This window comes from Ptychodera flava, chromosome 21, assembly GCF_041260155.1.
Source record: "Ptychodera flava strain L36383 chromosome 21, AS_Pfla_20210202, whole genome shotgun sequence".
Classification (NCBI taxonomy): Eukaryota; Metazoa; Hemichordata; class Enteropneusta; family Ptychoderidae; genus Ptychodera; species Ptychodera flava.
The window spans coordinates 18,747,648-18,809,607 of record NC_091948.1 but is presented as its reverse complement, the minus strand read 5'-3'; the positions used below and the strand labels follow the sequence as shown (position 1 = coordinate 18,809,607).

The window sequence follows — 61,960 nt, the reverse complement described above, 5'->3', positions numbered from 1 at the left end:
CTATTACTTGGTAATGATTTCGGGTAATAGATATGACTGAGTCCGATAAAAGATTTCTCTGATCGCAATCTGCTAAAATATGAGATTATACAGCCCTTGATAGGTCATACCAATTCATTTCATTTGATGTCTGCTCATGATATAGCACAGATAGCAGTAACCTATTGATTTCAATAAGTGGATATAGAGGAAACCAGATGCGAAAGTGTTTCCGAGTTTTCCACAAGAGACACTTAGTACTATATATCGTTGTCATGGCATGGTTCAATACTGCAGTTGCATTTATAGAGTATTATAAATATACCAATCGAACGTGTGCATTTGTACATGAATCACTTCAAAGTTTTGCCTTGAAAATATTATTGGCTCCAGTGTCTAAATCTGATCTTGAACATGTACATTTCTTAAGGTAGTAGGCGTCTCGAAATCTAAAGACTTAAGCTATGCTTAAACTTTCCTCAATGAAACTTTCAACCATTCTCTTACTGTCAAGAATGAAAATCAGGGGTCATCGCACAAAATTTGGTACAAGAGAAACAAATTACTCAATGTTTAGCGACAATTGAAATTCAAAATGGCCGCCATCTCTTGTCTTAACTCTCTAGAGAAAATTTTTCGATAGCCAGTGAAAACTTTACTTACTCCATGGGCTAAAAAAATGAGCCAAACAAGATGCAGACCGAAAATGTATTGTACAAGTTTGAGAGTCCGAATATCTATCCCCAAGGTGCTTTCTACCTTAATGCTAAATATCTGAACGATTACTTTTCTACTCAAACGTTAAATTTGAAAGATAAAACGGGCAACATTGGATGACAAACAATTTTGACTAAGGCCACTTAATGTAAATTCTTTGTTCGCCGTCCTTGGATTTTTCAAAAACCTACCAGTCAGCCAGGGGAAAAACAACACATACAAAAAAATACAAGTGTATTGACATAAGCTCAGTTTTAATTTGGTTTCTTTTAGAAAAATAATCATTTTATTTGCAATAGTGTTAACACTGTGTGTCGGTTTCTTAATTTTCTCTGAAAACCTATCAGCATGCGGAAGGCAAACAAAGAATTTTATTTAACGCGCCTAATTTGAATTGAGCGAGATGAAAGTTAAAAATTAAGAAATTTGAGTGAGGGACACCTGGCAACAGACTCTCAATTACATGTTGTTTTTATTCTATGCAACTTAAGAATGGAACTTCTGATAATTTTGTGCTTGTATCTGTCTAGTAAAGGCATTGCATTTGCCATTCTACAGCTCTGGTTTATCCTTCTCAATGTTCGTCTTTGTCTGTCTGTCTGTCTGTCTGTCTGTCCAGATAGCGTACCTTTATGAATCGAGTTCATGACGCATACACAAGTAAAACGCTATATCAATATATTATTATGTCATATTTTGCGAAGTAAATGTTGTGATTATCGGACCTGTTTCTCGTTCTACCTGAAGTCGTCGGATTCGATGCCCTTCACTATAACAAGTCCAGGATTTACATTTCACGTGTCAGCGTTACCATGGTTACTTTCACCGATAATTCACCTTGAAATGAGATGCAAATTTAGCAAGCAATACAGTAAATAATCTGTTCTTAACGTCAGAAATATTATTACATACGCAACTTCGAAGAATAGTTGTAACAATTATTACAAAACGATGCAATGTGATGTAGTTGGTCTGAAACAGGTGAAAAAAAAAGCCAGGCAAGGATTGTTGAGAGGAATGTGCCGATAGTTTTGAAAACGAAATGTCGTTAGAAACAACCGATATTAGACAAAAAGAAAAAAGTGCAACGATGAATGACGAGATCAGAAAACTGAGACTTAGCATGTGCTCCAGACATATACTTTATGCAAGTAAAAGAAATCTATGTAGAGATAGTGAAAATAATAATTATTGAGGTTCAACCGGAAGGTACATCATTTCGCGTCTTCTTGACAACTAAAACTTTATTGACAATGATATCTAATAGCGTGATATTTACCCCCTTCCACCTCACTTCCATGTGTAGAGGTCCGATTTTGTCACTAAAACAATCTGATTGAGTTTATATACCACGCTGGTGAAAGGACCGGGTTCAGTTGAAACTTCCTGGACAAGCAGACTCATTAGACAAGACAATATCTCAGTAACCGTGAAGTGTTCATACTATGTGAACCACGCTATTGACCCCAGTGAGGCAGACTGTGATCAGTCAGTTTATTTTCTTTAATAGATATTTATTCAAACAAAACAAACAAACAAACAAACGAATGAACAAACGAAAATTTGTCCGCATCTGCACCCTTGTTTATAAATAAACGCATTTGAAGCTACTTGGACAGTAAGTACCAAGCAATTTATTTTCCATCGTTTTAATGTTTCTGTTCACGGTTGTTGTGAAGAGTCATTACAGAAGGTCACGAAACATCGGTGGTCTCACTAAATCAAACATGAAAAAGACCTCCCTAGAAATGATTGACCTTCGGCAGAAAGACAATTATAAGACATTTAAACCTTAATCCTAGGAATAAGAACTCCATGGCGTCACTAATGACGCGAACGATGGGAGGCATATGCTGTCGGTGGCGTCATCAACAAATGCCAAAGGAGTTAAGTGGCCCGTATCGCGGGTGTATATGGATGTTGCTTCCAATAATAAACGGCTGAGATAGCTCATTCGAGTCCCTTTCATCGCGTTATATGAGGACCTGTTCGACTGTTTATACATGCTGTCAACAGTTTCCTGGACCTCAAACGACACGCCGGTCGTTGTAAGACAAGGTCTCCTAATTTGCATGATCAAACCAGGTGAGAATGGCAAACTATAGTATTAGCCTGCAACGATTGTGCGGGTCGACTTTTACAAATTACTCTCTTACGTTGTTTTAGGCCATCCTTCCGATTAAGTGTCTCTGCGGTGCTTCTCTTATGACGTGTATCGCTCAGTGACATTTTAAAAATGTTAGGAACCAGCTATCCATGCATGTTTCCACTCGTATCAACTTGCAATCAGAGAAGTGATATGATTGTCTACGAGATATAATGTTTACAACCTCGGTTCTGGACAAATTTATTTGTGTACATCATGTTGTTAATATTGATGGTTGAGCTGCAATCTACATCTTTACTATAACCAGATACGGATCAAACAGTCTTAAGACGAGTTGCGTGGGGGGCATTTCTTAAACATTTATTTTATTTCGCCCAATTGATACAATAACAGACTGTAATGTTCCCTCCCTTGACTGATGCCTTTGAAATATCAAACAAAGTTCGCAATGGATTGTTGTATGAGTGTGCAGTATTCAAAGGACAACGAATTGTGGATGAAATGTTTTCATTGTGTTCTCCAAAGAAATGTCGGACCAAAGATTGTCGAAAGCGGTATGCAAGCTTGATGTAAGTAGCATATCGCATTTGGTGTGATGGTAACTCGAAAAAGGCTCCTGGAATATTATCTTGATAGATTAGAATGTCAAACATGGATTGCAACGAAAGTAACATAAATTATTTGAAAAAAGTCCATAGGCCGAGGAAAGTTTAAATCCCTGATACAAACGCTAGCGAAAAGTTAAACTTTGAAAAGCCTCAGTAGAAATGGGACACAGTTGATAATATATGCAATTTTTTTGAGCGGACTAGAAGTTAATGTGGTAACTTATCTGGATCATGTATAAGAGTAAACAGCACGGGCGTGTCAAAGACGGCTACCATTCCTGTGTTAACTCTATGGATAAAAATAAAATTTTCGAATTTCTAAAAACTAAGCCGGTGAAAAGTTTTCTTGCACCAAGAGCTTTAAAATGAATGCCCATAAATGGTATGTCAGAAAAGAATTGTAAAATTTTGAGAGTCTAAATTTTTTGTCCCCGAGGTGCGTTCTACCATCATTTAGCATAGGCTCTGGTTTAACTTTTGTATATTTATACTAAATAAACCCCATGCCCGGCGATCTCAAAAAAAAAATGGCGTAGGCGCGCTTTAAGCTTCTGATCACCTCAGATGCAAACATATTTGCAACTGTTTCCATGCTGTACAGACGTACAATATTACAGTGATTGTACAGCAGACCACGAGGGCGTAAAGGTTTGTAGAAAACCACTTTAGTATTTAAACATGTAACCATCCTGTATGCATTAATATTATCAAACCTGTAAATTAATAGCGCGACCTTTTTTGAAATGTTTTAATTGAAGGTTACGGTTTTGTTTGGAACTTACCTAAAAGGGTTAGATTTTATGACCTTGAATTTTCGTTCAAAATGAGGTCATAGTTCACAGCTGCAAAACAGTAATGACGCCAATGCTACGAAAGCATCTGTCATTGAAGTAGATGTTTTAAAGGTCAAACATCTCATTCATTCAGAATATTACACAGCTGGTAGAATGTATAAAAACTTATACCCTTACAATCAAGGAATACTGAATAATCCCTATATATTACCTTGAACACGAGTTTAAACACTGTACAAACATTTGTGATGTCTGGTGTGTGTGTGTATTTTCAAGTAATACCAGAACCAGTCTAATCTTTTGAAGACGATTAACTTTGTACATAGTGCACGGTTAAGACCAATGACTATTCTCCATTGAAAAAAGGCAATTTCCATTTTATTTGCATACATTAATACATTAATACATTTGGGCATATATGAATACACTAATTCAGGAAATCTGGCATTGTAGATGACCTCATATACACAGCGCTGACCCTGGCTTCTAAGCACGTTTTCTTGTTTGTAAGCCATCAACTATTTAATCAATGGCTGCTCCAAGGCAGTTGTGAAGTATTGGTAATTTCTTTACATCCTGTTCGTAATTATATTTCTTTTAATTTGGAGAATGTCAAAGGTACCATTGAAAACACAAATGAGCTTTGCATCTTGTCAGTGTCAGGCTCAAAACCCATGCAGGCGGTGATACCAAGCGTTGCCGAGAATAGAGCTCGATATCACCATCGCAACAGCTGGTCGGCCCTATGGAAGTAACACAGCTATAAGCACCGTGAGTCCTTGCTCACTAACTATTCCATTCAACGAAAATAACATGCCAGACAGACTCAGGGAAAAAGAATCCTTCGCTACGTGTCTGTCTGAAATCCATCTTGATATCCATATGACCATAAAACGAAGTTCAATCAGGTTACAAGAAAGCCGCAATTTTGCGGAAAAGCCTACCTATATCACAGGTACATCGCCATTTATAGGGGTTTCCGAGTAGTGTCTCGCGGGACCTTCAACGATCTATAGGTGGTAATTTACCTTGTAGAAGCACGATGAATCGTAAAATTGTACGGCTCGTCAGCTCGGAGGCTTCACGTCTAGCCTATAGCTGCTTCATTGATGTCCTTCAGTCAACTGATGGCCATTTCTCCCCCTTCCCTTCAAGAAATTGAATCTGCTAACCAAATATAGATATTGGTTTCATTTAGACGTACGCGTATATCATTGTTTGAGTGACCCTTTAGCTTTTGAACCGAAGTTTTCACCGATAAATCGCGCTGTATTTCTTCCCTACCTTAGAACCACCAATAATAAATTCAAACACACGTTGTCTTAACTTGATGCAATTGAATTCCGTGACTTTACTGGAAATGTCAAGCTTGTATAGCTGTCATGACTTCTTGTTTATCTTGTCTCATCTCCCTTTAATCTCTTCTTCGGAGCACGGCGCTTTTATTCAGTATATTTAAAAGCCACTACACAAACGTCAATTTCAAAGATATTCAACGGTTTCCGAATAACCTTGTCGTTTCATAATTGATGTAAATATTAGATGCATAAAACAATTAACACGAACGTAGTTGGCTGGTCGATCTACAGAACTGACATTTATTTGCATTCGCGTCCACCTGTTTCTTTGTCCTTATGAAAGAGCTATTAGCATGCGAATTTTCTTCGCTTGGGTGTCCGAAGTTGTCCTTCTGTAACCTAAAATACTAAAATGTGGGTGAATATTCAAACTGAAAACACGCGTTTCAATAGTAACTAAAATTTCTGACGACAAAGCAGTCGGCACATATATGTACAGCCACACAGGGCTTGTATCTGAACACAGTCTCTCATCACTTTCTAATGCCATAGCCTACAAGTGACCTAGGGTATTAAATGCAGGAGTACTTTCACATCTTAACAAATATAATATTTGAGGAAACTAGATCCATACAAGTACAATATTTAGAAAATATCAGTCTAATACCTCTTAAAATCGTGCAAGGGGATTGACATTTTCGATCCTGTAACTTAAGCCTCTCGTATTAACAATTTATGAGATAACAGTTCTTACACTCCTGATGTCTTGATATCAGTCGGTTTGTATCCTCTTTTTCTGACTTACTATTTATCAAATGAAGGATCATTGTTGCAGTAGTATGTCCAGCATAATCGTGAATAAAACGATACCACGAGTGATGTTATTTCTTAGGATGTGAAAGATGGGGTTCAACTTTCATGAATGTCGCACATGGGGAAAAACATATCGAAAGGTAGCTCTAATTGACACCCAGGAAGACCTGAAGGAGGTAAAGTACAACTGGGCTCCTGTGTACCGGGGTGACGGCCAGCACCTGCAGTACAATCCGGGTAATGTGTAGAAAGGCAATAAATGAACCTGGGCCGACGATTGACTGACAAAATACATGGCTGTCTCTGGGGATGTCAGCAAATGTCCAGTTTTTGACTCGATTGGCATAGTGTTTTGTACTAGAGTTTGATGGGGTATGGTCCTATAACCTTGTCAACAAAGTGGACATAATGCTAAAAATAGTCGAAAAGTAAAAGGAAAAACATGCCAGACTGGGAAAAGCTGGTTCAGGAAGTTTGAGGAGATGAGAAAACGACGTCTTTGAAACACAGGCTATGGAGCGAGGATACAATTCTTCTTGTCAAATGCATGTATTCTTGATTCAACGGAAACCGGTAACAGGTTCACGGTAAATGAAGCGAAATCAAAGATATGAACTTAATCTTTAGATAAGGCCAGAATGTTTTGTGATCCCTTATCGGTTAGAGGACGAGTCAGGAAAACTATTAAAGTCCTTTCGTGTGTGTGTGTATATTCCACTCGTCGCAGTAAAATGGCGTTTATGAATCGTGACAAAAACGATAGATTGCAAAGCTCGACATCAAGCTGATTTGACTTGGCATCATGCGTGGACCATCTGTCACAAGGTTTTGGCTATGGCCTCTGCTAAGATCAAGAAACTGTCTGTGCCTGCATTCAGTCACTTTTGAAATGGCAAGTGTCATGAACTTTGAGTGAATATGACGTTTTCTGTCCCCCAAAACTAAGACAAATGATCCCAAATCGGATCTGTGGCATTTGTTTTAAAGTTACCACGACCCACTGTGACCTAGAAAACTATATGACGTGCCCCGCACGTGAATAAAAAATACCCGCGCTCATTGCATAAAATCGGACACCACTTCATGGAGTTACGCCCATCTTTGCATGAATGAGTTGTGTGCGGCCATGCATTAAATATTGATTTGTTATTGTATGTGTGCATTGTACACGTAATATGATATCATGTTGATGGTTTTAAATTCAGGTGTGTTTTACTTATGATTAATTTTATCTTCAACTGCTAAGTAGGCCATAAGCTGTTTAATAACTGTAAGATGACCCACAAGACATGCACTCAGTAAAGACTTAAGATTCGATATGACACAGTCATTATATCAAACCAGTATTGTTGATGGTGCAAATATAACGATCTGACAATCAGTGCTATATTTACGATATATCATAGCTGGAACACGCACGGGCTGTCAGTTACAAAAAGACCCTCTTTAAGAATTTCAACATATTTATGACGTAATAGCAATAAACAACCTCAGATTTGACCAGTTTAGGGCACTGTAAACGCACGGTATCTCGTGCATATACATCGTGAAATGGTCAAAATCTGGTGGTATACCAGTCACTGGGTGTGGTTTATTGAATAAATACTTAATGGCGTGAAATACAAGATTCTTGAATAACTGCCGGTGAGTATCTATTTCCCTGATTCTCAATGATCAAGGTAGAACGCGCCTCGGGGACAGATATTCGGACCCTCAATTTTTTTACAATTCTTTTCTTATCTACCACTTTTGGGGGCTCATTTTAAAGCTCTTTGGATGTGAACAATTTTCACCGCTTTAGTGTTTCGAAAATCGAAAATTTTATTTTTCCTCACAAAGTTAACACAGGAATAGTGGCCATTTTGAATTTCAAATATCGGTAAATGTTAGGTAATTTGTTTCTCTGGTGACAAACTTTGTTTTGTGACACCCGAGGTTTTGTTCTTAGTTTGGTAAGAGAGTGGGTTGAAAGTTTCATTGAGGAATGTTTGAGAAAATGTCTAAGTCCTTCACTTTCGAAGCGCAGACTACCTCAACTTCAATCTACAGAGTTGTAGACGGTGTAGGGAGCAATGTTCTCTTGTAATATCGGATTCTTGTGGTCGACGTCAGCGATTTCAATTGGGATGCTTTATAATACTTGCTACATTCTCTGTAGAGAAGTAAACCGTTTTGAACAGGATCATTCTTTGCATGAAGATTCCCGGTACTGTCGATCATTCGCACGGAAAGGATTTCAGAATACTGCAATAAAGCTTAGCAGCTTATAGTTTTTAGGACCGCGATGTACTTAATAAAAAATGAAGTTATATACCTCAAGATCGAAATTGGCGTTACAAGTTGGTTATGTGGAAACCATCATTGTACATGTAATCCTATACATCAGTCGATTAAACTCATCATACAGATAACAGAGCATTTAAAAGGTACAAATTAATTATCGTAATTTCAATGCATCACGCTATGAATTCGATGCATGTGATTGCTGTTCGTATGGGAAGTATACTCTGAAACCCGAACTAAGCTGCTTCTATTTCTTCGTCGCGGCGTGTATATTTTCAACACCAAACGCAAGCTTTAAAACGACATACAATCATCTCTGTAGTACGACATAAAATGCAAGATTATGGTAAGCCTTGGAACCGATTTGTCTCTACATTCCAAGCTTTGCTTATATAATTCCCCTAGATCACATCATGAAATGTTGACAAGCTCGTCTAATCCCTCACATAAACCTCCAAAGCGTATTTAGTAAATCTATGGAGATTATAACTTTTCAACGACAGGATGTTTAAAATTTACGACTTTTGCAGATTGATGTATAGGAATGTGTCACCTGCGAATCTGTTCACTGTTTTCGGAACCTCTGACCCTGCTTTCGTTTTGATACCCCCTGACGTCAATATTTCTCACAAGATGACATTGTTTGACAATTATGGTCACCCTTGTAAGTATAAAAATACAATGACAATCAGCATTCGCTCACTTCTCATCGCGAAGTTGTGATCAGCGACGTCCCCATGTCTCCCCAAGGTTTCTTTACTGATCTACCACCACAATAAATACAAATTAAAAACCCAAGAACTTCAGATCTTCAGCCGCACGGTCGGACAACAAAAACCGACTTCCCTTTCGACAAATAATCAGAGTCAAAAACAAGTGTTTTCCAACGTCGACACGGTCACCTTGACCTGAATTGTATTTAAATTTGACCTTGCTTTGTGGGGAAAGATAAGGCAATGTCGACGTAGAAGTTTCAAAAGTATGTTCATGATACATTACTGCAGCTACACAGTACTTAACAGAATATTTCAGTCAATAATAGAGTTTGTGAAATCGAGATAGGTCTTCCTTTCCCGGGCTGTAAATGTCAACTGAATTCTTCTCGGCCGAGCGTGACTGTGGCTGATAATAGTTGTTTTACTCATAATAATAATAACTTTATTGGGTTTAAAGGCCACCGGCCTATATGCAAGGGTCTTACAAAAGTTACAAAATACAAAAAAAATAGATTGCTCAATCATCCATAAAAACTGTGCATTCAATATAAATATATAAAGAAAAGACAAACAACAAGATAAATAGTAAATAGAAAAATAAATAGAAAATTTAAACACTATGGACTGGTTCTTGAATTTCTTAATAAAATTGCTCTATATATGAACTTACAGAGGTTGAGAAGGCAAGTCATCTGAATCGGCTGTGCTCATTAAGCTTTGAAATTTATCATAGTTGGTTCAATAAATGTATCATGTACTAAGTATTCGGTTCTGAGAATCTGTTAAATAGGACAAATCAATGAAAAAGGGCATTCATCTTCCTTGTCTCCAGTACAACAAAATTTACTTAATCTTAGATTTGAAGCACTACCCTGATACCGTCCTTCCTGAATTGCAAGAGGGAGGATGGAACATCGGAAACGCGCTAGTGCATGGATGAATTTGCTGTTGATTTGTTTTACTACAGGCAGTACGTATATAATTGATCACCTATCAGTGTTTGACTCAGATGACCCGTTAGTTTACACAAACAACCACTTCAACTTTTTCCCCAGGGAGCGCTAATTTGGGCAGAAATAATAGGACGCAGGGTGAAAATACCACCAAGAATGGGGTCCTCCTGAAGAATGTGACGTATTTCTAGCAGATACTACTGATTGATGTTATGTATGGTTTTATAATCTGCCCTTAAGTACATGCGATCAAAAGTAATTAAATCGGCAATCCGCATGAGCACCGGATTAGAGCGAAAATGCTACGGCGCATGTCACCCAGGCGCCCTGTACCAATAAATAACATGTAACCCTCTTAATGGTCGAGAGATACAATTAAGCTTTGGTGTTAAAGAATTACAACTGTCAAAGATGGTTTTAAAGTATATTAATTTCACCGCGTTGGCATTTATTACGTCGCCGAACGCGTAGCTAGGCAACCGGTAAATCATTCGCACGTTCAGATTCGCGCTGATTGGAAATTTTCCCGTCGCTCGAATTGAACATATAAGCTTGATGGGAAGCGCCGCGGTAAACGACGATCACGGGGAATGATGAACGTTTGACCGCAGGGTGTTTGTAATAATTCACGCTCCTTTGGGGAAAAACAAGGGCATTTCTAATACCCCGACGCAATCAATTTAACAGCCTTATTTAATACGAATCTACAAACGAAAGTGCTTGATTCAACATCCTCGAGTTTTATTAAGAGTTGTATGTGCTTTGCAGAAGCTGATCGAAGATTTATCCAGTCGACGCGGTTATTGCTGTAGCTCACTGAAATCTAATTAATTGAACTTTACGACGGAAAGTGAGAGAAAAAACAGGGTAGCGATACCGAGATCGATGGATCGCACAATAAAGCGCCAGATTTCCGCGTTCGCACGACACAAGGGCTGCGCCAGTGTTGTTGTCATAAAGGATGCAATAAAATTACTGCAAATTACAAGCGGAACAAGACATAAAATCACATACAAACACTACTAAATCGCTACTCTTCAATTAAACATTTCCAATATATCTTAAAGATTAACGGCTACATGACCAGTTCAGGTTTAAGGTAGAATGCACCTCGGGGACAGACATCCGCACTCTCAAACTTTTAGATTATCTTTCTGGCCAACCTCTATAGTTGGTGCTAATTTTGAAGCTCATGAAGTAATCAAATATTTCACCGACTTAGTTATCAAATGAATTGCGGCCATTTTGAATTTCAAGAGTCAGTAAGTATTTGGTTATTTGTTTCTCTAGTGCCAACATTTTCATGATGACCCCTGATTTTTATTTTAAATCAAGCAAAGTTTCAAGTTCAAGTCTTCAGGAGGGGCGAATTACGTTAAATGAACACAATATGTATTTCAAATACTATGCAACGAACGCATTTGTGTCCAAACGTGGATTGTGCCGCTCTTCTTATGAGGCGCAATGACGCAATAGAGGCTACCATTTTATGTGCATATTATAAATGCCTGAATTTTGACCAGTAAATGTCAAGTCAGCATCGTTCCTTACGTCATGCCATTTATATTCAGTTCATATCTAGCAATCATGTTATTTATCCTCTCATTCGGGTCACAGAACCGATATTATTAAGATGAATTGTACGATTAATTAACTAGGATTTGATTTGAATCAGATTATTCTAGCTGTCAGTAGTAATGGAGAATGTAGCCCCATAGAGTCCGACCGGTCACAATTACCAATACTAGTATGCTTAAATTGCTTTTATAAAAGTGAGGATGATGGTAGTATAATTTACAAGTCTTTCTATGAAATAATTATTAAAGGGGTTCTACAAATACCTACGCCACTCTCATCGACTGCGGCTCTTTTTGCTCCCAAATTCACCACCGATTTAGCCTGTGTGATATTTATTAACCAGAACACAAAGACGGGCTCCGATGATAGATGACCGTGGGAACTTAAAAACTCTCTCGGGTCAAATCAAACGGAGTCTCGATAATAAAACAGCTACTTATACCGAGATAGAAAGTATAAAGGACGTGAAACCAGCGTACGGCCGGCTTTATTTGCATCGCTCTCAATGGGAGCCATCCGTTCGCCCAATAATTGATTCTCACGAAAGGTGACTGTTCTAAATCGACCTCTAATGAAGGCATTTATAGCCCATCTTAAACACGCTGTCTTTTTTTCCACGGGTCCTTGAAGTTAGCATTGAAAATGTAATGGAATGTGAACCCTGACTACGAACCCACGTCAGTCCATATTTCTTTTAATAGACGTCGTACTGCTTGTGTTAAGTAGCTTGTCTTTACCGTTCATCATCTCACTCAATGGTCATTTGAAAATCGAAAGCCTTTTTTTTTACTCTCGGCGCTAGTTTCGACAATTTAACACCACACAATCGAAGGGCAGCAGGGCCGATGTATCATGAACAACTGACTATCCATTTTGAGATGGGGAGGGGAGAGTATTCAGTCTAGATACAATCAATAACCTTTCGGGAATAACTTCCTATAGGTGACAGTTCGAAGCGTAGTAAGTTCGTATTTGCATTTTTCTCATGACAGACAGCACAGATAAATGATTGGTTTCTGTTTCGCACTACACTATAGCTGCTATTGGTTTTGTTCTGAATACTAAGAATAAATGAAACGCTTATTATATAATTGAACATACACAGATGTGTGAAGGAGTAATGTATATATGATACAATTTGATGAATAACGAGTGTTTATTACGGCAAGGTTTTCAGTTCGATAGAAGTTCAGCTCCTTAGCATTCTATTTCTTTTACATACTCAAAATCATGTCGTACCTTTTATCGGTACTAGTTGTAGGCGGGGGTCGAAAATATATGTCATCAATCAATCCTTCATCATATTTTATGAAGTTTATGAATGTGTCTGCCCTCTAAAATGACATAAAAATCAGGAAATTAGAGTCCAAGGCCGCCCATATTGTCTTTTTAATGTTCCAGAAGAGGCAGTTTGAACACGAGCTTACAGCGTATGTCAACTTGAATTGGAGGTATGGGCGTGAAGCTACATTGAAGATACGGCCGGGCAGCTTATCGATGGAGATCTCGTGCATACCATGGAGACCGGGGAGTTTGAAAACAAAAGTGGCGAGCCAGAGGAAGAGCGGAACAACAAATGAGAGTTTGTACCCTCGGCAGTCAAAGGGATTGGTACATAAAATTTAGAGACAGGGTAATCAGAGACAGTTAACATGGACATCCACCATGATCGTCTAAGTGAAGAGGCAGGAAAGGTGGAAGTGAGGAGGGAAAGATTTTGAGCGAAGAAATAATGGCGGCGATAGGTGGAAATAATTGCAAGTGTAGAATTACTTATACTATTGACATTCCATGTCACCTTTACACCTATATAACGGATATCACACAGATATCCCTTGCACTTTCACTGATGCTTGTTACAACATTAAGGCAACACGAGCCTCGAAACTGAAAGATTTATACTTTGCTCGAACATGCCAAAAAGAAATTTTAAACCAGTCTCTTTTAAAATCAAGAATAAAAATCAGGGTCACGGTATAAAAATGTGAGTACTAGAAAACAAATTACCTAAAATTTACCTATATTTGAAATCCAACATGGCTGCCATGCATGTTACCGAGACACATTCTGCCGGTCACATACTGTAGCAGTAACAGTAACTTGCAGATCAAGCGATTTGTTTGTGACACGTGTCGCGTTTTAGAGTCGCCTGAGATCTACAGCAGATGCTGTCGTGTTTGACCATAGTGTGGGTTGAGAACTTACGAAGTTCAAGTTGAAAAATAAGAGCTATATACCGATTCCCATGTACTGGACCTTGGCTTGTAATGGCGACACAAGAGTAAAATGCCCCTTCCCTGATCACTTAACCCATGTTGAAATGAACTCTACAACAATTGCTGTTTGTGGCAATACACGTAACTGTCTTTGTTTGAGGTATATGTACTTCATTGTATGCCCCTTCTATTACATCTTGATTTACACATAGAGAAAGATAGATCTTACTCTGTGATTTACCACGGTCCCTCCACAGAGGGACCGTGGATTTACACAATGTAATTAGGTCATTACTACTATGTTCATTTCTCCTCCTCAAAGAGATTTTCAACATCACGACGTGATGCCACGTTCAGTACATTTTCGGCTTGTTCGACGCAGGAAAATTTGCCCAAAAGGTCTCCCATTGACAAAGAGGGCACGTCTTCAGCACTGTGTTTCTGTATCACGAAAGTTCCGAAAAGTCATAATATAGATAAGACCCTGCTTGCTTGTTTCTTAGCAAGCGAGGTCGGTTGTTTGGATTCGCAATGCCGGACAACGTCGCCGGGTAATTTCGACCGTAAAGGCGTGATCCAATTTACAGTGTCTCTCATTAGCTCACTAAGTTACCACTTCCGAGGACCTCTGCTATTGATTGCCAATTACAGAGAACGAAGACTCGGCAAATTTTTAGACAAATCTTGCCTGAAGACAGAGGCATGGATGTCGTGTTTTTATCACGGTTGGTCATACAGAGCGCCTCGTTTAGCGGTCATTCCGGGTGTCTGCCAGATAATTGGCAATGGAAGGTGACATACTTTTCGGCTTTAGAAACGAAATACAAATGACACACATTTCCGCTGTCCAAGTTCGTACCTATTTTAGTCCCTAAACAACTTTGTCTCGGCGTCATTGTTAAAGTGTCACAGCCGGACTAGACTGGGATACACGATTCTAGAATTAAAATGTGAAAAAATACAAACATTCTGTTAAACTTTGGCATGTAGCATGTCGTGCACGAAATGATCAAAATCTCCTCGTTCGACAGCATTATGAACTCACTCCCTACACTGATCATTGCTTCCTCAAAACTTTACTCGTTTCATGAGCAGTCATTGTAATTCACTTACGCTTCCAAACAAACACCGCAGCGGCTGCATCTTTCAACTCACCATTCTCTCCCGAACAGAAGCACTGGTGGAAAGAGCAGTGCGAACAAACATACGATCACTTTCCGATGCTCAGAAAATCTCAACTTGAAAGTACGCCAGGGAGATACCAATAGATACATAGTGTGTAAAAAGACAGCACTGATGATTGATCTACTGACGAATGGATGTTTACTTCGCGTAAAGACTCCAGTCATGACGGTAATATTACAATATCTGACAGCAAGAAAAGACAGTGGGGTTCATAATTTTCTAGCAATGAGTTGTAGTGAAAACACGACTGAGAATAAAACACTGTCCGAGGTCAAATGATTTTGAAATTATAATGATAATGTGACTTACTTACAACACTTTATGAGAATATAAAAACCATACTGTCACTTACGGCCCATTTGACTTGCTCGAGTCAGAAGATTTTAACCACTGTGTACGATTCTGATATTTTCTTTCTCGAAGTACGATAAAATGGACAGCTCAGGAAAGTAACAATTTATTCGTCATGGTAACCACATCAAGGCATTGTTCTGATCACGATACCATGCACCAATTGTTGCCGGTGTGTGGCATACAGGTCCGGTGTAATTGATTACGGTGCTTGTGCGTTGCGTTCGATACGGCCATGGGCGAATTCGAGAATGCAGTTTCAACACTGGGTTTTCTTTGCTCTCAGCACTATGGCGTTCGCTTTTCAGTGCAGTTGTCCTTGTTCAGGTACTATGTTAAAGGCTATGCGTGGCTAGAACGTACAGATGAAATCGGTCGGGTGAAGTCTTCGCCAGCTTCACGGCAGCAGCAGGCTAAAGCAAATCTTTTCAGTGGCAAAGAGGCTCGCCTGCCCGGTATCGTTGCTCGGATATGCCATATTGATATTTTGTTTTCGTCTTCTGGACGACTCGGTCACCGAAGAGCACATTTTCGACAAAGAAACGACAGAGACAGAAAATGTCAATGTATCATAAATATCACTCTTGGCTCAATTTAACTTATTATTGTTTTACTTTTTTGTAATAAAAATCGGTTTTACTTTCATATCAGCTTTAATATGGAAACCAGGATACCACCGCTTTGATTTGATTCAATATTCAAGGCTTTGAGTGATTGACTGTGAGGCCGTCACGGGTCAACAGTCCTGGAATTTAATAATCTGTAAATTAAAAAAAAATCAAGATGATTTTGAAGTAATCCTTTCTGGGGCAAAAACTGAACTTAAAACATTTGCTTAATTATCTATTTTATAATGACAAATTCTCACGGATATAATGTAGAGATGTTGATGATTTACAAAATATTGCGCAACTTGATGCCCTTTGCAATTATGCGTGGGTTGGTGTTACCAGGTACGTTATGGCTGTCAGAATTCAATGCGTATTTTTCTAAGTTCATGCCGCGCAGAGGCTAGTTAATTCACCTCTCACGTACGGTGTGTACATGACGCACAATGCAGGCGTTCATCCTCACCGAAATCGGCGAGGTACGGTAAAACGAAAATACCACGTCAACATATCTACCGAACTCACCAGAGTACTGCTCGAAACTACAGCAGGTGCTTTGTTTTCTTTAAAGCACGCTTGCATAAAATACGACCAGAGTCACGTTTTACGCGACGAGATTCTCTTCTCGTGAAATTGATAAGCCGTCTGACGTCGCCGCAGACGATGAAGCCCGCACGGTTTGTGCGAAAAACGACGTCCAGCGTACACTATGGTAATACTTTTATACGTGTAACTAAACATATTGTATAACAGCCACTCATGCAGCATTTGAGGTTGTTTTTTTAATTTGGGACCGGCTTAATTGTTTCATACGTGATCCCTTTGTGTCTCGCAAACCATCATCAAAAAGTAATATTTCAGGCATAAGTGCAATCTATTGCCATTGTGATAGCTTAACTCAAATAAAATTGTCACGTTCTTTTGATCTGTCCGAATAACTATGGTTCCCTCTTTTCAAAACCAGAGTTCAGAACATTTATTATATGGAAATGAAAGTGTAAAAGTCACTTTGAATATTTTCCAATACCTCCTTGCATGTCACGTCAGAATTGACTTTAGAAAAACGACGCCACAAAATTAAACCATAGAAACGAAATGCAGACCCTGTTCGATATTACACGTCATAAGGGGCAACATCAAAAGTTCAATATAATAAATCTAACTTAATTGCTTAAGTTTGGCCTCAGACCCCCCCACCCCCCCTTCTAACTTAACTGACCTAAAATTGAAAAACATTGCGGACTCATACCCTGTACTAATTCTTTCAAACGACTTACCAATGTACCATTGAATTAAATAAAAATTGAAAAACATTATAAAGTAACAAAAATACAGGTGACTGGATCGGTTTTAGCGTACAAAAATCAGCCTTGAAATCGAAAATTTGCCATAAAGACGTTAAATCGTTTTTGACTGCACAGAAATTAATTTTGCCAAAAACCCCCCACCCCCAAACTTAAGCAATTAAGTTTTTTTTCAAACATCGATCTTTTGACGTCGCCCCTAAGAAATGCTACAATGGTCGCCTTGAACCTAAGCCGCCGAGCGTAAACTTCGTGCATGTGTGCGCGCGCGGATTAACACGGAGACAGGAATCCCCCGGCACTGACATCAAATTGCTTCGGTGGCATTGAACTTCGCACAAAGGAAGCGCTGCGACGCCTTTGGAGGAGTTTAAACAACCTGCAGCGCATCACGGTGCAACCGATGATGACATATTGAAAAAAAGAGTCATCATCAGCCTTAATAACTTATCAGCTACGGTGTACACCAGGTTCAAATTTCCGTTACGTGCCTTAGGGATTTAATCACGGGAATTTTATAAACCGATTTTCGTAATAAGTGAGGAAATTCTACGGAACGGAAACTCGTAAGTGATATAAATGGGGCTATCGGTGAAGTGTGGATGGCAATTACGCTTGTTTAGTTTCGCAATAGTTTTCACTCAATATATCTTGTTTATGTGCGAGATAAGCTAATGGCTTGCCAGACGGTCACTTTTTCCAATCCGTTCAGATAGTGAAATTTATAGGCCAAAAATCCCTAAATACGCATTTCGTTTGATCCAGACAGGGAATACAAGCGCACTTTTGAGTCAGTGAAGCATATCGGCGTTATTAGGAGTGATATGGGGGATACATGGCATCTTGAGTCGCACTCTGTCATTGTGGGTACTTCAGACTACTTCCTGTCGTAACTTATTTTAGCAAGTGTGTCGCTTTGAAAATAAATCAACATGGCGGCGACCGAACACTTCATTAGGTTTCTTTCTGTACAACCCATTCTTTTTTTACTTCATCTTCCTTGTCAGTGGGTGTTATCGGCTCAGACACGTTGTCTTCAGTGATCTATTACAGCCCGGCATGTCGAAAAGGCAGAGTCTAAGGTTGGAATATGAAAGCTATTCTGTTTTGGTTCTGCTAATGAGCACGATAATCACAAGTGAAGTTTTGCTTAACAATATTATTCATTGTAACCTTGTCGTGTCCCATTTGTTCATGCCGCTGTGGGTAAGATATTGGGTTTACGCTACATCCTGACAGAAATCTGAGACTAACACTGAAAATGACAGGGATCATTTGTTTTTCAGGGCTCTTGACGAGTGCGCACACTCAGTGTGAATCGTTTGTGCGCTGATGGGATTAGCCCGCGTTGGCAAGATGCGTACATTTACTAGCTATGGTCGCTAGAATGTTGAGTTTCAAGTTAGCTTTGGTTTCGAAATTAGTTCACGGCTTACCTACGGCAATCGGAGTAGAATTACCTTTTAAATATATGGAATTCAGCCTGTTGTACATTATCTGGATGGAAAAAGGAAAGAAATCATATTCAATTTAGTTTGTCTTTTGTTATGTTCACATAAGCTTACTTATAAAGAAGAGGCTGAGCACATCATTAGATCTGTGTCATCGCTACTTACTGAGTTTTTGACGTCTAACAACTGGAATTAATGGTTTGAATGTCGTTTTCTTTTCACTTTGAATTTGAATTTACAGAACGGGACTACTTACACTGCGGACGTAATCGATTGTGATAAGTAATCGTTGCTTAGCAACCGGTTAATTGTGTCTTGCCTCCATACAGGTTCCACGTCGTTGATACCGCAACTCCGTGGCGATGTTTCCAGAGGAAGACGAGAGATACTTCGAGTCACCTCCAGCGGAAAGAAGCATTTTTGTTCTCTATTACGATTGGAAATGACAGGAATTATATCATATAGTTCCTCATTACTTCTTCAATGCACAAGAATGCCTGTCTTGATATCCGCGGATAGCACAGTTAATGGGAAGCGCCGTATCATTATCTTTCGAGTCCCTGATGTATGCTGGCTGGTTCATGACAACAGTTACATACATCCGTATAGGCCTATACCCCTTATACTGGATCTAAATATACATTGAAATCGCGAGATCTAAGGAAAAAATCTTTTTCAAGGTTTTTCAAGTAGACGAAACGGTTGAATCCAACATGAGCTTTTTTCTGTTGACTGTTTACTTGTTCATCCATACCGCACAAAATATATCCGATATTATCGCTGTAGCCCTCGATGAGGGTTTTTGCCATTCGCACTAACCTTTCATGTCCGAATCTATTGCACCAGCCGATGACTAATCAAAATATCTGTAATATTGGGTCTGACTGTGGTTTTTCTTGCCAAGACCTTCCAAACTTGTAGAGCCCTGCATGTGTTGAAAATGATCGCATTTAGGAAATTGTCAAGTTAAGAAAGGATTCTGAGTCTGTTCTATTATATGTAGAAAGTAGGTTAGACCGTAAAATCTGTTCACTGAAAATCACAATTGCTTTCACGAGAAAACATCATGTTTCATGCACTAAAACTGACTAAACGTTATGACGGTTCGAGTATTGAGATACGTTTTCACGATTAGAAATCACATCCATGTTTAAGAATAAACTTATTTGTATTGAAAAAAAATAGTGTCATTAAATACAAGGAAAATAATCTTTCATCATTTGATGTAAAAGAAATTAATATGAAACGAATATATTCTGTTCGATAGACTGAAAACATCTGAACTTTTACAAGTATGTAGTTTAGGGCATTTGGAAGTCAAGCTGACTGTTTCTATGACAACAGATAGTTCAACGACTTGTTATGAAACTGATTGCTTCCTCTCTCTTGCGTTCGAGGGAAAAAAACGTGAATGGCAATAACGAGGCACGTGTTTTGATGTGTCAAGAGTGAATATTACTGTTGGGTGTTTATATTTTAGGAAACAATGACTACGAAAGACGGATGAACAGATGTCAGTGGTTTCAAGTCGTGTCGACGGCACGCAACCGGATTATTTTTGCCGCATCACTTAGCAATGTTGTGATGGATTACCGGCCGCCATGCTCATGAAGCGCAAGTCTGGGTGCAAGACGCCTTCGCGGAAGCAGAGAAAAACATCGTGTGTCACTCCGCGCGACACCGTATGCGCACGCACACTACAAGCAGAGATCGTCAAAATTTTACTGGAAGAGTGGAGTGTCAATTCTTTTTCTCTCAAACTTGTAAATTAGTCGGGATAGTTTAGTTTTATCACCAAGGATACCGCCTGACCTATATAAGTGAAAGTAAATTATAGTATCGTGACCTAGCACGTATTGTCACGCGAATATTGTTAAAGATTAGTGAAGTCTGGCATATATGATGATATGATTTCTTTATGAAATATTATGAGTGAGCGAATAATTTGGTGAACATTATATTTGTGCAGTCAACGCTCTCGACGGAAAGATATGTGTGATGATTTTAACTACTCCAAAATTTCGATATTTCAATTTTAAATAGGCAAGTTGCTGGTATATGCAACGAAAGCATTCGATTCGTGTAAAAAATTGCGACTGTTTCAGTCTTTACTTACTTCAATTTTCAAGCACGTTTACGACCCAAGACCTGTCTGCCCGATGCATCGTTTATCCGTTGCAGTCAGACGAGTTGAAAGAATTGTTGATGACAATCGCAACTCGTATACTGAGTTTTACAACACTGTCGTCCGACGGAAACCAATGCTCCATCACTGAGATTACCCGCGCTGATGGTAAAATAAAGGTCACGCTGCATGCTTGTAAATGACTCGCTGATGCATAATCTGTTACAGTTTCGTCAAGAATCTTTTTCTTTAAAGCAATGCCGTCATTTTTAAATGCAGGTGAACAGAAATGTCGCAACAATTTGCCGACTCTTTCAACAGACGGTACGCTTCGTACACAACTATTCAGTCAGTTTTTATTTCATATTATAACCGACAGTTATGTGAGCCGTTTTGTTCGAAAAGGGTCATATTTGCCACCTAGTAATCATGAATTATCATCCCGGGTGTTTCGATTCGCTCGAAGCGTTTGAACGCAGTAATTTTTCATTCTGAAACCGTAAATTTCAGGGTGTTTCAAACTGCCATATTAGACTAGTACTGCAATGGCTTCATTCATCTATTTGTTTGACTTATTGAGAGAAGCGTTGGGTAAGGTATGGGCCACATTTTTCTTATTTCAATAGACGATAAAAGTGAATTTATCGTAATAATTCAAAGATCTTTTTAAACTTTACTGAAGCCTTTAACCTCCAGAAAAGTTCATTTTGTTCATAAAAAAGGTACATATTGAAGTAAATGAACACAATATTTGACGTTAACTGTATGGCTTTGCCTGATGTGTCCACCCTACAGTTTGCGTTGATTGGCGACTGCAAAAATCTGTTTCAAAACGAAAGAACCACATCTGTTTGCAGCAGAATGAAGCAGTCAGATTTATGGCATCTCTCTTTCGTGAATTCTCCGAACTCGTGTGAATTTGCACTGGGCAGGAGAATTTTAATCATTACGTGTTATGTTTACACTAAACTTCTTCTCGTACTGAAAATCTTCTGAAAAGACTTCGGTGTTTTAAAACAGGAACTCCCAAGGAATATCGATCAAAACCCCAATCTTGCATGTCCCAAGTTGTGCTCGATATGTTAGTACTCATGCGCAGTACAGCCAACACCATCCGGAAAGGATTTTAGTATGACGTAACAGCTCAGTTTAGTTTAAGGATCGGCATGAAGCGAAAAGCCATCAATAAGCTGAACTTTCCCAGTGAATAGCCAAAATTCTACCATTCTCATATGCTTCGCTAGAACCAGAAATCCTTGTCGCATACAACCGAGACGCGACTCAAAGTTTTAGCTGCTATCATCAATATGCAAATTTGACCCCGTAGTTGGACTATCCTCCCGGGGAGGTACGATGACGGAGAGAACAGCCTGTTCATTTATCCCATATTGTACTGACGCAGTGGGCAGGTTACTCAGCTCAGCCTACACAGTTAGCGGAAAGATCTCCGAGCCTGATGACTGTTGTTTCACCCTTCTCCGTCGTTCCATCAGCAATCAGATAGTAGTTACAAGAGGTTTGTTTTCTCATACCATTCCTCTGCAGGAGCGGCGGTGATAACTGAGAAGAGGCGGTTAGCTGCACCCCCACATCTGTGGGTGTCAACATTCCATCATTAATCCTACTAGTAGACACCTGGAACTGTCACCAGCACCTTGCGAACGAACTTAGGTAAGTCTAGTTCTGTGAAATAACATGGGCGTCTCTGACATATATCGAAAACGATGTATGAAAAAAAGAGAATTTTTGGCATAAGGTTTTCAAATAGGAATTAGTATTTGCTATAGAACCGGATTGGTATCAATCAAGCGAATAAAACGCTGAGATTGTCGATTAATCACGAACACTAATAAAAGCGAGGGTTACTTTTTATCTCTGCCTCTCGCATACGACTTTTTATTTATTCGTTGAATTCTCCCTGCACTTAAATTAGCAGACCATATGCGTGGGAATAAAAAACATGGGATTTAAATTGGAAGTCACCGACCGGTGATCTCGGCACTTGCCCTTCTTAAGCCCCTAGTGGGAGGAAGCAGAACAATCCGATCGTACCGTCTGAAACGATCGATCGCACTTCGTTTTCCCACTTTACTCTGAGAGAGTTTACTGCGGATGAAACCCCGCTGTGCGCAAAATCAGATATTTTTGGTTGAATGTTCAAGTGAAGGGAGCCGTTACTGATGGAAGCTGAAAAGGTCTTTATGTACAGTCTTTATGTTGGATGGGAGAAGATGCATTCATTGCTCCACATTGAGATAATAATCTTCTCCAATAAATCTCCTGATGTAGTTATTGTGGCGATAACACTGAAATAGGCCCAAGAATTTTAAACTCAACATATATATATATATGTGTCGCTAGTAATTTTTTTATGAAAATGGAAATAATATTATTCGAAGTATTGCAAATAAAATCTGGTCAAATGCCCCTTTCCAAATTATTATGTATTGTATGATTGGACGTCAATTAATTATCTAACATTTCCAGGAATGGGTTTAGTTTTCCTACTTTTACTAATTAGCATTACTTGGAATCTTAGTCAATTCTGCACCTTGATGTTTTTGCATAGACGTGATTGCCACGAAGATTTCAATGCTTGTTTATTAAGATACATTGCTGTGCGTTGCCTGAGGAGCACGACTCCCAGCGACCATTAAACACCGTGCAATAGCACTGATCTCTGCAGCTGGCCAGCAGTACTCTTAAGTATTGACTAAGTCAACGGTCTACAGGTATACTGTACTTGGTTCCGTGTTCAATCTCGGCGATCTAACAAGTCGACGCACATCGAAAACTTTCCAATGAGACTACCCCAATTTCCCCGTAGGGATAGAGTGACGTACGTGCACGTTATTAAGCGATGTTGAGTGGAGTTACCTCTTGTTATATAAATTACTCCGTGACCGATCGGTATATCGGAAAAAAAGTCTCGTTTTTGATCGATGATTATTGTATAATGCGCGGCGGAAACCGTGCTCCCAGTGATAGTTGCATTTGCCAAATGCTTTCCATTGCTCGCAGATTACTTTTCTGTGGAATTTGGCAGTAGCAAGGCATTATCGAGGATCGTGATTAGCCCTCCATAGGGACCTATGACCACTGCAATATTGTAACGTGTAAAAACACAGTAAAAATGTGATACGCATTATAGCATCAACATTGGAATTTCTTAGACATTCAATGCTGGGCAGGAGAATTAACTCGTACGTGCTGTGTGTATATTTTATTTACATTCATTCATACATCGCTATCGCCTCAAACATAGCGCTTTTATAAAACGCCGGAACGAGCCGTGCCCGCGGTTTATTGTCAAATACAAAGTAAATCTTCTCAGGTCGTGGTTAAGACCCTCACTTCTTGTCTTGAATCGACAGCTGTGGAGATGTTGACACCACGCGACCTATTTATTCCCGCTTCGTCAGCAGTTATGAAATGAACGTCAAATCTAACCCTCGCTGATCCACATTCAAAGCGACTAATCATGTAGCAAGAGCACAAAGCTGTGCTCATTTTTCACAGCACCTGCTCCCAAACCACCTCATAAATGAACGTTGACATTCTTCGCCTTAAAGGACAAAATGGCCGGCTCTGGGGATTGCGCCAAAAGAATGACACACCGGTTGCCACCCGGGGTCACGGTTCCAGGTATTGAAAAATTGAGAACAGACAGTCAAGTTAGTGAAAACTTGATGGCGTTTCCACGTATAACATTTATCGCGCATGTAAAAAAAAACATCACTTAGCTTTGATTCTAGCATCTGCTGCCCGCTGTCACAATTAACTTATCAATGCAAATCGGCTCTTTTGTATGCAAGTTTCATTTTTGCAATACCACGCTTCATAAGTCAAATGCAAAAGAGATAGGCATTGACCACAATATGAAAAATATCAGGGCTCACTGAGCAAAGTGCAAAAATGTAAAATATATGAGAACCATGGTCCATGTGACAAAAGCGACTTTAATTTGATACTTGTTATCAGAGTACTATGAGATTTACGTCAAATCTATAAAGTGTCTGTCTTAATCGAGATTCATGGTTGCTATGATTATGAAAGTGACGGCACACGATGAAACCCATTTGTCTTAATATGGAGAGACGATGTATAGTTCAATGTCAGCTCCAAGATGTAAATCGGAGAGCCGAGAGGTTGCATACACACACAAAATCAATGCGATAACGCAGTCCAGTAGGAGGAGCTGTCAAATAAATCGCCTTATTCTGGTTGGTGTAATCTACGACTGGTTTATATCGGCTCGATATGTTTATTTGAAGTTCTTTTCAATGGGAGACATCAGTGGGGATATTTTAAGCGTGATATTGACGTTCTCACGGTGAAGACAGTACCGTGATATTCAGTATCCATGTCTCACAAATCTCAATTAACATTTCACTACATTCCCACCTCTCCCTGTACGTTTTTGTCTCTCCGTGTGTAACCCTGTCTGTTTCTTGGCGCAAATCTCATAAAAATGCCCCTGCTCGTGGAAGTTGAAGATTTATTTTACAAGTCTGATGTGAAATTATGAAACCTAAAAGTTAATCCACTCAAATCAGAAATCACCGACGGAGCGCTCAATCAGCAAGAATGATACGGAAAATCTTAACGCTCTCATACAGCAAATTTGATGAGTGTAACGTTTTCAACAATGGCACTGATTAATAATCTTTTTGAATAATAAAAAAAACAAGCTGATCGGGTTTCTTCAGTAAATTTGTAGGGACGTATTAAGTGACCATTATCGGGCAGAGATTACATGAGATAATGCCCCAAATACGATGACGGTGACGTGAATCTTCGTGTATCATCAGCATGCATAATTGTAATGGCGGGAAAAAAATAATTATGACCTTTTAGGTCATTTACTTAGATTTATATTGCAAGCTTCCCAATAATGTATGTTTGCCGCTCTTCATTTTACAAGCGCATTGGGAGGAAATGAAACTACAGCAATTGCTTTCTTTTGTAATAACATACAATGATATGCGCATGACCTCCGGCTATTGTGCGTAATTTTGTCTTTACATTAGGCGCTGTCCCTTGTAGTTAATGACAGAACTTCAATTTCATACATTTGGCACCAACTAGAGATATTATCAGTCTTTTTAAGCTACTTCCAGTGATGTGCAAGATTTTGGTCTTCTCTCGGGCGATGTAGGGGCCTTGAAGTAAGATATGTATGTATGTATGTATGTATGTATGTATGTATGTATGTATGTATGTATGTATGTATGTATGTATGTATGTATGTATGTATGTATGTATGTATGTATGTATGTATGTATGTATGTATGTATGTATGTATGTATAATTGCAAGCTCTGATCACTTGACCAATATTTTCTTTCACGTCATTAGTATATCGCTAGCTGTTGATCGACTGATTTAATCCTCTGATAGAGTGTTCAGTATGCTGAAAAGAATCAGTCCAACTTCAAGAATTGAAGTTGCCAATGCAGCATTGGAGACAACCACAGAATCAATCATAATAGTGATTGTAGAGAAAAAAAGTATAGAAAACATAACTCAATATGCTGACTGTACAGGGTAAAACCCTCACGTTGTTACCTGTAGTCACTTACAGCTGTCGCCCTGAAGAAGGCAACTAATGAGTTGTCGAAAGGTCGTTTTTTATCCATAAAGCTTTTGAAGTTTGAGCTCCTGGTTGCATCCCTGATGAGGTCAACGCCGTATGCGATTAGGCAATGTTGCTGACTAAGAGTAGTGATAGATCTAGATATCACAGGTTGAAATTAGCCTGTTAAGTAACAGGAGATGACACCGTTGAAAGAAATGCGTAGAGAGACTGTGATAGAAAACACGTGTCTTTATTTGAGATGTCATAGATAGTATAAAGATATCATCGAAAGATGTGTGCTTTTCGTGCTTCTCCCTGTGGTGGGATGGGCGAATGCGAGCACGCACGTGTGTACATGTGCTTGTGTGTGCGTTTGTGTATGCATGCACGTATGTATACATGCACGGACCTTCATATATGTATCTGTGTGGGCAAGCATATAGAAACGGCATATAACGGCAGATTTAGAAACAAAGAAGAAAAAATCGAATAAAGGCAGCATGAAAAAAGTGATTTTAGGAAAGGAACATTCTGTCAGCCCGAGCAAGTCATCACGAAAGGTACTTTTCTGTGGACGATACAAAGAAACGAAGAGAAAGCTAAAACACAGCAGGGTAAATTACATACTACAAAACAGTGGATTGAGCGAACACAGTATTTCAAACTCCGTAGACATACTTAGTATTAGTCTTAGAAGACTACACTAGTTCACGAGTTTTACACACGTGCCGTGGGTTCACTTGTTTTGTTAATTGGTAAACCATCCGGGTAAATGCTTCTATCGTACCGCAGGGTGCGGACATTCAGGTTTGTATGCATCCGTTCGTCAAGGTCGGATGACAACACTTGCTCCGTCTGTAGGAGTGCTAGGCTCTGTAACAACAGTTTTTGCAGTACATGTGCAAAGTCAATCGTGATATTGACAACGGAACAATCAATACGTTCCTTGTCAATGTTGATATCCAGAACTTCGTGTGGATGCACCGACAATCGAGATCGTACACGCAACAGACTGAAGTACAGATGGCTGAAATGCTTTGATGAGAGAGAGAGAGAGAGAGAGAGAGAGAGAGAGAGAGAGAGAGAGAGAGAGAGAGAGAGAGAGAGAGAGAGAGAGAGAGAGAGAGAGAGAGAGAGAGAGAGAGAGAGAGAGAGAGAGATCCAATGTGAGACCGCGAGACTTTACGTCATAGATAAAGCCTATATTGCACGACAAGGTAAGCTTCTTCCTAATCATTCCTACTCGTCAATTATGGACAGAAACAGGACAACGGAAGTTTAAAGTGCTGAACTAGATGTTCTAACTGCCTTTAAAGAGACTGACAGACGGCGAAATCACGCTTTTTAAGGAGAGAAATTGAATTTGAGCAGTTCCTGTTGATTGATATGTTGATTGGACACGCAGCACAAATCACGCTGTGCCTTGGACAGGATATCGATGCTTGTAATTGAATAGCACTTCATCGACAATTTGATAAGGGATGAAGTGCAAGTGCTAACCTTCAAGGTGTACATTTCCTTTCTCTGTGTCAAAGCTGTCGCGATAGTATTGATACCCGACAGGGCATTCCTATCGTTATCGTGTTAAAACATTGCGGCTGGCGTGCCGCGCTTCTCCTGGAGATCGCACTACAGAGCCTCTGTAATAACTTTTTAGGGCAAACCGTTAATGATGGCTATCTGGATTACAGCCTGCCCACGCTGGGGTGACCTGCCGCGTCCTATGTAAGCAATACTGTCGTTGTCGGGCTGTTCCCTGCTCTGACTCGGCGAAGAATTAACCAAATAGTCGTTTTCAATAGTCACGAAGGCAATCGCGTCTAAATGGTTATTTGGATAGAGCTGTTTCGTTTAGCTTGGTAATGTAAAACGAAAAGGAAAAAAAATCGCCCACACGTCCCAAGGCTCATCAAAACCCGGATGGTAAGTCCGGATTGTTTGTCCATCCACTTTTAGTAATTTTGCAAAGATTGAGCTGACTGACCCGGGGTTCCTTTGAAGGAAGGCACGACAACTTGGGACCGAATCAGTCGGTTAAAAGGTCAGAAATTCATATACGGGATAGATTCCTTTCCTCTTCACATTCCATTCACTGATGTCGCGTTGTCCTCTGCAGTTCGCGTTTACAGGCGTTTTTTTTTCAAACTATGTTCGTAATGCGCAAGACGAGAGAGAGAGGATATCCCATAGAGGGCTTATTTTAAGAAGTAACTCTATGCCATGTGATATTTAAAGAACATCATTTCTGAGAAAACGATTTGAATTGCTTTGTATAAGTAACCGATAGAGGCTTTCTTAGATTACTCAATACAGAAGAGCAATTGAGGGGAAGTTTTAACGGCTGATTTCCAGCGGACCTCAAAAAAGCAGCCCTTTCTTGCGTGCAATTTTGACCTACTTTATATCTGAAAAATCACTTATGAAAACACTAAGAACTGCACAGTGTACGTATGGGAAAGTTTTGACAAGAAAGCAACAAGACTTCTCTTGAATAATACGAATAATATATATAGAGCATGTGCATTTTTTGTATATCCCTAGATAAATTGCGACTGAGATAGGAGTTTTCACTCACGTTTAAAATGTTTCATCTCCGACCCTTTGATTCTCTAAAAGGTCATTGGTAACGGTCAGTGACAAAGAGTAGTTTTCGCCGAATGGTTGACCTTAAAGAAAGAAAAACATACCTGGGAATAAAACTTTAAAGCCTTCGGAAGATCAGTCGTTTCCAACGCCCTAGCTTGGCATTAAACCTGCAGTCATAAACCGTAGTAATGGTGCGTCAAATGGACGAGTCATTGATTTTCGACGATGCCGCCAAGAAGACACCGAACACGTTTTATTTTGTGAACTGAAATAATATAAAACCACCGAACGCGAGTTTCATTTGGGCGTAAAATTCAATAAAAATAACACCGGCCGTGATACCTAAAGTGTGTTCTAGTACGTGACAAGAATGAGTAACGTTAGCACGGACATTTATACCGCCGTAGGCGGTGTACAAGTTCGAAGACCATTCAGGCTTTTCGTTTGCCAAACTCTAAAATTGAATGCTACACGTAAGAATTGGATTGTACACGTATGCCTGACTCTGAAGAACCCCGTGTAAGTCAATTAAAGATGTCTTAAGAAAGATTAATCCGCAAGTGGCTCGACAAACCAGCATCTGACATGCGCAACAACCTTCAGCGATAAATCATATCATTTTCACACGGTCATCACAACATAATGACGGGTGCAAACTCTCTGAGTCGGACGGAATAAGATCGATTCTTCTCAAATTTCGCGGAGCGCTTTTTCTCGGACAACAAAGATTAGCAATTCCGTTCAGTTGAAAGACCGTGATGGGAAATGATATGTGGATGGCTTTGTAGGTGACAGAATAATCTGAGGTTTATTTCTCACTCTAGTGTATAAAGTACACTTTTTGAAGGCTTTCGCAGCCGCTAATGTAAGATGTTTTGCAATAGCCAAGACACTAATTATCCAGGATTGCATTGCTGCATCTTCCCTCGGACGCGAAAACGTCATCAGTATGCGCCTGTCGTGTCGAGACTAACTGAATACGGACAACGCGTAGCCTCAAACTTGACACCAACCGGCAAATGGAGTGTTAATAATCTCAGCGTTCTCCCATGAGAACGGCTCTTTCTAGTAAAGTATCACAATCAGCGGAGCCGCGTTTTCTTTCGTCACCACTCTGTGTAGTACTTAGACCTAATGCGACGTCTCAAGATAAATTGTCTGTACATGTAGATAAAAAAACATATAGAATAGATAATTTTAAGAGGTAGCCTAACAGAAACATCTTGCTGAGTATAAGCTTATACTCGGTGCCATGGAAAACAGGACTGGTAATTATGCATTGCGCATGTTCAAGTTTCACAAGGTAGCAAGTGCTGCCTAGCTAATCGCCATGTCTTGTGTTACTTCTTTGCAATAGAGTGCTCTCTCCGACACAAACAAGTGTACAGAAGTCCCTACTACAATCTCTAAATGGTGACACAGAGTACTTCCACATTTCAAGTATCAGTGAAAGACTCATGAAATTAAGGGCGAATGCACCCTGGGAACAAATATTGAGACACTCACAGTTTTACAATACTTTCCTGGTCTACCGCTTGCATGGGTTCAATTTAAGGATCTTGGAAGAATAAAGCTTTCACCGACTTATTTTCTTTTTAAATCGAAAATGTTATTGTCTCCATAGTGTTAACACAGGGATAGCGGCCATTTTGAATTTCATATATCGGTAGATGATAAGAACTTTGTTTCTCTGGTACCGAAATTTGCACGGTGACCCCTGTTTGAAAGAGACTGGTTGAAAGTTTCCTTGAGGAAAGTTTGAGCAAAAGTAGAAGTCTTTCACTTTCGAGTTAATGTTTTGTTCACTCATCAAATTTTAAGCAATCAGGAAGAATATAGAACTCGCCGATATAAAGGGTGAAATATTTTGCAGTTTGTGTGGTCGGGATATCTTTCATTATTTAATCTACCTCAACGATTTAAGTTATTGTTCCGAGCAAAATAGTGGATACACATAAAAAGGGTAGCATTTTTGTCGCTATATTCCGATCACGAATTCATTCTTGCCACAAGGTGTATTTCTAACCGAAGAAAGGGTTCTTTCCGGTGCTTTTTTGATATTCAAGATGAAAGTAACAAGGAAAACTGATACAGAACAAAGATAATAACATAACATAGACGACGGTGATGCAGTTTGTTTTTATGCTGTATGATAAATTCACGATTCCGCAAGACTGGTGCTGATACGCCAAACATGCATTAACACAAACCCTATAACACTTGTGTTATGTTGATTGTACCCGATCTTAATGATTATAGCTGGGTCGACAACGGAATATCTAATGATATCACGTTTGGAAAACAACCAAAATATCAGTTGTATTCACCGAGTAGAACAGGCCTTAAAATACGATATAGCTATCGTCAAGCACAATCAATATTGCGTAAGTTTGACTTGTCATATATCTCTTTCTTGTATCTCTGGAAACGCCCTTGAGGGAGGATGTCATTAAGGCAAGGCCATATTAAGGTAATTTATGTCAAAAACAGATGAACCGATAGAAAAAATAATAGGGTCAAAACGTCACAAATTCTTATCAATCAATGACAACAAATTTAAAGTAAGCGTAATTTGCAAAGTTGACATTTTCTTGCGAAAGTGCAATAACGATAAATTTTTGCAAAAAATGGTTTTGATGTAGCAGTCAGGAATACATGAAATATACAGCGCCGCGGGCAAGGAAAGCCATAATTAATACAAAAAACGGCGGTTTACCTTGCACGGGTCTCTGAAAATGTGATTAAATGTGAAATTATCCCTTCTTGAGAAGCGAAATCTCATAAGAAGCGGTAAAAAATGGTGTGTTATGACATGTAATTACTTCAAGGATATAGGGATAATATCCGCTGTGATGATCACTGTGATGAGTCAAAACTTGAGTTACAGACTCCATTACCCTGTACGCGGAGTGATTTTATGTCGTCACCACTCTTTTATAGAGCACTTCGCTTCTATAGGGAGACATTTGAAAGTATTCGAAACTTGGCTGAATACAAAGCATAATCATAGAAATGAATAGATAACTTTAGATCCGATACATTAGCATATGTATTGAGACTGCGCGCACTGAGGGAAACGACTCCGCGGTTTAAACATAGAGCGTTCCATTTCGAAATGTCGGATTTCTCTCGGAAATCTCGCGTTTCTTTGAAGTCACCTTCTTCTCTTTTCTTTCGTCCTCATTTTAAGTTTTTCTCAAACCTTCCTCGTCAGGCGCGACTTTTGTAATGATTTACGCACTGTGGAGTCGCCATTAGCAGGCCAAATGTGCATGTCCTGTACGTAAACGATTGTGCCAGCCTACGTACATGGTCAACAGTCATTCGAGTGGTCACATAGTGTCGATGACTTGAAGAGTCACGGAACACAACGACGTCTATGGAGACACTTGATTTGTAGGCAAAAGGCAAATGGACGCGGTACTCTGAAGAGCGTGGAGCAACAGTATATATTTTCAAATCAGGTTCACGATTATCACTCTGCGTTATTAAAAAAAGGTTCTTATTATACATGAACTCTGACTGCGATAGATATTGGGCAGCATACCTACATGACTTAGACTTATTTAGAACATAGGCACGTCTTACAGACGGGTTCTTTCTACTCTCTCGGAATTTCAAGGGACTTAACACACTCGGAGCATAGCTTGACTGTGTAAAAATCACCATTCGTTTAGACAGGTATCATTCTTTCAATTTGGCATTGCATCGATTAAAACTATTCAGTTTACCTGCTGGTATCATATTCCGACACACAGTTATTAGGGATTTGTATCTGAAACTCGGTCTTCTCATACTTTGAAAATGCTAAAGGAAAATTTGGAATCTTCGTTTTGCATCAATTCAGACAGATAGTATTTGACATATGCCATAGAGACTTAAAGGGTATGGCATAGCTGTACTGTGCGCTAAGGTGTTCTGTGGGAGCTCACTGTCTCTGGTAAACGCAAACTATGTTATACCATGCATTTATCGTCCTCTCTGCAAGCTTATGTCAGCAAAGAAGGGTTTTTGCAGGTAAGTGTCGGTCAGTCTTCGGTATGTTTCAAGATGCACATCATGATACACTGACCTCTCCAGTAATATAAAAAACGATAAAAGTAATGTGTAAATATAGCAATTTGTTCTTTCCCCGGCGTTGATGCAATCTGTATGCTACACATCGCGAGTTTTAAGTTTGCTGTTTGTTTATATGCTAACAAACTGGATACAGGACATAAATTCCACGCATTGTTCAACAAATATGATGACGACCAAGATGAGTTCTTTTTAAATGGGAAGAAGTTTGTCGGAGGCACGTATATGACCGAGAAGAGAATTAAAAAAGATCTGAAATGACTCGGCTGGTACGCTATTACTTTTACTCCTGAAATAACGATTTCTTGGCGCTGGTCTACTAATTGAGGCAAGAAAAAGACGTCCTCTTTGTGGGCATTGGCGGATTAATATCAACATCGATTACCGGAGTAAACCGGACACCGGTTTTCATTACAATGTGTACACGCTCAGTAGATTGGCAAATGTTGACTGTATCTACGCTTTCAATTGTGTGTGCTTTTCTATACCCCGGCGTCGGCAAATGACAGAGAAGATACTGGCATGGGTTCAAACCGCGTTGGACAGAGTCTACGTGTCTAACTTCTTCGCGCTTAAAACATTGTAAGTAATCGACCATTACAACGAAAAACTCTCACCGGAAAGTTCATCCCCTGTCCATCATTCCTTCAACTTAGATTGCTTTAGGAAACCCTGGTTTAGTTCCTTGGATAAGTATTAATGGTAATTGGTTCGTAAATTGTGTTCTGGGTGTAATTTGAAGAACAAATCAATTAGAGGACTAAATCAGTCAATGCCATTGTGAACGTGGCTTGAGCAGGAAGTGATCCGACAGCTATACTTCAAACAGCAAAAGTGAGAACATACATGGACGACGACATAATTACTGAAACAAAACAGTGTATAAAATTTCCCCCACAAGAAATTTTAGCGCAGTTTAACAGAGTGAACGACTCTAAATTATAAAACGTAATTTTACAGTTGAACGCGTATAAGAATATTTGAGAATTTATAGGCAGTAATTGGCAGTAGCTAATTCGACTCACTAGCTCTTCAATCTACCTGTCATGTTTATCTATTTATTTATTTATTGTTTGAATCAGGCTGTAGGTCTAGGGGAAAGTCAATGAATGTAAATGAACTTTATATGGCGTAATAGATGAAGACAAAAACACGTTACTGGCCACAGAAGAAAGCATGAACATGTAAGTGTAAAACATCATCCCCAAACGCCTGCACTGGATCGAGTAACTATGTGCATGCAGACATGGAAATCTTATCATAAAAATTTTGATATCTCTGAATTTCGTCTGTTGAATTCCAAACATACCTTAACTTACTAAAATATGATACAGTGTATGCAAATACGTGGTATACTTGCCTTGCAGTGCGATGGGATTTTTTTGTAAAATTAGAACAGAGATCGACAAAATTTGTGAGAAAGGTCTAACCCCAGTAGACATGATCAATAAGAAAATTTGTCTGAAGAGAACATTGTTACTAATATAGAGCAAACGATCGTACCATTCAATACAAGCGCCTGTCCTTGTAGTCGTGCTGTATCACTTCAAACTTAGCGATCCTGGATTTTTCGATCCAGAAACCGCAAGCTCAAAAATCACTCTGTCTCGAAATAGGCATTTGATCACGTGATTGAATTCATTCCGTCGCAAACATCAAAGAGGGCGGGAAATGTAAAAGGTGATCGTAAAGAAGATGATTCTTTTTTATGTTTAAACTTTTGCCGGTTGTTGTACCAATGCACCCAATATTTAAAGTAACTACAGCTGTCCGTGCGTACACTGAGGTCTGCTCGAGAGGAGATGTTTTCCCGTTTAAATTCAACTGTTCCCCTCGCCGCGAATAACATTTGAAATGCTGCGTGATTAACAAGCCTCAAGTATTCTCACAACCTAACATATTTAGACAGCGTATAACCTTTGACCCCTCTTTGATGACGCGACAGACGCCAAAACAACATTGATAAAACCCTTTTACTTCACCTCAAGGCTTGTATCAAAATGATATGCTGTCATCCCCTGTAGAAACGTTGAAATGTTTTACACATCTAGGCAGGAAACGTTAACGTGTTTAAGAGAAAATTATATGTTAAAAGCCAAATAAATTCTAATTTACAATATTCTTTATGCTAAAATATTAAACGGGGGTTTAATATTTGCAGATGTTTAGAAATATTCTATTGGGCATTGTTACAAAGTGTGAATAGAAAGAAAATTACTTAAGCAATGACTATATAAGATATATTCAATACTAAATGATAAATTGTAGCAATTGTATTCTCTTTCTTGTAGAGTTGTTTTGTTCCGTTAAAGTTATATTATCGAATCATGCGGATAATTTAGCATTAAGGTTCTGTTGTATATTTCCGCCATAAAAATAAATTGAATATTAATTGGTTATTTGTTGAGCTCATTTCATCAAAATTACCGACACGTTGCTTCGTGAAAAGCAACATTTAAGACATCATGTTTTCAACAGTCGTAGCTAGAGAGGTTATATACTCTGTATCGTAATTTTCACTGTTCATGTAAACGGCAAACGTAATTTACACCAAGGCTAGAAATGCGAATCTATCAACTACTGAAATCAGTACTAAGGCATTACTACATATCACTTTTAATCACCCAGAAACGGGATGACATTGTCTTTCTTTGTGCAATCAATGTTTAACAGCATGACAGCTCACTATGGCAGTATTAGCTCGGATATGAATGCCATTACTTAAAATTAATGTTGATAAAACGCCTCATACACGTAGTTCTTCTCTCATTGGACAGTTTTATCGTCTAAAGGTCTATTCTTGTTTCCATTTGCACAAAACAGTGCATTCACTTAATTGTGAGTTTATTTTTAGATTTTGACCCATCGTTCCCTAGTGGGGAAATATCTACATTGTATTTTTAGGCTTTGTGTGTGACAAGAATATATAAACACCTATATGGTATCGATACAGGAGGCAGCTGAATTAGATGGTCGCATCTTGTAATTGAACTGATGTGCACATATAGAGATGATAGTTCATTCACCACTTAAACAGAAATCCCATAAGCTTCTTGTTAAACTAACTTTAAATCTTTGGTCAGCGAAGAATGTTCGCTATTATTCTCTCGATAAAACCGAAGAAATCTACTTTTGAGAATGACTTCTGTTTCTCATTTCTACCTCTCTTGGTAATGCCTTCATTTCAAGTACTGATGTGTAATTTTTAGACTAGAGGCTAAAGTGGGACAGTTGTCGGAAAGAGCCTGTTCACGTGTCCGTTAAAGTAAAAAACACATACATCGAAAATGATGTCATGCCGACTCTAAAGAAGAATAATCGAGTAAACATTTATAAAGTAAAGGTGGATGGATCTTTCTGTATTTGAAGGCTAATGCAGTCATTGCAGAATCAAGTTTGGCAACTTAACCTTATGCTCTCAGTCGAGTTCTGCTAGTGTTTCGCAGTCTCTTAACCCGAAGATCTTTGCCGTGATGTGATCTCGCTTTCACAGTTTTTCTGTCCTCGAGTGTGTATAGCGTTGGCTGGACTGGGTGTTAATTTAAATGCATTCGTGTTTTTAGCCATGTTATGTGACTGTGCATGTCCCAAAACCCAAGATGGCATACATATATTATACACCGGTAAAGACTTGAACTAACACTCCAATTATAGTTCATGATGAACCAAAGATAGATACTCAGAGACAACGGACGAACATCCCTGTCAGTATTCTGCTCTATACTGATTGCCTTATTTTGAAAACCACATGGGAAGTGATTTATTTAAGTAACATCCGACAAATTAAATTTTCCATCCCGTCTCAGTGGCGGCCATCAAGAATTTCAAATATTGATAAAGTTTAATGAGTGCAACCTAAGGTCTTATACCACACAGAGTTCAACCTGACTTTTTATACCACACAGAGTTCAACATGGTTCTCTTTTCTCACTTTAAAACATTTACATTAGTTTCGTATAACAAATTACATGTATTATACAGAAAGTTGAATATATGAACTGAGTTCTATCCCTATTTAAGAGAGGTCTAAAGGACGTTTTGACGATTTCGGGCAAATTGTGAGTCTAAAGCAATATTCTCACATAAAGATTACATTCAACTATGACCAGATTTTTTAAGTTTATTTCAGGGTCGTTTAAAGTCAGTTAATAGTAATCTCGAAAATGTGAGCTATAACCCTTGGAAGTTGAGTAAGAACAACTTCATCAAAATATCCACGAGGTGTAATTGGTCTCAAATGAAAAATTAAGGATACGGCAAATTGCATTTGTCAGAACTGGAAAACAACATCGCTTGGATCCTTTAATTATATTAATTGTGCCAGACAATCTACATACTACTGCGAAATATTCTTCACATCGTAGAAATTGCCTGACAAGGCTCCTTGCGCTCATCTGACATCCATCGAAGTCGAATCCATTAATACAGCTGAGGGGTTTGAGGAAGGTACTTTGAAATGTCAACCCTTAGGAGTTCATTGATTTTCTTTTGTAACTTTGAGTTTTCTTTGTATGGTCGCCGTTGATCGCTGCGCTGTAAGGTAGAATGCGCTTCGGGGACAGATATTCTGACGCTCTAAGTTTTCAAATGCTATTCCGGTCTATCTGTTTTGGCGGCTCCTTTTAAAAAGATCAACTCTTGGAGTACAAAAAAATTTCACCGTCTCGATTTTTTTAAAATCGATTTTTGCATTTTCCCCCATGAGTTAACTCACGGATGGCTGCAATTTTACATTTTAAATAACGCTAAATGTTATGTAATTTATTTCTCTAGTACCAAACTTTAAACGGTGACCACCATTTTTTATTCCTGATTTGGTAAGAGAATGGTTGAACGGTTCAGGAAAGTTTGAGCAAGGATTTAAATTTTTCACCTTGGGGGCGCATACTACCTTACTGGCCAGCGTCGTGTGATAAAGTCTTGGATGTGAGTTCTGTCAGCATTGCTTTGAGTGCTGTTGATCACAGGTTCAACCCACGCCTAGTTACTGAAACATGTCAACTCTATTGTATAACGAGTATTCGAATCAGGTTTGTAAAATTTGCATATCCTCCATTCGCAAGACACATAGATGATACGATGCCGCATTTGAAAACATGGAATCATTTGTACCTAGCTTGTTAATTATAAAGACCTGATTCTCCAACATCAAAAAGTAATGTTGTTTACGACACCCTTTACTCTTGTGTTCAGTCGTAGAATAAAAATCAGAGAAACAGGCCCGATTGTTACATGTTATTAACCCCATGATGGAATAAACATCCACTGGTGCACATATGTAGTGCGCACACAAACACAATACCTTCACTAATATAGACATCTTCGAACCTGAAACTGATGTACAGTGTAACTGATATTGAATTCATCATCAATCTGCGAATCAAGAATGATTGCTTTGAAATCCAGTGAATTGCAGAGGCGTATGCAGTAAACGGCGTATGATGAAAAAATAGCCTAGTAGATATACCAGGTGCGACTCGTATACACTCCAGCCCTCTTCCGGCTGTCTATTGATTGCAGGATGAGCTGAAAGTATATCTCGCGAGAATACACCAGTAACTTTCCAACTCTTCAGCACACCTGTGAAGCAATCTGTCTGAGAGAAAGTTTCATATAAAGATTGCAATTTCAAAGGCGCCGATGAAAATGCTTTCCTTGGATATGAAACACGTCTTCGGAGCGATGATATATCAATGGCTGCTGGAAATATGACGGGATTCTGAATTTGTTTCAAATCCCATTTCCTTTGACTGTATGAAACTCTCGTTCTTGATATAAGAGCCATCTGGTATTAATAACAGACGCTTTTGATTCCGTTTTATTGTCCATTTGGGTCTCGACGAGTCGCAAACAGCGCATGAAGCTGATTTCTATTGATGTAACGAGGATCATTTTCGCCTGTCGTTTTCCTGTCTCATCCGTCGACTTTTCAAAACATGGTCGCAAGTCCGCCTGCTGCGCCGAACTGTAACTGTGTTACAAACGGGCTGTGATTGGCTATTCGCGGCATACGTGTGACCCCAATTCGATGGGCAGCCATTTCACCGACACTTTAAGTCTTAAGTAATACCAAACAAAGTAAACACAAGCTGACGTGTAGTGTTTTACCTCTGTATCCTGTCAAGAGTTTTCTGTGATGATCATTAGTTCCTCGGGGTCTCTTTAGGAATATACAATTTAATACATGTGAATCTTGAGAGCAAATTATTCAAAACAAGTCTGACATCGTGAAGCTCCAAGGGACAGTGTGATATTTCATGTTGTTTTTCTCTATCATTGTGCCCACTTCACTGTCGCTTTCAAACAACACAGATGCCACACAAGTTTTTTCAGGGACGCTAACGAGACCTGACACTCTCATTTCAAATTAAATTCTATACCTTTCCTAAGTACAAGGAAGTGTACACACGTTCGTTGGATAAGGAGGTTCGACCGACGCTCTAATTACATTCAGCTACCGACAAAAAAAACCCGTGCATTTCCCATGAGAAAAACATGAAGCTTCCCCTGGCTGATTCTGTTCGCTTTTCCCGCAGGTTTCGAAGTACACCATTTCTTTACTTCCCCCGTTTTCATTCCAGACCCCGCAGTCTTTTAGTATGATATAGACTGGGAGGTTGGTCAAAATATTCTCATCAGTCTTTACGTAATCTTACACCATGTGAACAAAACTACAATGCACCTGCCCGATGTCATTCGCACCTTCTTTCCAGAAAATCTCCAGAATAGTCTAATAGCAAAGTCATTTTATGCAATTACGCCACCTAATGCCGTGTAAAATATCGAACACGAGGAGGAAGGGGAGTCTGTAACGGATAGTTTTTCAACATCATCCATATCATGATATTGTAATTTTGCCAATTATGTAGCGGATTCGAACGGAAGGTGTTGCTGTAAATTGCTCCCGGGAATCGACCATCAGTGATACCCGCCGAGAAAATTCGCATCGTCATTAAGTTGAAATATTAATGCAAATATTGTGCCAGGCGATCTTGGCAAAGTTTTTTTCCCGCTGACTTGTGCCCAGATCGTCTGAGCTGTGTGATCCCCGCTGTTCTCAAGAGCGCTGATAGAATGTGAAGCTTTTTCAAGTTTGCGCCATCAAAGGATCTTTTTGTATTGTAAACCTCAATCCGCACACTAGGCTCCCACAATGCGTTCAATTACCCTATGTATGTTTATCGACTCGGACAGCTTTCTGTCTGTTTGTCTGACGGAGAGCATGCAACGCTATTTCATACCATGTTTTCTTCAGTACATTCATAAGTTGATGATACTCTGCCTTTGATTTAATAAGGTAGTCATTTAAATATAATCTGAAACACCAATGTGAATCTTACGGTTATCATAGCTGTTCAGTATCTAGGTAAGAACAACCTGCAAGCAAACAACGGAGAAAAAACTCTAAAGAATAACAACGTAAAAAATGAAACAAGCTTAAGAGTTTACTCTCCTAACATGGAATAGGTAGTGGTTCTTAATGGCTTTTAATGACAAAATGAATGTAAGCAGGTGGTAAAATGAATTTTTCTAGCGCCCAATCTATTTATAGATCTCCGTGTGACAACAAAAGATACTAGAACAATAATTTTCACGAAACCTAAAAATCATTACAGTAAACAGCTGACAATTCACTTACGTAAATATAATTCGTGTGCATAACTAATCCAAATATCGGTATTTCCAATAACATTAAGAGTATATAAGCGATTATTTTAAGTTTATGATCCGGGTCAACAATTAAAACTCTTTCCTGATATTCTGATATCCTCATTTGTCAACGGAAAATGAAATTCGCTAACCTACTCGCTACATTCTGAGAAGTACAACGTCGCTGATTATTCTAAATATCTATTAATCCTGAAAGAAATCCATCGACTTCGTCGTAACCATGGCAGACAGAGTGACTTCGTTCTCTCCGAGCTGTCTGTGGTGCTACCGGGTGATTATGGTTGGTAAGCAGTATTGACATTAAAGCCCGTGGGGATTGCTAGATTTCATTTGCGCTCGGAGATTAAGGCAGAGAGTTGATTTCTAATTACTCCGAAGTACTTCAATGATACAGAGCAGAGCGTGGACAGGACTCAGAATTGTGCATCATGCACAACTACTAGCACACCGTTAGATGTTTGATACGACGGAAAATGAATTGGCTTTAGGAAGAATTTCACCACAATTTGTCACTTTTAATATCGTTTTGCTTCCGTTTTTGGCCTCTAAATCTGTCAAAAGACAACGCAACTGTCGTTTTACCTTTATGAGACTAATATAAACCGTAGCCGGCACAGTCTTCGGAAAATAATGAATTCAGATTGCAATGAAAAAAAAAAGTTGTGACTTTACCATTTACGATTACATACGCGGAGTTAGAACATCAACTGTTTCGAATTCATTAGGTCGCTTCCTGTGTCTCTGGACGTCATAACTTAAAATTGACGACAAGACAGTTTTTAAATAACCTTTCAGTAATTATGGGTACATGCCCCTATGTTCTGAGCAAACGGAATCAATCATGAAACAGCCTTGAATAAAGAATATGCCCTGAACGTTGACGTTCAAAAGGATGCTGGTTCGTTGGAACCGACCGGCTACAAGACTTCTGTTTCCAGGGGTAGGCCACAAGCGAAACAGCACAAGCAACTTTGTCTGGATACACTGCGCAGTCTCTCCAACATAAAAAAAAACTTACAATGACAAAGGTTTTGCCAAAAAGGACACCCTAAGTCTAAAACACACTCCTCTTAACAGTACTGAACATGCGAACTGATCATATGTCGAATCTCCTCACAGCGACTGGCTTTACTCCCACCCCCAACCCCCCAGTAAAAATGGTGAGTTCCACAGTAAAGATCCCTCTCGCTGCCATTTCCGTGAAGACTATTAGATAAATCTTTGCGGAAGGGACGCTTACTTTCCTCTGTCTTTGTATCCTTCGAAGGTAACTGTAAGACGAGCCGTAAACGTCATTTACAGTTTAATCGATCATATTCTGAGCCACTGAGAGTTTTTTGGACGTAGCTTCAACATCGACAATGGCGTTGAGACGAAACTTTCTTCAATTATTGAAGGTATGATATACTTTTTGCGTTGTTCTTGCAATGTTCTGTCACCTGTGCGCTGAAAAGCAACGGCTTTGCAGGTCCGTTTATACTCTTCTGTGCATCCCGCCTCGGCTACATCGGTGACAGATCAGTGGTTTAGACAGTTTTGCTTCGACTATGTATCGATTCTTTCTTGCCTAGGACTACAAAATACTGAAATCGGTGGTGGTAAAACCTGTGCGCTTTCATTTCATGTGCTCGTGCTTTGCTTTTTGGTACATGCTTTCATTCAAGATTGCGCAAATAGTACTTCAAAATTCGGTATAGAAACATATATACGTATTCAACCGCGGACTTTGCTCTTTTTATCTGTTAATGTAAGATTTTGTGCCCGCAAACAAAGCCATGTAAATTCTTTTTCACTACCGACTTTATAGTTTATGTAGGATTTAGCTGTTCCCAAGGTCTTTTCGTTTTCCTGTAGTTTTATGTGTCCGGTTTACGACAAACGGATTCATTTTGTTTCTGAATTATGGTCGCCTTTCTTTCCGTCTGTCATTTAAATAACGACATTCAGAGGAAGATATGCTCACGTGCTCTTACCGAGCAAAGGAGGTGGTTTCAGTGACATTCTTGCCAATTTCCCGAACAATCTTTCCATAAATACTCAAAATTCTTTACCCAAGCGTAGCGATCATCGCGTCGCGCCACTTCATCTCGTCCCTAACGTCGTGTAACAATCGCTTCAGATTCAACAGCACCACAACGCGCGGCACTGTGTTCCTTATCCAAGTATCAAATGAGATTTTCCTATGATGGACGGGACGACAAGTGCCCTTACTGACCTGTTTTGTCCACAGTTTTACGATTCTGTTTCTGTAATTAATAATATTTATCATTGAAACGCGATCTCACCCGAACGAGTTGCTTGACGGCGACCACAACAGTCTCTTCATGGGGACATTAAAATTCCAGCGTTGCACTCCATTATATGTGAAAAATTCTCCTCGTATCAAATGCGCGGCTCATTATATTAAAGCAATTACAGAAGTTTGCGGCCGTTTAGATTTCTGTTCACCGCAAGTAATCAGAAAAGAAAGTGTTGTTATGGCACCTTCTTTTACTCTATTCTGTTTAGACTTGGATTTAAGTGAAGCGTTAAGAAACATTCTTTACCCACTGCAGTTGCTCTCAATGAAAGCCTGTGCATTAACTGTTGGCCGCCTGGGCAGTGTACATGTACCTTGTCAGTTTGTGTTTAACGATAGAGTTATTTCAGCCAAGCCATCTATCATAGAACTCAGAGCCCCGACCACGCGGCACTTGATATCTTATCAATATTTGCTGACTGAACCACCGCTGGAGAGAAACGATCGCAGATACCTATAGTGCAAAATCTATTTTCTTCCCATGATTGCTCTCATTGGTTTGACATTCCATTAAGTTATAGCTACGGCAAGACTAGCGAGATGATCTCGAGCATTAAGAGGGTCAGTTTCCCCTGGATGAGTCCCAAATTTGCATCCATTAATGACTTTGATTACACCCACGTGTTAAATATAACTACAGGGATTAACGAAGAGAAACACGATCGGAATGAAGGCAAGCACTGTTAGTTGACGTCTCCACAAGCTCTTGTTGTCCACATCCTCCTGCATCAGATATATCATGTATTCGTGCGTCTAGCAAAGCGATATTAAAGGTACTGAACCAAGAAAAATTTGAAATGCACCCCCTTCGGTAAAGATGTCTCCACAGATCTTAAAGACAAAGCTCTCGCTAACTGATGATACCTCACTACGGTTAGCAGCCTACGAGCCTGATTACTCAGTCAACGCCCCGGGCGTCAAGGGTGAAATTATAAGCCTAAATAAATCGCACTGATGTATTTCCCAGTTTCGTTGACGCGCCCATCTGTTACGGCACATCAGATATGGAGAGCGCCAATATGCATTATTGGAGCGAGTTGAAGGCTGGCTGGTGAATTCTAGTTCTGTTTACGAGCTGTCAGTATACCACGTCACGGTCGAAACTTTGAGAGCCAGGTACTGAAATATTTATGCAGTTGATTAAATAATTTTTCTATGATCATATTCTGAGTCAAGATCCGTGCCATTTGGTCAAGACTACGTGTAGCTCCATTACCGGCATTCCGCTCTCTTGCAGCGCGGGAAGGACTAATCACGTGCATCTGGAGGGGAGGCACGTACTTGATTTGATTTTGAGCAGGACCCTACAAACCATTTGTGAATTGCATTAGTCTCGCTGAAACGAAGGTGTTCAATTTCACCGTGAAAGTGACAAAGCTACGAAGGCAGCTAGGGTTTAAGGACGGCAACGGAAATTTGCTTAGCACGTTTACGCAGTGGAAAGAAACACCTTTCATTTGAGGTAATACACTGTGGCAAAGCTAAAGTACATTAATGTTTACAGGAAATCACTTTACTCATATATGTGTGACTACCTACTTATCCATAAGAAACGACCGCCACGCGGACGATGACTCGCTACATGATCATCAAACATGTTGATGCGACTATCCATGATCTGTGTCATGCCGTTAAATCGCAAACTTCAATACGAGAGCAAATCCTCCTGCCTTTAAATAGAAATATGGTGGTGATAATTCGGGTCAACAATCACAGTTTATCGTGACATTCAACAAACCCTTGACACTTAAAAATGCTATAAAAGCATAGTTTACTGTTACGATCATCGGTAACTCGCGTCGCCGACTGTGTAGACTTTAAGTATGGATCGGTCCTTTTATCGTCTTCCTTTTTATGAAGGATCCACGGAGTACGTAAGTCAAATTTGAGAAGTCATTTCCCGCGAGAACTTCATGCGTTTCAATTCATCTTGCCGAAGTATTGTAAATTGTAGTTTTACGTCAGTGCGTAATCTTCAGTCGGAATCCCCTGCATATGAATCTTATCTTTTTTTACTGTGTTTATTTATGCTACTTCTATGGTTCCTTTACCTTGCTTTACCGCTAGGGATGACCGCAGTTTGTTCTTTTCGCTCTCGGCGATCGGTGTCGAAGCTACCGTTGGACGGTACGGTGTGCTCGCTGAACCCAGCAAACTGAGCGGTGTCCCGTCGGCTAGTGTAATTGTTGGTACCCGCTGCGCTGTAGAGGGGACTTTGTTATACTTTATAGACTTATAGACTTTGTTATTATGGGAAGATGACGTAATTGATATGTCATGGTAGTTCAACTAAGGTCAGACTTGTATCACCGCTTTGCATCACTTGTATTTTGCAATTATTGCATAACCTCACGGAGGAAAGTAATGGCATTAGAGATGGGACAAAACACCGACTATTTGGTACACAGAAATTTTCTTCGTATGATCAGTCCTTCTTTAAGTTATCACACTTCACCTCGGAGTATATTGTTTGATTACATAAGTGGACAATAGAAGAATGTTAACGAAGTTATCTTTTGTTACGAGCACCTTTCCTCTGTATCCAGATCTTGTATACTTCACAAAATATACATAAATATGGCCTGATGCAGTGGTTAGTTACATTCCTAGGTGAGTATCGGTAAGTGTCCTTTTCCGATGGAGCGAATTATTCAACGGCGCGATTTCATTACTATCACGTTCATCCATTTGCCAGTGTGAGTTTTCAAAAGAAAATGAAATAGCGTGATTTTCAAAGTAAATCAAGAAATAGATGGGACCAATTTCTCCATTAGGCTAGAAAATTATTATAGTAAATTTCACCATGATCACGTAAGTTTTAAGCTAGATTAAATCGATGCAATGGCTCCCGCTAAGACATTTCCGTGTCCATTATCTTGCCAGCTTTCTTCTAGATACTACCAAGCTTTGTAATTTGTGCATGGATATTTACGTCGTAACCGCCGGTTCAATAACCAAAATCAAAACTTGGACTAAACCTATATACTATACTTTACCCCCTAAACTTGAAAGCAAAACTGACCTTTTTAAAGCCTACACGATCGATAACACTTTTTCTGGGCAGATACCGTATGGACAAAACGAAGTTATACTAAATGACGGACATCGGATTGGCTTCTGTCTTCTCAGTAAAAGTCAACGATCAAACAGCACCGGACGTAGTGTTACACGTGTTTGACCGATCACGTCATCGCGACGATGTTCAAAGTATAATCTTTTAAATTTCCCAGAGGTCATCTTCCTGTTATTATAATTCCGTTCCATGCCAGACACAAAGCGCATCTCACTCGCGATAACCATTGTGCAACTCTCATTTTTATTCCTTTGCAGTTCGAATAGACACACATTGGAGTCGCAAACAAACAAACAAACAAACAGACAAACAAAAAACAAACAAACACACAACCTACTCCTTTCTGATATGTTCAACCCCTTCAATAATGATAAGTAAAAAAATAAATTCCATTAAGACAATAGGTTCCATTTATTAACGTGTTACACAATAAGTGTTTGCCGTGCTGCATTTTACATGCCGGAATGATATTATTTCGTGTGCTCCGTTTTTATACTAACGACGTAATTATGTAAGCTACTGAACCACACTGTGTAGTAGTGTGTCTTATGAGGTATACGATATGTGTCTGTATATCAGAACAGACACTGTATATTATTGACTAGAACGGGGATATAAAAGTCTCCGTTCCACAGAAATGAGAATCTTATTTATTTATTGGGACAATGAAATCTCTTTGGGTTCAGTCGATTGTTTCTTATTTCATGCTCAGTAATCACCTGCTATTCATCCGGTGTGTTGTGGAAGCTCCTTCCGATTGGCTATTGACGGCTTACGTCAGACGCTTGGATCTGTCAGTCGCGGTTCAAGGGCCTGCCAACCGGCAGTCATCAAAAGGGTTCGAAACATTATCTTGTTTGAAATAGTATTAAAAACCCCAAAAAGTATGCCGATACTTCTCATAAAATAAAGGAATCTTGTAAATTTTTCAACCAAAAGAACCGACGTAGACAAGCAGTCTGGTGAATGACTCGCAACAGATAAATCACACGGTGTTCTTCGTAGGAAAACGGTAAAACACCATAGATTATGCTTTTTAATCGAGACTAGAAGATATCAATATACAGTTACGATGGCCGTTGTTGCCACCGAAGACGCCATACCTTTGACGTGTCGTGCTGTTGTGAACTTTGTATAAGCTACCATGAGATTATATCTCGAGGAACAGCCGCTTTGGTTTTGAAAAAAAAATTCAAATATCACAAATGTGAATGATAATCCACACCTTGGGGTGATCAACAGATGTCGACTCAGGGTCTGATGTCTTATGAACCCCTTGACGGACGCATTACATATTCCATTTCTCCTGAAGGCGCGTTGACAAAAAAAAAAAAAAAAAAAAAAAAAAAAAAGCTTTCAAAAAAAAGTTGGCCCGTAGCATCATAGGTGACCAATCAAGACAGAAACCTGAAACATTCAAAGGGGGTTTCTCATTCAACTGTGGCTTAGCGCTGGCAACTATGCTTCTCGAGTGGTTGCTACGGCAACTCGATACGTAACATACGCCCGCCAATGCTCTTCATTACCAAATTGAATAGGGCGTGACATACGCATCATTAACTGTTTATCGCCCTCTGTTGATTCAGTCATTGCCAAAGCGCTGTTTGTATAGATCGAGAATCACGTATATTACCATTAAATTTCGCTCAATTTACCAAAAAGAGAGGTATCCTTGATTCAGCATTGATTTGCGTCACCGATGATGTAGCATAAGAAAAGTCGCCAAATTGGATTTCTTCTTTAGTTTGCTTTGATTCTCATTTTTGTTCGCAACTCACTCAGTGAAATTGAGTTTATTTATCCCTCACGGTTTATGACGTGTGTAACGAATGCCGTGGCTTTTCCCCCTCTTAAGATCAGCCTCTGATGAAATTTCTGTTCACGGACTATCAACAACATTAAATCGATTCTTGCAAAGGGTATCATATAAGGCGCTTAATCAACTGTGTCTAACACACACAAGAATCTCTCCTCCGACATTTCGACAAGTCGCATTATTACATGCCTTCAAAATACAGAAGGGATTCATTTAAAAGCTCCCCAAGACCCCGTTTTGTTTGGTATTAAGAACCACCAAGTGCGTAATTAAAACGCGTAGAACTCCACAGGGATTTCTCGAGTTCGTGAACGCCATTTCTCCCGCCACAAAAATAAAATTACCATAAACGTCCCCCGGGGGCCCGGGTTATTTGTTAATTGCCCGTTGGGAATTTCCAACTTGTTAACACCTTTTCAGGAAAATCCTTTATCATTTAATGTCGAGAACTAGCCTCTTGGAGATGTTTCTGGGGACATTTGTAAGTGTGTCTAAGTTCACGGTCACATAGAGTCTGTCTACCGAATCCATTCACTTTGAAGAAGCGATGATACAAATATGATGTCACATTCAAAGTTTTCACTTCTATCATAACGTCACATTCTAAATTGTCACAGGTGGCTTGTCCCTGAGAATAAAGACGCACGTAAGCATGTAACGCTTGTAAAATAGTGTACATGTCGTTTCGCCTGACGGTTACTTTTAAAACTGACACGGTTATTCAGATGACAGTGTTTGCTGTATATTGGGATTTTCTTGCCATCACAACTATATGATGGTGAAAAGAAACATAATGTACTCTCTGCCGCAATGCTAAGAGTACTCAATTCATCAGCAAAAATAGGAAAATTAATCGTTGTGAAACTCGGGCAAAGTGTACTGTTGATGAGACCGAATTCGTATGATCTATCGACTTGATGTAGAGTTTATGAATTTATATTACAATACCATCTACTACTGTTGATGTGTCGTATAGATAGATGTAGTTAATATCACTTAGACTACACTACTCTGATATATAGGAAGAAAGTCCCCGGATTTACATTGATCACTGGAGTATGACTAAGAAACAAGATCCAACGTTATAACCACGAATATAGGAATGCAACACGTTGTTCAGTTGAGCTTTCCACTTCTCAGCGAAAAGTGATCAATTTTGACGTTTGTCCTCATTACAACCTGAAGTGTGTTAGACAGAAGGAGGGGTACGACGCTGACGTCCTCGCATATTCCCGAATACACCTATACTCCTTGACTATTCACAATTTGTGAGAAAATGGGCAGCGTTGTGGATCGTCTGCTGCGCTTGGCGCCAAACGGCGATTCAAGTGACTGAGTTTTGATAATTAGAGCTGATTCACTCGTATTAAACGATACCTCCATTCTGTGATGGAACACTCTTCGTCTAGCCCTTGGAGTGTCTCGTTTCTCCCCGGCATCATTCACCAAACACGTTTCGGACGGTTGACGGATAGTGTAATTAAGATCTCGCGCGAACCCGCACTCCCAATCAAGCGCGCATTTCATACATTTCGCTCGTCAGATTTTCTTGCTAGTTATGCTTAGGCATTCAACTCATGTCAATTGTTCCGAGTCATTTCTTTATGGCAGTAGATGAACAGCCGAGTCAATTACCTCGTCAAAAAAAATGCCAGACTAGTAAAATAGACAGGCTACTTCTTAAACCGTGACCAAGAAAACCAATTTGACCCCTCTCTTTATATTAAATCTCCATTCTTATAGTACCCAGAGTAAATACTGATTACAGCTGCAGAACGCCCCACTCACTGCCTAGAAGGCGACCCTTATTAACGTCTGGAGTAAGATCATAGAGGTATCGGCATTTCAATTTGACGGTCGGACATGACAGAATTCATAAACAGACCCTCGGCGTGATGAAACATTCAAGAGACGAAGCCCGGTACGAACAGAAGTAAGCACGACATTCTTCAAGCCGTAGTGATTATGCTTTTGCGCCCCATGGTAAAAACCTGGTCACATCTCCGAATGCTGTACATGAGAAGAAGACTGAAAGTAGCTGGATCATAAAGATGGCCACCATAAGGACATTCGAACACTTTTTCAACCACAGCACGGAAGTATTGAGTCTGTCGAAGACGGTAAATCACGTCTTCAAAATTATGTTGCAATGTCAGCTGTGCTCGAAGGACAGAAGCGATACTTCGATAAAAGATAAAAAATGAGCCACGAAGGGTCGTTTCCTTATCCCACTTTAAACGTGGATCCTTGCCGGTAAGGCGTCGGCATCGTCTGGAGACACATCATCACGTGACTTGAAACATCTTTGCTTTTGGGCACGCGTCACCATTGTTAGGCACCCTTCACCTCGTAAGAAACCGGGCAGTTTATATTAAAGCAACAAAAACCGAACTTAGTTCTTCAGAGTTTAATGCACTGTCATAAAAATGTCCTGCATGTAAAAGATGCAGCAGCCACGAACAAATTTAGCTATCAGCGACTCATAGAACAAAAGGGAATAAGTAAAGCATAAAAAATAACAAACAAACAAAACGGATTAACATGAGTTTCCCATTTGTTATTCAAGATGACTTCTTTGTTGATTTGAGCTTAAACTCTGCTCATCAATTTATTCATATGATTAAATTGCAAGAAGAATTTTATACCAGGCCGATATCAATGTCTTATATACATGTATATCGACTGAGCACAGCACAACACAACATAACCTTCAATTCCTAAAATATGACAACATGAATGTTAACTCATAAGAATGAGAAGTGATGTTAAATATTGTGAAAACAGTGAGCGCATCTTTTCTTTTAATACTGGGCAAACCTCATGTCAGATTTTGATGTAGTGCTAGAGAAAGTTCCAAGTGTATTTGTCCATAAGATCCGCCATTACTGTGCACTTAGAGATTCACTATTGAATTAACAAGTGAGAAAAAATGTCGTTGGCTTCCATCTCCAGGGAGAAGTTAATTGTGCCAAAATAATTAAGCTTTGCGGACATCTACTCAAATTGATGGCCATACTTTTTCTGTAGGCTGTAACTACAAAAGTCTACTTTACTGAACCGAAACTAAATAATTGGACATTCTAACCCCAAAGATGTGTCCGGTTGAGCGTACAATCTGCTGACTTTGATTGGGTATAAATTTAAAATACTTAATCGTACCTGTTCTGATTGACTCTCCATATAGTTGTACACAAATAACAGACTATGCATTACTTCAATATTACAATATCGTATCCAGTCAAACTTCCTGCTTTTATTATTTTGAACGATTAAGAATATGTGACATGAGAAATAAAAATCATATTTATAGGCTCAAGCTATTCGGCAGTTAGTGGGATATAAAAACTAATAACATGACTTGGATAAAATGTGTCAACGTCGACAGTAACCGATACAACTATAACTTTAGACCCAAACAAACACGACGATCTCTTTTTGTCTTGTGTTTCACATCCCACTCTGCACCCGTCAACAGAGGCAGTTGTGTATTTTCTTGCGGGGCCTAAAGATCCTTCTCTGGACGTAGAGATCAGTAAAAGCTAACATGCTCATTTGATGACTGTGAAGCCGGTTTTAAGTCGTCACATTGCTTCTTAAGATCTTAGAGCATGGCTCGTCAATATAAATTGACCCGCGGATTGTTTTTCGTCTGCTCTTTACATGAACACTGTCGGCCTACGTAATCTGGGTTATTCGATGACAGCAGCGACCTGTCATCTCGAGAAGATAGATACCACAATCCCCCGTCCTTTGAAGACAAGCAAGAGGCCCTTGTTACAACCGATAACGTAGTAACTAACCATAACGTATCAAACCCGATAACGTAGTAAAAATTTACCGATAACGTAGTAAATCAACCGATAACGTAGTAACGAACCGATAACGTAGTAAATTTTTCTAACCGATAACGTAGTAAAAATTTACCGATAACGTAGTAATTTTTCCTAACCGATAACGTATCAACAAATTTACCGATAACGTATCAACGGATTAAATCAACTGATAACGTAGAAAAGTCAACCAATACCACATCAAAACAAACGATAACGTATCAATTAACTGATGATATCTGATTAAGCGAGTCATAGGGAGCGATAGACCGATCGATTTATAGATAGATATATATTAGATAGAAAGATAGAAAGATAGATAGGTTGATCAATGTATCCATATATAAATCGATCACTCAATCGATCGATCGATCGATCTATCGGTTTGATAGATGGTCGGTCGATCAATCGATCAATCGATCGACAGGTAAATTGATGGGCAGAGTGATCAATAGAACAGAGGATCTATCAATTCGATAGGAAGATCAATTAATCGATCGATCGAGAGATTGAATTAATTGGTCAATAGATAGATAGATAGATAGATAGATAGATAGATAGATAGATAGATAGATAGATAGATAGATAGATAGATAGATAGATAGATTTGTTATCACATTGTCTCGTACTCAATTTTCTTTTCTTTTATTTCCTTTTTTCCCTTAAGCGTAAATTGTTACAAATTTCTGCAGCAAATCAATCGTGTTTCGACTGTTTTCATGGTAGTACGAGCGACTAAGTTGATCTAAATGTTGTCAAACTACTGGATTTGGTTTAGGAAGTTGTTTCTTATCTTGCTATAGTAGCTATACAGTTTAGTTGTAGTTGGGTAAAATTCAAAGAAATAGTATAAGTACTGATGAAACAAAGGCAGGGGAATGAGCGGCTGTTGGTTTACACAGAGAACTCTGCCGAGAAAGACAACTATTGGGTGTATGCACCGGCTACACTTCAGACAGAAAGTATGGTTGTAATAGCAAGATTTGAAACAACTTTCCAAATCCATTCCAGTAGTGTAGCAACATTTAGATCAATACGGCTAGTTTTCAATCGGGTTCGAACCCACAACATACGGCATCAAGTTAGTCGTTCGTGCTGAAACAAAGTTATACAGGCAAGGTTATACAGGCATGTCGTCGGTTTATTTGATATGTTATTGTTCACTTGGTTACATTACGGATTGATTTGATACACTATCTCTCTATTTATCTATACGTCGATCGATCTATCTATCTACCCATCGAAATATATACATGCATAGATCTTTCAATCGTTCTATTAGTCGAGCAATCGATCAATTCATTTCATAATTCAATCAAAAGAATATCGATCAATTGAAAAATCAGTCCATCGATCGATCAATCGGTCGATCTATCGATTGATTAATGGATTGATCGATCGATCGAGGATAGATCTATCCCTGTGAATCTATTCCCGTGAATCACTCGATCAAATACATTATCAGTTGATTTGATACGTTATCGGTAAATTTGTTGATACGCAATCGGTTAGGAAAAATTACTACGTTATCGGTAAATTTTTACTACGTTATCGGTTAGAAAAAATTACTACGTTATCGGTTCGTTACTACGTTATCAGTTGAATTGATACATTATCGGTAAATATTTACTATGTTATCGGGTTTGATACGTTATCGTTAGTTACTACGTTATCGGTTGTAACAAGCGAGAGGCCCTTCCCGCGCAAAATACTGGATAAACGATGGCAACTGTCTCTGAGTCTGTGCTGTAGAAATGCCCTTTCCAGCGCGCGCAAAGGCGTCAACTGAAGACCGACATATCAAGGTTTCAACACAAGGGTCATTGAAAGCGCACAGGTTTCACCGACTTCCTCTAACATAAGAAGATAACACTAGACGCTGTTTAGTCGTAAAAAAGGTAGCCATTGATGCCGTTTAATACTATTGTATTGATTGGAAACTGATCTGGCGATTGAACGCTGCCAGATGATAGATATGCTACCGATAAAACATGACGCGAACTGTTGCTTTCCAACAAATCAGTGAAAGTCAAGAATACAAATTTAGACGAAGACAAGCGGGAAAGGCCGATTAGTGCCCGAGTTGATGAATGTTTATGATTTGACTCGTGGAAGGTGTAGGGTGTATAGGAGACAAAGTACGGCAGTATCGACTGAGGCCATGTCTAAGAATTTAAGAAGCTTATCACTCTTGAGTGTGTCGGGTTCTGTGCAAGAATATCAGAAATATGATGTAGCTGGCATAACCCATACAAACGGCTATACTGAAATCATAATTTTCGCGCGTGCGCGCGCGCATATATATATATATATATATATATATATATATATATATATATATAATATATATATATATATATATATATATATATATATTATCGCAAAATCAGCTGACACGTGGATGGCGACGTAGAAATGGTAGGGTATAGAATAATGTCTAAAACTTTTAAATAAGTGCAAACGATTGAATATTTGAAATATTTTGAAAGAGGAAATGGTACTAGTAATTGTCCACATATCTGATGACCTTAACATAAACGTAAAACTAAAATCAACTCGTTACGAAATCTTGACTAAAATCTGTGTTTGTTTGTTTTGTATGTATGTATGTATGTATGTATGTATGTATGTATGTATGTATGTATGTATGTATGTATGTATGTATGTATGTATGTATGTATGTATGTATGTATGTATGTACGTACGTATGTATGTAAGTTTGTGTGTGTATGTGTGTATGTGTGTTGTATGTATGTATGTTTATTTATATATTTTCCTTCATTTTGTTTGTTTCGTTCTGTTTATTGCTATTATTTGAGAGAGAGAGAGAGAGAGAGAGAGAGAGAGAGAGAGAGAGAGAGAGAGAGAGAGAGAGAGAGAGAGAGAGAGAGAGAGAGAGAGAGAGATTCGTCGGTGACCTTCTTCAGATTCAGAGAAATCTTTAAATTCGCAAACAGTGAAAAGAATAACGCTGTATTGCTACGGGTGTACAGAAGTATCGGGGCAATCTCGTAAAGCAAGTAACGTTAAGTTAGGTAATGTTATGGAACCGAAAGAGGGTGTTGCAAGTAACGCCATTATGATAGGACATTAGCGTAATATCGTTATATTCCTATTAAGTTGGTTATCCTGAGAACTGTGTAAGCGGTACCGACAACATAAATGTCAAACCAGCTGACATGCAACCGTGCATATGCATGCGAAAACTTACACTTTTTCTGAATTAAAACTTCTAGTATACTGCAAATGAGCACGATCTTGAATATGTAACGAATGATGTAATACCCTTAAAAGCAGTGCTAGAACTCTATAAAATACATTCTAACGAGCTACATAACATCGTAAAAGAAATCTTGACATTTATGATGTTGAGATAGTCACATTGTCATGCGGCACTCGGCGCGTGTGACGTCTGTGCTTGATTCTAGGAAGGCTGTAAAAAGAATTGCGTAAATGGCAACGACATATAGAGCTGACACTTGTATAATTGATGTTCAAAAGGCTATAGTACATTCAGTGTTTGTTTATAACACTTGGTTTGAACAAATATAGATTCGATGTGGCTGACAATGTTTTCCTTTGTCATTGCAGTGATGAGAGGGCGGGCCATCGACGCCACAGCACCGAATGACACATCCTGGATAACCAACCACACTCTGCCGGGGCTAGCGGCCACTGACTCGACCACCTTACCAGCACTGGAAGCGACAGGACGCGACATGGCGATCGTAGTGCAAGACAAAAATTCGTCCGCTTCTGCGCAGCCGCTGATCAACTCAAACAGTACCCTGGATGTGCTGGCGGACATGGTTACAGAGATTTTCCACATGACAGACGAAAGCAATGTCACGAACATTACCGACTCGGTAAACGTATCGGACGATGGCGCTCATCGACCGCCGGACTATAATAAAGAGACTAGAATTATAACACTCTGGCTTCTCTTTATTCTCGGGATCGTCGGGAATCTTTTAGTTTGCGTGTGGATGTGGACGAATAGGCGAAGAAAGTCCAGAATGAATTTGTTCATACTAATGCTAACAATTGCTGATCTTTCAGTTTGTTTTTTTGCAATGCTCTATGTCATCATCATGGAAGAGATGAACAACGTCTGGATTGCCGGTAACGTGGTGTGTAAGCTAGTAAACTTCGTTCAGAGTGCTGCAATGATGGCGTCTACCAACATGCTACTGGTGATAGCCATCGACAGACACCAGGCGATACGCAGCCCGTTGAAGGAGGCTTTCTCCTCGTTTCGCATGATCAGCATCGCGTGGGCCACTGCATTCGTCTGCTCCACGCCGCAGCTGTACGTGTGGAACGAGTCCCGCCGCGATGGTGTACCTCGGTGTGGCTGGCCGCCCGGCACGACCAAATTAGAGAGGCAAGCCTACATCAGCTACATTGCCTTTGTGGTGTTTCTCCTCCCATTTATCATCATTAGCGTGGCCTATGCTCGGATTTTTAAGAAGATTGCCGACAAGGCGCACGACAGCAAAAAGGAGCCACGCAAATCTTCAGTCAAGCAGGGTCGTGTGCACTTACAGAGCACCGGATCAGGCTCACTGAGCAGAGCCAAGATCAAGACGCTGAAAATGACAGCTGTCATTCTTCTGACGTTCATTGTTTGCGGTCTCCCCTTCTTCATCGCCGAGATGTGTGTCTCGTACAGCAACAAAATCGACACTGAGGTTTACGCCATACTGGGAATCTTCGCCGTGGCCAATTCCGCCACCAACCCTTACGTGTTCCTTGTGTTCAACATAAACGATCGATTCCTGATCGAGTTCGAGAGGACTTTCGGAATCCGTTGCCCCTGTTTGAGAGAGTCGGCTCGGAGCAGGGGGCAGAGCTATTCCGCCCCCTTCAGGTCGCACGTCGGTTTTTCAAGGCACGTAGAAAGGGATAGTTACACGCCTCCGACTAACAACGAGGCGATAGAGGTAACTATTTTACCATCAAGCAGCAGTAGTGAGAAAGGCTTCTCCCCAGAACGATTACGTTCTGCCCGATTAATAGGGCGGGGCAGAGAATTCAGAGTGTAGATTTTGAAGACCATGTATTCTATTTTCAAGTTTTCCGAAAGAGTCTCATATACTGTATGTATCTGTTATTTAGCTGAATGAATATTTTAAATCGATTATTAGTCGTTTGTTTGCATTTTAATAAGGCGTTACACTTGCCGTAGTTACTGAGAACAACTTTCTTTGTAGACGCTCAGTCCACGTTAAAACTACGACGCACCTGCCCTGTTTATTAATTAACATGTACTCAAAATGCATCGTCGTCAAGGAAACAAACATGTAACACTCTTGCAGTAAAAATTGACAATTTCAACGCAACAAGCGAGCTGTGACCTGCCCAACAAGAGCTTGCCGACAACTGTATCCATGGTGACACATGCTTCATATCTAACATTTTTAAGTTGTCATGGTTGCAAGATCTCAATGTCGGTGGTCGAAAGAACGCAAAAAAAGAACACGTATCCTGAGAGATAATATCACGGGGCATTCTGATGCTACATAGTTGTTATGCCAACCTTCATAAACACGAGCCTCAGAGTAGATTATCCAATCGAAAAGTTTGTAACTTCTTCAACAACCCCAGCAGCCTGGTAGAAATAAATTTCAAGATCTGAAAATAAATGGTAATGCATTTGCATCAATGTTTGGTTTTCATCATTTACAAATGAACAAACCGAATTCAGGAGTCATTGTCTATCCTGTGTGGTCCGTAAAGTTAAGGAACCAAAGAATTGTCACCATTGAATTCTACCAGCCAAGGCAGAAAATTGGTTCCAGCCCTCAAGAAGTGGTAAGTACAGGTCGTTAAATATATATATGGAATTTATTAGACTTCTTTAAAACGTCATAATGCGGTGTCCTATTTCCTGGACACATGACGGATTCCACTGAACGATAGGCTTCAAGTTTCCGGGCTTTAGTTTCTCGGGTTTTCATAACAACCAAAGTATAACAAGTAAATTTCTGCCAATTCATATACCGGTATTCGATTTTGATATTCAGCAACGCACACTGCGTAGCTGATCTATTTCCAAGTTTTGTCACCTTCGTTTTCTTTGATAAACTCGGACGGACTTGTGGGATGACCTTAATGGATCTGGGCGCCCTTTTAACGCAATGACGTCAAACGGTTGGTTATAAATGCACGTCACTCTCAACGGTATAGTTGGACTGCGAGGTGATGCAACAGGGAAAGATACATTAAAATTCTTTCACCGGAAAGAACATTTGAACTGAAACATGAAAACGCTCATTGACAGCTGAGATGGTTCAGTTTTTTTTAGCTACGCCGCATGCGAATGCATGCAGCTTTCAACGGAACATCACCAGGTACACGCGTGCGCTTACTTTTCGGTGAACACTGACATTACAAGAAAAAACGGCTTGAGAAATTGTCGATTCTGAACACATACAAATTTTACTTTATTTCATTAAGGTCAGCTATGACGAAACACGAAGTCAGGGTTGTTTTTTTCGAAGAAATAGTCCTTATTTACCTTGTTTTATGACTTGCTCGTATTAATTAAAGGGCTGCATGCCAGAGTCCTTTCGACGATTGTCACGAAAACCGAAGGTCGAAAGTTGACTCGATTGTGAACAAGCTACATGTGGAACAGCAATTTTGTGAAACACAAACCTCTCAGTATTTATAACGTTCAATTTATTAAAAAGTGTTGACCCATACCTCTAAGAGCGACAGCGATAAATACGTAACACCTGCCCCCGTCAAAGGCAGCGGCGGTTTTGGGAATTGGTCAAAAAAGACCGAATTCTTAATAATAAACAAGCTGCTTTATTTGTGCTTGTCAGCATTGAGATGAAGATGGAACTGGATAAAGTGAAGCCATACGCGTGGCAAGAGTTTTAGAGATTTAAAGAATAAAATTTTGACATGTGGGTTCCCAGGGTGCACCGAGATAGAATACCGAGGTTAATTATCACTGGAAAGACTTACCTAACTTTGTCCACCTGTCTCGAATAGAACTGAGCACATAATCGTATTCGTACAATCATGACAGTATTTACCAGAACTGGTTCAGCCATCTCTACTCAAACCTGCAATGCCCTATTACTATTCAAAGTAATGTCCCGAAAATTGCACTCGACGACTGTTATTGCGAAGAAAGACTCTCACGGAAGCGGATTCAATAATGTTTGCATTCAAACGGAAAAGATCCCGCTCCTTCTTCGGCATGATTAACCCTAATTCGAAATATGTGAATAACTGACACAATGCCCGTATTGAAAGGTGGGGAGCTGCGTCACTCGTTTCGCTCCACAGCCAGCCTTTAATACCGTGCGGCTGTTCAATCCCGTTGATTTTTTTTTCCGCGGCGCCATTTTGTCTGGCAAGGAGTGGGTGAAATAACAGATGCTCTCGAGGGTTTGGGAAAGTTGAAGTATTCGGTGTGTTGGTTAGTCCCCGGGAATACACTAGATGCGGGCATTACGTTGGGCACAAGACGTAAGGGATAAGCTTACGATTCTCAGTAATGGCCAAAAATGAAGAATTGTGGAGCGAATAACAAGGTCGTTATTTAGAAAAGAGAGCATATCAAATTATAGTAGGCATACAGTAAATTATTATTTGATTTATGGTCTGAGAGGAGAAACATACGCTTGAATGGCTAGCCAGGATGACGTTGTGCATCAGAATTTCTGAACGTGGATCTCGTCAAAAGACTACGCGGCGTTTCTGACATCAGTCGTAAATGTACGAACTTCTACTAGGAGAAATCAGAGCGGCGTGTTCTACAGCGCCGAGGGTCATAAACGGAATAGCTAATTAAGTAGGTATTCTAGATTTCATTGTTTGTACGGATAAGGAGTTTACAAATATCAAATTTCCTATCATTCTGAAACGTATAACCATCGTATGAGCAAGTTACTATGTGTGATTCCGTTTTCAGTCTAATTAGGAACAGCATATAAACCACATAGAAATTGTAATTTTTTCTTCATTGTGACAAACTAAGTAGATTGTGTCCGTTTGCTATAGTCCACTAATAGCTGAAGCTTAGTCTTCTTGGAAATGAAACGGAATCTCGGAATCTCCCTCATCGTGTTTCTAGAGAATGATAAAACGTTTCAAAGCAAGATGATTCGAGAAATGAGACAATACAGTCAATTAATGATTCAAACTGCAGCTAGAATTAGTATGATATCTCGTGTTCTGGGTTAGGACTGTAAACGTTTACATCAACCAATGTTCTACAAAGCTCTCGAGTCAACTCACAGAGAAATTATAATGCTGGGTAGAGTAATATGTTTAAGCATATGTAATTCATTTTCGTTGGTTACAGCAGACTCACAAATACCATGTTGTTGTTATTTACAGTGACAATTAGTCTCGTTTTCAAAACCTACGGAGTCAGAAAGGGCACAAACATACCATACTCCGCACAGTTCAAAGTCGACGTGCAGGGACTGTAGTAGCATCACTTTGGGAAACAACAATATTTCTGTTACTCATGTTTTCTACATGTATTAACCCTCTATGAGTTAAATGTTTAATCTTTTGAAAACAATAATCTTAGAGGTGACAATACACCGTAATTTAGCCAGGGATTGATAACATTACTTTCTCTCTTGACGAATGGTGAGAAAGTGGATTAACCAAAAACACCTATTATCGAGTTTTCGTTCGTGAAATCATTCACGGGGGCCGGGTCTTTTCTGTAGGAGCTTTGAATTGGTGCTTTGAAGCAGTCGAATGCCTTAATATATTATTACCTGGACACGAAGTCTACCGTCTTACTTATTTCATGGCGGCGTAAACTATCGAACGATGCTCGCAGCGGCCGTAGAAGCACACTCCTTCCTTTCGGCTAATGTCTTAACATTTTAAACGAGACACTGAAACCATCGGATAAAATTCTAAAAAGGGCGGTATTTGACATTAGTCGGCATTTTTGACATGAAACCGGATATTGCAAAATTTATAGGAGTGTATGATGAATAATTTGTTTAGATGAATACAGTACAAAAGAATATCGAAATGTATCAATATTGCTGAAAATGAACAAAGGTTTTGAATGAAATTGACTCATACCTGTAATTATAGATATCATATATGAACTGGCGGGTAGGTTCAATATTAGGGGTACTAATTTTGCGTGTAATAAACACATTGTGAATAGAAACAGACAACATTTACGAAGAACAGATCTGCCGCTTCTTGTCACAGTTTGAAAAATATTTCTCGCGAATACAGAGGTTAGGCATTTCCTTATGATTCCTCCGATATTATTACGCATTATGGACGACAAAGTTATCAAGAAAATCACTTTCACGATAATTGAGTTTGTTTCAAACAGGAAACGACTGGAAACCTTAATGGAGTTGAAAGGGGGGGGGGGAAGTGAGGAAATTGTGCAGTACCCACACCGATCGGGGTCCGCGTACGGTATGGCTTGATTGGCCTGGAACCACGCATCAACGTCGTGTTTATTAATTAAACCCTACAATAAAAAATGTCGATCTGAAAACACCGTGTGCTGTACGTACTTCCTTTCCCCGCCAAAAAAAAAATTAACTGATATCACTTCAGTATGAGAGCCAACATTTGTCATTGAAAACAAATTACAGGACAATCTGTACAGGTAATTAGACCTCACAAAACTGACTATGGCACTCAGTGGTGAAATTGATTAACTTTCATGAGTTTGACCTTTGGTATTTGGCGCCATAAAAGGGTCAATAGGCACTATTGCTGCGAGGACGCGTTTTATGATCATTTAGTCAGCTGAATCAACCCTACGTTTATCCTTGGAAGTTCCATATTCTTTCCGGGCACTCTAGCTAACCCCAGTAGACCCTCCGGCTCGCTTTCGGGTTACAGTTGAACGCCGGTCGCTGCAGTTATAGCCCTGGGTATAGTGCTCCCGTCAAAAGTGGACCTTTCTCTGGTCGAAATTAATAC

The 61,960-nt window shown here is 39.5% G+C and overlaps 1 protein-coding gene across 2 annotated transcripts; it reads left to right on the top strand.

Annotated features, from left to right (window-relative positions):
- The first annotated feature begins 2,645 nt into the window (after window positions 1-2,645).
- LOC139121615 (neuropeptide S receptor-like) lies at window positions 2,646-57,786 on the top strand. Of its 2 annotated transcripts, none has more exons than XM_070686660.1 (3): window positions 2,646-2,781; window positions 22,632-22,757; window positions 55,607-57,786. In XM_070686660.1, the coding sequence occupies exon 3, from the start codon at window positions 55,609-55,611 to the stop codon at window positions 57,058-57,060; it is 1,452 nt and encodes a 483-aa protein (XP_070542761.1). In that variant the 5' UTR covers window positions 2,646-2,781; window positions 22,632-22,757; window positions 55,607-55,608; the 3' UTR covers window positions 57,061-57,786. The 2 variants fall into 2 exon arrangements, with proteins under 2 accessions (XP_070542761.1, XP_070542760.1); XM_070686659.1 differs by lacking the exon at window positions 2,646-2,781 and adding an exon at window positions 42,265-42,394 and having other exon boundaries at window positions 22,386-22,757.
- The last annotated feature ends 4,174 nt before the right edge of the window (window positions 57,787-61,960 follow it).

Coding starts and splice junctions, on each gene's coding strand:
- LOC139121615 (XM_070686660.1), top strand. CDS start 55,609: ATGAGAGGGCGGGCCATCGACGCCACAGCACCGAATGACACATCCTGG.